General features: G+C 34.2%; 4 protein-coding genes across 6 annotated transcripts in view; all 4 read right to left on the reverse strand.

The window, feature by feature from the left end:
* Positions 1 to 4,790: 4,790 nt before the first annotated feature.
* Positions 4,791 to 32,173, reverse strand: RNL (RNAligase). Of its 2 annotated transcripts, XM_047317297.2 has the most exons (27): positions 31,814 to 32,173; positions 31,259 to 31,663; positions 30,447 to 30,497; positions 30,232 to 30,314; positions 29,721 to 29,820; positions 28,952 to 29,030; positions 27,810 to 27,933; positions 26,892 to 26,998; positions 26,283 to 26,411; positions 25,933 to 25,997; positions 25,588 to 25,752; positions 25,024 to 25,184; positions 24,861 to 24,892; positions 23,628 to 23,788; positions 20,472 to 20,551; positions 18,728 to 18,793; positions 18,313 to 18,602; positions 12,959 to 13,066; positions 12,524 to 12,621; positions 10,548 to 10,608; positions 9,855 to 9,931; positions 9,693 to 9,764; positions 9,536 to 9,612; positions 6,840 to 6,920; positions 6,081 to 6,183; positions 5,816 to 5,974; positions 4,791 to 5,441 (listed from the first exon to the last, which is right to left on the reverse strand). In XM_047317297.2, exons 1-27 carry the CDS (start codon positions 31,967 to 31,969, stop codon positions 5,052 to 5,054), a joined length of 3,480 nt encoding a protein of 1,159 aa, XP_047173253.2. In that variant the 5' UTR covers positions 31,970 to 32,173; the 3' UTR covers positions 4,791 to 5,051. The 2 variants fall into 2 exon arrangements, with proteins under 2 accessions (XP_047173253.2, XP_047173255.2); XM_047317299.2 differs by lacking the exon at positions 31,814 to 32,173 and having other exon boundaries at positions 31,363 to 31,463.
* A 371-nt stretch (positions 32,174 to 32,544) lies between these two features.
* LOC148201740 (uncharacterized) lies at positions 32,545 to 36,230 on the reverse strand. The gene is made up of 2 exons (XM_088108290.1): positions 35,092 to 36,230; positions 32,545 to 32,794 (listed from the first exon to the last, which is right to left on the reverse strand). The coding sequence occupies exon 1, from the start codon at positions 36,228 to 36,230 to the stop codon at positions 35,613 to 35,615; it is 618 nt and encodes a 205-aa protein (XP_087964416.1). The 3' UTR covers positions 32,545 to 32,794; positions 35,092 to 35,612.
* An 8,258-nt stretch (positions 36,231 to 44,488) lies between these two features.
* Positions 44,489 to 49,061, reverse strand: LOC124849107 (uncharacterized). Of its 2 annotated transcripts, none has more exons than XM_047326978.2 (6): positions 48,425 to 49,053; positions 48,092 to 48,283; positions 47,597 to 47,833; positions 47,022 to 47,239; positions 46,151 to 46,402; positions 44,489 to 44,978 (listed from the first exon to the last, which is right to left on the reverse strand). In XM_047326978.2, the coding sequence occupies exons 1-6, from the start codon at positions 48,714 to 48,716 to the stop codon at positions 44,715 to 44,717; spliced, it is 1,455 nt and encodes a 484-aa protein (XP_047182934.1). In that variant the 5' UTR covers positions 48,717 to 49,053; the 3' UTR covers positions 44,489 to 44,714. The 2 variants fall into 2 exon arrangements, with proteins under 2 accessions (XP_047182934.1, XP_047182935.1); XM_047326979.2 differs by having other exon boundaries at positions 44,811 to 44,978; positions 46,155 to 46,402; positions 48,425 to 49,061.
* A 12,433-nt stretch (positions 49,062 to 61,494) lies between these two features.
* LOC124849110 (zinc finger (C3HC4-type RING finger) family protein) overlaps positions 61,495 to 61,934 on the reverse strand; it is a 3,493-nt gene continuing 3,053 nt past the window's right edge. The window contains exon 3 of the mRNA XM_047326983.2: positions 61,495 to 61,790. Coding sequence (XP_047182939.1) covers positions 61,625 to 61,790 — 166 coding nt within the window. The 3' untranslated portion in view covers positions 61,495 to 61,624. The remainder of the gene's footprint in view (positions 61,791 to 61,934) is intronic.

Consider the following 61,934-nt stretch of genomic DNA (forward strand, 5'->3'; position numbering starts at 1 on the left):
ATATATATATATATATATATATATATATATATATATATATATGTGTGTGTGTGTGTGTGTGTGTGTGTAAAATATACATGTGATTCTCCAAATTCATCTCACAACCTCCTTCTTTCTTTCATAGTTAACCTCCTTCTTTTTTTAATAGCTATCCTCCTTCTTTCTTTCATAACGTACATAGCGTAAGAAACTCCTGTATAAGAACTTGTTTCTTTCATAGAGTACAAATGTCCTTTCCAAGTCATAGTCTCCCCCCCCCAAACACTAATCCATTGTGTGATTCTAAAAAACATATGCCTGTACTCTACTCTACCACTCTCCCTTTTCTATGACTTCTTCTCTCAAAACCCAAACATGCCCTTATCCATCCTCCATCATAGTTAGTTACTCACTTTCACTCTCTTCCATCTTCCTCTCTCTTTCTTCTTTGTCTCACTTCTTTTCCAATGAAAGGTGTCTTGTCTTTTCTTCCCGAGCTCAGAAACTACTTTCTGTTGCTTCTCCTGGCAATGGAGCTCCTGCTGCTTCTTCTCTCACCCTTTGCATCTCCTCTCAGTAGCGACGGTTTGTGTGCACTCTCACTCAAGACACCCCTTTTCGTTCATTTGTTTCCTTTGCATGGCCCAGAGAGAAAATAAGATTATATTTGTTTCCTTTTCATTAATTCGTATTTGGCTATTCCAATATATTAGTTAGGGAATAAATGAATCTCAATAACCAGTTATACGTTTTGCTTTATCATATCTACAATTCTAGCAGTGATCATTCCTTCCTGATAAGGATTCATGTGTGAATTAGATTGATGCTCGTGTATATATATATATATATATATATATATATATATATATATATATATTATTTTGTTATCTTTTCCAGTTTTAATTGTTAATTTATTTTTAGTCAAATTAGTTTTTAACTAATTTATATTTTTTATGATTCTTGAATATTTTTTTGTTGTTGTTTATTCTGTTTTCTTATTCTAAGGTTTGTTACTTTCTTTCATATATATATATATATATATAAAATTTCTGCATAGTTTTATGTGGGGATTGAATAAATAAGATTAATCTTTTATTCTTTCGAGTTTTAATTGTTAATTTGTTACTGTAAGAGAGTTCTGCTGCAAGCCCATACACAGTCTCCCAGCAAGTCGACATAGCCTTCCTCGACTTTTGTCAGTCAAAGATTTCAGGAACCGTAGTTTGAGATGTAAAATAGTAGATACATAAACGAATAAAATAAAATATGTTTGTATATTTTTTTTAATATTGGTTATTTATTTTAGTTTCTTAAAAAATAAATATTTTTATGTCTGTAAAACTAAAAGGTATTGTGACATTTAGTTTTGAGTGATGTGTGAGAAGTATAATGAAACATGTAAAATATGAATAATTCACTTTTCCATTACTAAAATCTGGAGTTTCTGATTGTTGAAGACACATACATATTTTCAAAATATTACTTTGTAAAGAAAAAATGTCAGAATATTAATGAAGATCGGAAGCAAAAATGAATTTTTGACCCATTATCAACAAACATATCCTTATACTTAGTAATATATATAAATTCTATCAAAATTAATTTATATATACTTAGTAATATATATAAATTCTATCAAAATTAATTTATATTTAAGAAGTTTATCAAGAACACTTTAATTAATATTTTAAATGACAATATTTTTTTATCTATTTTATATTTAAATTTTATAATTATTTTTTAAATTTAATTAACCACCTATAATAAAATTATAAAAAAAAACATATATGTGTAAACGAATGAGTTGACTAATATTAAATAAAAAGTAATTAGATTGTTATAGTAATATAGTTACTCCCTCTCACTAATAACACATTATTTATTATTGGACTCTACACACTCAATTTAATAATTTTACAGGATTAAATGTATTTTTGGTCCCTTAACTTTTAGTGAAAATTAGAATTAGTCTCTCTTCAAAAGTTTGGTCTAATTTAGTCCCCAAACTTTAGAAATGTGTGAATTTAGTCCTTATAACTAAATTTTGTTAGGTTTATTTGATATTTCAAGTGTGTTTCATCATAACATTTGAGTTATTTACACCTACACCGTTTGACACATTTTTGCTTCAATATTAACTAAAAAATGTGTTTAAAACATTAAATAAAGTTAACAAAATTTAGTTAAAAAGACTAAATTCACACATTTCTAAAGTTTGAAAACTAAATTAATCCAAAGTTTTTGAAAAAGAACTAATTTCAATTTTCGGTGAAAGTTAAGCAAAAACATATTTAATCCTTTTAAGATACCATGGTGCAGTTAATTTTTAAGTATGTTACGAGTGAGAGAACTAACAAAACGGGCCAATATAGCCCATAGATACACAATAGTCAGTAGTACTAATACATCCACTATTCCTATATTTATTTAAAATTGAGACTTAAAAGTTTAAATATTTTTTGGATACTTAAAAGTTTAAATATTTTTTGGATACTAATTGACTTTCTATATATACTAAGAGTCGCACTAAGAAACATAAAATCATTGAGTATTGTGTGTGATACATTATATGAAAAAGGTAATATTTGAGCCAAAGAGGGAAACCGCTGCTAAAAAAAGTAAGATTTGTCGATTAATATTTTTCTTTCTTCAATCTCATCTAATTCATTGATTAACTTAATTTTAGGTATGAAATAAATAAGTTGTTTAACGAATTAGAAGAGATAAAAAGAACAAATCTTGAGAAAATTGAAAAAGAAAATTAATTCGGAAATTCAAGTCGAAGGATAACTATTGCATAAAAATAACTATCACATACCACTTACAAAAAAAAAAAATCAAACAAAATTATAATCAAATAATTTTGAATAGTAAATAAACAAATTTCATAAGAACAAGTACTTCAATTTATGGTATATTTAAAACTTAATTAAATCATTTAAATATGTAATCAAAATTGAAGATAAAATTCAATATTTAAAATAAAAATATATTTAATCGCAATTGTGATTTTCATTTATATAAGAATTATCACGTCAAATGATAAAAAGGAATGATTTATAGACGAGTGTTTGAGTTTAATTTCTTAAAAATGTATATTTCATAAAATAATTGCATATCTATTTTTATCTATTTCCCTAATTTATTTATTATAATAATAATTTTTTTCTTATTTCAATAAAAAAATTATGTTTGCTTCTTAAATAGATAATTATTTCAAAAGTTTTTTATTCAAAAAAATTATTTTAAATTTAAATAAACTGATATTTATTCTAAACCAAACGAGTGACTAAACATACATAATCTCACTTGTTGAATAACGAAAATTAATATAAAGTTTAAGGAAGAAATCAGATATTAAATATAAGATGCAATTTTTTAAATTAATGTCAATCTTACTTAAAAACCATATTGATGTAACAACCCTAAATAACTAAAAAAATTTGGTTAATAATATATATGTAAAATGGGTATTGACAATTAATCTCACATGTATTATACATGTAGTTGATAATAAGGATATTATTTGCTTATTTGCTATTATGAAATTTTGACATTCATTTCATATTATATAAATCAAATTACAATTGGATATCAACTATTTAACTCTTTATTTAATATTAAATACAAATAAACCTATAACATTTTGATTACGGAGATATATACACATGGTATGATGTTTTTTTATAAAATCTTGCGCTTATCATAATTTTTTTTTCTCTAATAAATTCAACATTAACAATAACCTTTTTCTTATCCAAAACCCACAATTTTTATCCCAAAATTGCCATGACACATTTTTCTCGGTGATATTGACCCCGTAGACAACAAAATTTCATTCAACTCTCTCGTCACCTAAACCTCATTTTATACATAAATATAATAAAGTCAATATGACTTCAATCAGAATTCTTATACTTATATATATATATATATATATATATATATATATATATATATATATATATATATATATAAATTATAGACATTTTTTCTTAAAAATAATTATATTCATATAATTCATTCAATAATTTTAAGTATTTTTCAATCACACAATAAACTTCATTTTCAAATGAGATGGTTAAATACTTAGTCATCACAACCAATTAATTTTATTTACATAACAACTAAATCAACTTAACAATCACCAGTACATATATTAGAGTTTAGGTTTTAATATCACATATTCCAAAATTAAAATCGCCATTAATAAGTTTTAATATCACCATTGTTCCCAAAGATAATTCATAAATTTAGATAATTAAAATTTCTTACATCGTTATATTATACTTAGATGTCTCTTAAACCTTCAAAGTTAATAATAGGTTTCATTGACAGTTTTAGAACTAAAATACATTTACCATTTTTATTAAAATACTTAAATAAGATAAGCAAATAAAATCCAAATATATAACTAGAAGTAGTTTTACACGATAGTAATCCACACAATATTAATAAGAATAAAATTACAAACAATGAATAAAATAAATTTCAATAACAAAGATAAATAATAAAATGAGACGATTAAAATTCACTAATAAAATTGGAAAGTGAAGATAGGTTATGGAAATCTCACAAAAATAAAATAAACCTAAAAAATAAAAACAAATAAATATTAAAATAATTATAAATAGAAAATATATAAAATTTTAATATATATCTTTTTATTTCAAAAATAACTAGTCGAAGTAAAAATTTATTGTTCAATTGAACAATTCTAAAATTATTTTAAATCCACAAGCATAATGGATAAGAAAAGAGCGTAAAATTTAAGCAAGTAAACAAGGAAGAGAAAACTATCACACCCGATATGGTGAAAGTTCGGCCAGAAAACTCCAGAAACCATACTCGGCTTTCTAAACAGCCTATATATATACACGATTTCTCAGGAGAAAATGCTAACTCCTACAAAAATTTCTCCATCATCTTCACTGAACATTGGATCTAACTTGTATGCCTTGAGCAAAGTGTATGATATTGTTAAAGAAATAAATAAATAGGCAAACGAAAAAGCTCATGCAAGCTTCTTCATTTCAGTTGGTTTTATTTTAGAAAAGATGAGTAGTACGAACTCAATAAAAGTCAATTGTGCCAGATAAAATGATGGGAGGATTGAAGTCAATTCGGGATGCTTTCCCCGCGGCAAACAACTGCGGTAACATGTTGGCCTCCTTGGGTGCAACACCTTGAGCAGTCCATAAGGTTATATGAGGCCACGGATTTTTTGAGACTATCTTCTCACCTTCCACTGAGCCGGGACAAGCTTCCAACGCAGCCATTTTATCTGAGAAGAGTAGTGCTGCTAACTCCACCGGAACCTTTTTATTAAGATAGATACCATAATCAGCTACAGCTTTGATGCCGTGGCTTCTCTTGTGGGCAAGAGTCACATGAGCTCGATTAAGGTTCTCGAGATGTTTGTCTTTAAGGAATGCGTCAATCTTGGGATTACTCTCGGCCAACTACATTATACATATTAATGCATCAGATACTGTTTCTTAATGGAACTATACTACCAGTTAATTATACTCACACCTGTCAAGTCTCTTGACTGTTGGAATTAATAAGATAGATTCCAATAAAAACCAGTTAATTATACTGCCACTAAAAGAAAATATACAGTAATTTTCTGCTTGTTCAGAATCTCCAACCTCACCAAAAAAAAACAAAAAAACTTTACTCTCCTTATTTTTAAATATCTTTTACTTTCTTATTCAGGTTGTCTCTTCAATGCCCTTATAATTACAATTACAAATCAACAATTAAACTGAGCAGAAACAAGTTAGTTTGAGTATATATAACAAAATGCAACTAGAAGAGTAAAAATTTCCATTACTTTATTGAGGGCGCCTTTAATTTCAGTAACTGGCGTGGTGAGAGCAGCAAAAACAATGGTACCAAATTTCCTTATTTCAGTATCCGGTGGTGTGTAATCTCCCTTCGCAATGCTTCTCAACTGTTCCAACACTTGCTTGACAGTAAATTCAAATGGGACCTGCAGACGTTTTTAGGAAATTAGTAGCACCAAAATGTTATTAAAATGCTAAATATTGTTAGCTGTGGACAAAAAGAAGTGAGAAAAAAAGGCTAGATGTACAAACCTGAATAGAATTAAAATACTCGGCATTTCCACAAAGTATATCCCGTAACTGTTTCTCCCATTTTAACCATTCTTTTGCGTAGGATCCTTTGGTAGACTCTAATCTATCAGATTAATGATCATTAAGATTGTCAGCTTCTCGGTTTACACCAGAGAGACTAAATAGAGTAAACAGGAGCCATCGACATATTGTTGTCAATCATCAAGATAACATATATCACAAGTCATTCATACTTCATTGGCAGCTAAGTGAACATCAAGGGATAGAAAAATTCCAGTGCGTTGCAGCACATGATTGTTAGAGGGAGACATGGGTGAGGATATACTATATGCAGCCTACGGTAAAGACCTTCCCATAATCAATAGAGTAAATCTCAAAACTTGACAATTCAAAATGAAGTTTGACCAATAGTTGAATTAAAGATATGAGATTACAGTTTTATCTTAAGACACAAGCAAGAAAAAAACATTTTCTGCATCTTAAAACAAATTTCAGAACTTGAAAGCTTGAGGCACTGGAAATTTCTGAAGCTCTGGTGGTGGCTGATCATAGATAGGTGTTCTTTCACTTTTACTGCAGCTTTTATGCATTTTAATCATATTACATCCAAAAATACACATAATACAGATTAAAAAAGGTCATAAATCCTATTGACGGTTGTTGTAGCAGATAGTGCATCCACTACACACTTAAACATCCCAAATAAAAAAAATAGTGTTATAAATTTCAAGCATGCAAGTAAAATATCTTAAAATTGACCTTCCATGTCTCTTAGTGTGAAGTTTATATAAATCAATTCCTTCCTCCAAAATGGACTGCACTGGGTTAGGAAGGGGATCCCTGCACATTGGGAAAAATACAAATAAAATGTTATTAAGAGAATATATGAATTCAATCCGGCTTCAGAGTCCTAGTGAGCTTTCTATTCATAAATAATGATGGATACAGTTCAAGTTATCACATAACAACAGCAAGTCATCCGAAAAAGCAGGTAAAAGTTAGTTCGACACAGATGTTAAAAGAAAATGATCTGCATGTTAGAACATTTTTTCCTCCTCTTCTTTGATCTCGGTAATTTCTCTGCAAGTTCCGCTATTTCTATGTTTTTATTTTACATATGTCTAATAATGGTATCAAGAGCTTACTTCCTTGGATATAAGGCAAAGTCCTCATTGAGTGCAAATACAATATTGGGTGATTTATTTTTTGAGCAATTGTGGTGAAAATATGTCTTTGAAAATTCTCTATCCATCATTCTAATGTTTAATGAAGAGAACTATTATATTTGGACAGTCAAGATAAAGTTTGTTTTCAAGTCTCAACGTTTATGAAACATTGTAATATTTGACACTAATCCACAACCATTGAAAGAAATCCTTCTCTTCCTCAGCTTAAAGCTTTTGAGGAAGATATACTGAGGAAATATGAAACTCTTACTTGCTGTATTCAGGACTTGCATGCCAAATTGTACCAAAATCACGTACTTGGAAACACCTAAAAAGTGTTAGGTATGATCTAAGATGAAATAGAGGGCAGTAACAAAGCCAAATCTGTTAAGACTTCTCACATTGAAGAGAAAAATTTGAGTGATGAAAAAGGACAAGAAATTTGTCAAATCTGACAGGTTAACAAATTTTGTTAATCAAATGCAATTTTGGTGAGAGACATTTTACTTATCAAAAAGGCTGTTGAGAAAAATACATGGGTTTCAGTGCTAGAAAAGTTTGTAGTCTATATCTTTGCAATTGTGAAGTCTTTCAGATTTACAGAAAGCTCACAATAAGAAGTCAAACGAGCAAGCTTCATGTATGAGAGAGCAAACTGTCTCAGTAAATTGTGAAGTAATTGACGGTTCCTTTTGAGCAAAACATAATGGAGGATGTTGGAGATATGATTTAATTACATTAAAAAACGAGATATGATATGATTTTATAGTTAAATATTTTACCAAATATTTGTCTTTGTTAGATGTTGATATTTTACCAAATATATCTCTTCCTTATTACTGTTGGAAAGTCCACATCGACTAGAGATAAAATCAATTTACAATATATAAATGGGTGCAAATCTCATCTTACAAGTCGGTTTAATGGGGTTGAATTCGGTTTAAAGTCTATTTCTTAACATGATATCAGAGCCATAGTTTATGGCGCATCCTAGCGAGATTTGTGTTTGTTGGGCATATAATTCCACCCGCTATCAGACTATCCATTAATGTCTAATTCTAAGTTCGAGATGTATATACATCAACGTGAAGGGAGTGTGTAGACAATCTCACATCAACTAATGATAAGGTCAATTTACAATATATAAGTGGGAATAAACCTCACTTTACAAGCCAATTTTGTGGAGTTAACTTAGGTTTAAAGTCCATTTCTTAACAATTACAAATAAGAATACCCATGTGTGAACACACATGCAAAATTCATTACATTTCTTTTCTTCTCTCTCTTCTTAACACAGGACCATCCTTCCTATCACCAATCTTTTCAACAAAAGACATTTTTTACAATTTTCTAGTAATAAAGGGAAAGTTCAAGCTTCTTCCAGAAAAGGAAACTTTTTGCCTTGTTCTACTACTACCAACGAACCAACCATGTCAAAGAAGATTGTTGGTACAAAGATAAACTTCATTTTAACTGTAATTGTTTCTAGAAATAAACTTGGTCACAGTTAAAAAAATTATTGCAAAGTGAAAAAAAAAACAACTTGAGCAACATGAAAAGAGAACATGACATTGACTACTAGTATTTATTTATGACATCACAAAAACTTAATTCCAATGAATTGAATATTTGGCTTATTAAGAGAGGTTGCACCAGCCACGTGACTAAATGTTTTTCCATATTTTCCTCTATTGACATATCAATTGAACCCAAAGCCAAATTAGGAAATAGTGAAATTGTGCAAGCCAAAGGAACATGAATAATTTTTATATCAACAAAGAAATGAATGATAATTATAGATGTTTTCTACATTTCAAAACTGGATCAGAGTTTTCTTAGTGTTACACAACAGGTAAGAAGGGGATTTGCAGTCTCTGTCAAAGAAAACTATTGTTTTATCATTGATAAGCATGGGGTTGAGATTGCAAAGATTGGAAACAATATTTGAATTTGAATTTGTAGAAATAAGAGTGGTGCATTTGTTGATGGCAACTTCCTTCATTAATGAAGATGTTGTTTGAGTCAAAGCCCCTTTGATGATTGATGGATCGAGTGATGAAGATTTTGTTCCAAGAATGCTTCTATCTTGTTAATGTAATGGTTCTTTAGGTTTTCAAAATGTTGTAAGTTCTTTTATCTTAATTTCAACATTAAAACAAATTAGAAAACCTATAAATTTATTTTGCAGCCCTATGTTATTTTGAGTTACATTTTAATGGATTGAAATATGTTTCAATATGTTAAAATGTTATTGACACCTGTGAATGGATAATGATAAGATGATAGTACCTATCAGATTTCAGTAGTGGCATCTTGACAAGTGACCCGAAACGCTCAATTAATTCACCCTCAAACTCTTTACGGCTCTGCGAAATATTGGAAAGTTCAGTTTAGGAAATACAAAAATATAAAGAAATTGTAGTAACAATAAAAAGAAGCACTGTACCCTGCCCTCATAGAGATGATAAAACATTAGCAGCACATAGCCAGCATTTGGAGATGCTTTGTCAAGATTTCCCTTGAGAAATTTGAAATGATCAAATAAAGTCAGTGGTAGGCAATAAAACTTTACGTAAAATATATCCAGTAAAACAAAAGTAACAAATACCGGATGATTGACTCGTTGAAGCACGCGAAAAATGAAAATAGCTAATGCATCAAGAGAAAAAGGATTTGAATCGGTTCCTGCACATCAAAATAGAGAGATGGATATTACTAAAATGAAAATAAATGAAGTCCTTCTTTAGCGAGAAACATTGTATTGGTACCAAAATAAGTCAAGTTCTTCACTACCGGGAAACAGAATATGTGAATATGCAGCTAAAAATAAGTCAAGTTTTTACCATCAAGAAACATTACACAACTGTCCTTGTGCTCCCAAGCCAGATCACTATCATCTAATTTTTGTTTTTCCAAATTTTAACCAAAATAAATACTGAGCAAGTTATAAGGGACTAAAGCATATCAAGCAAAATCTTTCAAATTTATGATGTGAAAAAGGACATGTTCCTTACATTTGTTAGCACGCTGTAGTTGATAGTTGATATAGTTTTAAATCAGTTTATATTGTAGAGTAGTGATATAGTTTTCTTATGTACAGCTGAAAGTTTCTGTTAGTATTAATAGAAACAGGACTCCTATAAATATCTTGTACACACTTCAAACTGTTCAGAGTTTAATAAACAGTTTCTTTCATTGTTCTCATTCTCTCTTTTCTCTCAGCTGAAGTTATCTAAGAATATTTAACAAATATTAAAAAACTAGTCAATACAAAGAATTCAGAACTAACAACAAACATTACCTTCAGATTCAGCTACAACAGGTACAGCAGATGCCCTGGTTTTGTGACACATGTCTTCTATCTGCATTTTTAAAAGTGCGACTAGGTTAATTTATAGAAATTATAATAAGCAAATGATACAAATTTGATAGCAAGACAATAATACTTCCAGATGTAGACTAACAGATCAAAAGCAAAAAAAAAAAAACGTAGTTTCTCTCTAAACAAAGTAATACTATAATTCTAGAATAACACTTTATATCCCTTGCAGCAGCATACTTTAACCTTGGATGGAGGCAAATTTCATCCCCCTAAACTTTCTTTCCTTTCATAACACAAATTTCTAAAATGAAAACATTTTCATACAGGTACCTAGAAAGTGGGTTTAACAATGTCTAGTTCTTTTTGGCTGTAATGTTGATTGAAGAAGATATTTAAAAAAATTATGCATTTGTGCATTGTAGTCAATAAGGAATTGAGCTGTCATTGTGTCGTTATGCCCTGTGGCAATTTCAACCACGGCCTGTGCATCACATTGATTTGCTGCTGCAGTCAGTGCAGCCTACAAAAACATACTTTAACCATGTTTTCAGTGGTTTCCCACCCAATTTTGGGGTGACGAAGGAGAATCCCTTGATTCCTTCTCTATGGTAAATGAAGCCTCTTAGGGTTGAAGCCCATCTCACTTGATTAATTTCATTGAAAGCAGACTCTGTTTTGAGCTTTATGAAAATGATTTATTTTCAGGTACCTCAACATCTTTCTTAGACAGACCGAGCTATTTTCTGGTAACCCAAATCTTTTGGCCCTGCTGGTTCCCTCTTCACAGATGTCTAGCACTCTAACTTTCCCACAAGCACTTCATGCCTCTCTGCTCTGTTTTTTCCAAATTTGCATCCCTGTGTTCTCCCTCCTTGTGTTTAGACTATAACATTTCATTACTGATAATGAGTATGTCTTTAATTTTGAGTTTCTTTAGCATTTATATTTGGGCAGTTTTAATCATCTGCCTGACATACCATTTTCGTTATAGCAGCTATCTCATTGCAGGATCTATTTAAATAAATTTCTCCATGAGCACTTACAGGAGAAGAAAATAAGGAAAAATGAAATAAAAATCTGAATTAGCTTTTGGACAGGTTAAAATAAACTTTTAAGAAAACTACTGTAAGGATTTCTACAAATTAGTTAATGCATAAGCTGATTTTAACTTGTGGAGAAACTTCATTTTTTTTTTTGCTTTTCAAATAGGTTTATCTAAACAAGCTCATAAGACACATTTGTTTCAGTCATCTTCTATTCCTGAAAATATGAAGAAGAAATACATATTCCCATGTGTGTTAGACGGTTACCAGCAGTGACTCTCAGATAACTTTATTTCCAGGAAACTTGTATTCCCATTCTTCTAGATAGTTTTCATTCCAATGATGAAGGGGCAGGTAAATGAAATTCCCAAGGAAATATAGGAAGTTATTTAATTCTTACATTTATAAATTTTATTTTTATTTAAATTATTTTGAATTTTAGAAAATATAGCTGGAAATAATCATATATAACCAAACACCTTTTTAAATATACTCAAAGTAATAATATTCCTAGAAATATGATTTTCGGGAAGTAATATGATTCTAAAACAAACACACCTATTTACGCAAAACTTTATAATAACACTACAATATCCCAGCCATCTAAGATGAAAACAAAATACCACCCGCCATAAGATTTTAGTGAATAGAAAATTGAATTTCAAATAAGTGAAATACTTTTTAAGGATTTCATATCAAACATAATTCTTATTTTATTTTGTTTCATCATGTAAATTGAAAACACTCCAAGGAAGAGAAACTGATTAATTATTAAATGTGGCAATTTTACCATAGAAAAATACTAAACCAAATCCTATTTAGCAAAAGGGGACAGAAGTCAAAAGAGAAACAAATAGGGAGACCGAGGAAATATATTCAATAAGCCATAATGAAATTAGTTTGAACACTAACCAGTTTCCAGACTTCTTCATTTGGGGCATTCTTGTCAGCAAGCATTATCGAATTTGGTTTCTTTCTGCGCTCTTCAGCCACTTTCTGCCAATATTTTCCTGTTGAAACTCCACAATACTCCATATTAGTTCTAAGCAGAATTAACCTGATAAACATATGTTCATTCTAGAATAGCATGCTTTATGAAACCCAATTTAAGGTATCTATCACTGCTTAAGTAGTTAATTGTAAAATTTAACAGAGTAATTCTACAAATATTTATAGCTTCTGTACAATAGAGCACTGGAGCAATAGGATATATATATATATATATATATATACACACACACACACACACACATATATATATATATATATATATAATATAGATATGAATCATGCTAAGAACCTCCGCAATTTAAGCACAATTATAAAAAGATTTGAAAGAAAAACTACCTTTAATCAGGTCACCCATGAGACTATGAAGTGGTCGAGCATCTTCTAGCCCTCCTTCGGCATTTAGCAATTCTTTGCAAAGGGAGGACTTGGCACAACCAGGTATTCCTGGAAGAATGGTCAAATACCTTCAGGATGAGTCTTAAACATAAAAAATAAAACACTTGGCTATACAGCTATTAAATGAAACTGTGTTAATTAAGGAAAAACTATATCAACAGTGGAATCTATTGTGTAAAATACAGCTACAATATTCAGCAAAAAGAAAATTGCAAAACCTCCACAGTGAACCTGACTAAAACAAAGTATAACCAATAAGAAAAATTTGAAGTTTACTTGAAACTCATTCAATTCAAAGTATACAGCCATAGCTTACGGTCTCAGAGTATTCAAGTTTACTTTCTTTTATTTTGACTGAATTCTCAAAGTCTCAAACAAAAAACATAAAGCCTAAACGGCGTGGAAACTGTATGTTAACTCAAAATCCTAGTTCTTGAAGTGATACTGTGGCAGAAGGGATCATTAAATTCATGGACAACTCATTAGTTCTATCATATCCCATGGCCACATATTAATTTGTTTATAAACTAACTTCAGGTTGTTTCACATTAAACACCAACTAATTCACGGTGAGATCAGATCAAGGAGGATGACTTGTAAGGCATAACACCTAACAATCTTGTGACCTAGCTTGTGATAGGTTGACACTTGCGACACACTTTGTCCGACTTGTGAGGGCTCACCACTTTGAAATACCAAAGCAGAGGAATCATCAGCGAAAGCATGTATATCATCGATTAGTTTATTTGGGATACACAAAAGGGTGGAACAAGTAGAAGTTAAATTGGGGATAGCGGATCCCAAAATCCAATCACAAACATGGGAATAGTCATCAGAAATTCCATGTACTTGAAGAGTTGAGAGAAGATGAAAAGTCTTATATTTCACTTAGAAAACCTGATACAACTTACTACTGTATTTATAGGAAATAGTAGTTCTGAAAAGTAAAAGGGCTGGAAGCCCTAACACAACCCTAACATAAATATTAATAATAATAAAAACATTATACTTCAACACTCCCCCTCAAGCTGGAGCATATAGATCATATGCACCAAGCTTTGAACATATATATTGAATTCTAGGCCCCCTTAGAGATTTGGTCAGAATGTCTGCGAGTTGTTCATTAGACTTGACAAACTCAGTAACAAGATCCTATGACAATAACTTCTCTGTAATAAAATGACAATCAATCTCTATGTGTTTTGTTCTTTCATGAAACACTGGATTGGAGGCAATGTGAAGGGTGGCTTGATTGTCACAGTACAACTTCATCTGCTCATTTTCACAAAATTTCAACTCTTGAAGGAGTTGTCTAATCCACACAAGTTCACATGTAGTTAGAGCCATAGATCGATACTCAGCTTCAGCACTAGATCGAGCAACAACACTTTGTTTCTTACTTTTCCAAGATACAAGGTTCCCTCCAAGAAACACACAATATCCTGTGGTAGATCTTCTGTCAATTGGACAACCAGCTCAATCTACATCACAATATCCCTCAACTCGAGTGTTTCCCTTGTCCTCATACAACAATCCCTGTCCTGGGTTCCCTTTTACATATCTAAGAATGCGAATCACTGCATTCCAATGATCAACATGTGGATTTTGCATAAATTGACTCACAACTCCTACCGGATAAGAAAGATCAGGTCTTGTTATGGTAAGATAGATGAGTTTTCCAACAAGCCTTCTATATCTCTCTGGGTTTGAGAAAAGTTCACCTTGGTCTTTCATTAACTTTTGATTTGAGTCCATAGGACTATCAATGGGCTTGCAATTAGTCAGACCTGTTTCCTCCAAAATATCAAGAGCATATTTTCTTTGTGAAATGATGACACCTTCCTTTGATTGTGTCACTTCAATACCAAGGAAATATTTTAGCCGACCTAGATCTTTGGTCTGAAAGTGGTTGAACAAATGATTCTTTAATTGAGCAATTCTACTAACGTCATTTGCTGTAATAACAATATCATCAACATAGACCATAAGATAAACACATTTATTAGGAGAAGAGTGACTATAAAATACTGAATGATCCGCCTCACATCGTTTGAATCCAAAATTCTGCACAACCCGACTAAATTTACCAAACCAAGCGCGAGGTGATTGCTTCAAGCCATAGAGGGAACATGTAATATACAAACTAACCCAGACTCCCCTGAACAACAAACCCAGGAGGTTGCTCCATGTATATCTCTTCTTCTAGATCACCGTGAAGAAAGGCATTTTTAATGTCCAACTGGTAAAGGGGCCATTGATGAATGGCAGCCATAGCAAGGAAAATACGAACAATATTGGTTTTAGCCACAAGAGAAAAGGTATCACAATAGTCGAGGCCATAGATTTGAGTATATCCCTTAGCTACCAGACAAGCTTTGAGACGATCGATTGCACCACTAGGACCAACCTTAATAGCATAAACCCATCTACAACCAACAGGCGTCTTACCAGGAGGAAGAGGAACAAGGTCCCAAGTGCCATTGTGTTCAAGTGCCTGCATTTCATCATGGCTTGTCGCCATCCAGTATGACCAAGTGCCTCATGAACATTATTAGGAACCTTAATGGAAGATAAAGAAGAAACAAAAGAGAAATATGGAGGAGACAAACGATGATAACTCAAAATTATAAACAGGATAAGGATTACGAGTAGAGCGAATACCTTTCCAAAGGGCAATAGGCAAATTATTATCTGAGTCAAGAGAGGGTGAGGAGAATGAAGGATCCATGGTTTGTGTCCGATGCTGATATGTGAGAAGAGGTGGAGGAACAATGTCATTTGCATTTTGAGTTTAAGGTAAAGAAGCAAGAGTAACCAAATGATCACATGATGGTAGAGGAAACATTTGTTGAACAGACGATCCTCCATGGGGGACAAGAAAAAAGGTGTATCCTCAAAGAATGTGATATCAGCAGACATATAATATCTCTTGGTTGAGGGAGAATAACATTTATACCCTTTCTGAAGGCGAGAATATCCCACAAAGACACACTTAATAGCTTTTGCAGAGAGTTTATCAAGACCTGGAGATTATCAGATTTAGACACATGAGCAGCTTTGTCTGTAAAGTCATGGAAGGAATAACATTTATCTTGGGTATGACCCATTCTCTTACAATATGAGCATTGAGGACGTCCACTTCAACCACCACGTCCTCCTCGGTTGCTCCTACCTCCTCCTCTTCCTCGTGGTGTCACCATTGTTGATGTTTCAATAGCATCACTTAAATTCTCGTCTTTAACCAATGTAGGTACTCGAAGGAGTCGAGAAACTAAGCCATCCATCAACGGGATTTGATCACCAGCTAAAACTTGATCACGTACATGATCAAAATCAGAGTGTAAACTTCTCAAAATTAGGACCATGTAAAACTTTACAAGCTTTTTGTTGATATTTTCTAATGAATCAGCTACAAAGAAGTTCTTTAACTCTTCTACCGCAGCCCGAGCTTTTGCTATATGGGAAACCATATCATGGTTGACTTGTTTGAGAGAAGTTGCTCTTTGGGTTGCATCGAAAAGACGTTGTACATCATTAGCAAAAATTTCTTGGGCCCTTTTCGAAAAAGAGGAACATGTCTTATAGGGTCTCAAGATATCTAGAACCTCTTGCTCAATCGATTGCCACAAAACAGCACATAATTGAAAGTCTAATTTCTGCCACTTAGATTTTTCTTCATCTGGGACCATAGAAATATCTTGTTCAAGGTGATTATGGTGTCCTTCACCAAAAAACCACAATTCCACAGCAGAGGACCATGATAAATAATTTTTCCAATTCAGTTTTGCAGAGGTAATGATAAGGGTAGCAGATAAAGAGGAATTAATTCCAGTAGAAGAGCCCATTTTAAAATTGTGAGAAGAAGTGGGACTTAGGGTTTCAAAAAACGTGAGGGAGGAAACCCTAGGTATGAGCCCAAGCCAACTAAACGGAGAAACAAGAACCAAAACACACTCAAGAAGCCCCGACGAGACGATCTGCAGTGACGCGGTGTAACTCCGACACCGGGAAGAACACACGGCCGAGACTGGCCGGAAAGAAGCGACGCGTGGCGACTCGTGCGGAGGCTTCGAAGGACAGGACCACCAGGGTTGGGTTGCGCTTCTCAAGGAGCACCAAACCCTTGACTTCGTCGGAGAAAGCGACGTTTGGCGGCAGACAGCGGAGTGAACGGCGGAAATGACAGAGAGACGATGCCGCCGACGATAGACGAGGAAGACACAAAGGTCTGGCTCTTGATACCAACTTGAAGAGTTAAGAGAAGATGAAAAGTCTTATATTTCACTTAGAAAACCTGATACAACTTACTACTGTATTTATTGGAGACAGTAGTTCTGAAAAGTAAAAGGGCTGGAAGCCCCTAACACAACCCTAACATAAATATTAATAATAATAAAGACATTATACTTCAACACATGTAAATCCAATAACATGAAGAACTTTGATTGTTGCACAACATAATTAGTATAGGATGATGAACTAGACAAAGTGGTAGTAGCAAGGGTAACAACAGAGGTAGAAGACAAGGAATAGATGGAAAGGAGAGAAAAAAATATCTAAAAAACAAAGTTCTCCAATCAAGTCAACAAACACAAATCCAGAACAAGGAGACGACAATCCCAAAGCAGGTGGTCGCTACCAAAGACAATGCAAAACGCACCACCACGCTAGCATAAAGCAGTGACAGGTGTGTGATTACGAGCAGTGCATGAGGGCACGTGGGAGCTTCTGTTATAGACATTGTGGTCGCTTGGCCCAAATGATTTGATTGCTGAGGTCACCAATCTGAATGGTGGCTCCAATGACGGCAACAACAGTTGTGGCAACAATTAAAAAATATATATGGGGTTACCTAAAACCCCTAGCTCTAGATACCATGTGAAAATAGTGAAAAACTAGGTAGAAGACTAATTCCCCTTGTGTAGAAAATACATAGGGTAATGTATTTAGAAAAATATGAGCTAAGCTCAAATATATATAATATTGTAACTAACAATATCTAATGATATCTTAACAATATCTAACACTAACACCAACTGGAGATTGCTTCCCACAGTAAGAGTTCATGAAACAGAAAAGCAGCCAATCCTTGTACTTGCTGGCAATTTATATTGCCTCACCTATCTTATAGCATAAATGGCGAACTACTCTAAATGCTCACATTTAAAACCTTATTTATAGTTCTAAATACTCAATTTAAGATCTCCTGAACTTCAATGGCTTTTTGGATGTGATGAACATGCAAATATAAATCTAATTGTTGGGAATTACTACATTTACAGTAAAACAATTACCAGGAAAGAATACAATCAACCCTTCATATTTTGGAACTGTATCTTTGACTGAGATATTAGGCCCTGGAAGTGCTATCTCACGCTCTGCCAGAAGATCACCTTCTTCATCCAGGCCTCCCTCAACAATAGCCAAGAAATCTTCAGTTCTAACTAAATTACCCGCAGAACCTATCAGAACTTGGTTCTGTGGACTACGTTTTGCAAACTGTTCAAGAAATGGTTCCGCTTCACTCAGATATGTTGATGATGACAGTTGCTTATTTCCACACTTCCTTCGTATATATACAGCCCTGTAAGCAGAGAAAAGAAAAGATCCTAACCAAATGCACCACCAAAGTATGAAAAAGAAAAATAGACAGGCAGACAGAAGGCAAGTCCAAACTCAGGAAATCGAGAGGAATGATTCAGGAGCTACCATTCATCAAGCATCTTGCTAAGTTCTCTCTGCTTTGCTGGAGACGTTCCCCAAATTTTCATTTGTCTAGAAAGTAAAAAAGAAGTAATCAAACAAAATATTTAACTCAGATTACATAACGTTGGATGACGAGCATAAAGTTAGATAAATAGCAAGATAGTTTGTAAAATGGAGGAAGGGATAGATTTAAGATCAAGAAAGGCTTTGTTTCCATGATTTGTTAAAACTGCCCAGAAAAGGTACATGTTGGGGGTTAATTTGTCACACTATAAACTCAACTCATATTTACAAGTTTACCTAATATAAAAAATAATAAAATTCCTAGAATTAAAATATGTATGAAGCATAATACTTGTAACACAACAATAATCTAGTATTAGAACTCCGTAATAAAGAAAAATAGCTCTTATTTAGAATGAATAAATATAAAAATACATATTTTACTCACTCCAGTATAAACTATTTCAAATTGCTCTAATTAGCCTCAACATGGAATAAAAGATTAAATTTGTTAAATGTCATCGTTTGTATATATCGTAAAACTAGCACAGATAACTGAATCTGATCATAAAATTACAACCCCGAAGCAAGGTTAAAATTTGACAATTGCTTTGGAAATCCCTATTATAGATCACCATTCCTTAAAAAATTGCTCAAATTCTAACAATGCGTTATCAAACTACATTCTTAACCATCATTTTTCAATTGACTACACTAAAACCATTTTTAAACAAATCCAAAAATTCAAAAATAAAACAAATTGCCACAAAAAAGAAACACAATGAAACCAAATATCCAGAAATGGATTAACACGAATCAAGAGGAACCTCAACAGCCCCATTAGCAGAGGTGCAAGTTCTAATTATCTCTTTCACAGTGCTGCTGATACCATTGGTTATGGTTTGTTTATAACAAAGATGAAAAGAGAGAGGAAAAAAAACAAACATGGAAAGGTTCAATTGGTTCATCAGCAGCCATCAATGGAATCTTCAGCCTTCAATGGCTTTTAATTCAATTGGATTGTCTGTCTTCAGAAGAGAACACAGATGAAAAATGAAATGCTCTTAAATTTTGAGTTAAAAATGTGTCTTAAATAGGATAAAACAATCATTTTGGTAAAAGGATGGCTTTTCATCAAAATCATGAACATGACCTTGAAAATGTGATTCAGTTTGAGCCTGCTCAAGTTACCACTTGCCAGTGCTGGAATAATTCTGCAACCATTTTGGCTTGGCTGAAAGCATATAGGATCATAAATCAGGAAATTCTACTAAAAAAACTTGAATTTGATAACCTTGGAGGTACATCATGAGGTACTTATATTATGTAGCAGAAAGAAAAAAATAAAATTAAGAATTAGTTTACTAATAAATATCATTCAATCCCAATTTGGCAGTTGTGCAAAGTTCAAAAAATTTAAAAACCCTTTCTATTAAGTTGTTGTTTGCTTATGAAGCCCCTGTTCATGCTTACAAAACTAGCCTAGACCTAGTAGAACAGTCACATAGCAACACATCATTCATGCAGCAGAAAGAGTGATGCTGATGAACAAACTGCCCAAATGTCAACACAACACATACACATCAATCTAAAATCTTGACCATGAAATTTTTAACTGGAAACATATATAAAGTAGTATATGCAGTTAGCCAATTATCCAAATGTAAACTTGCGAAAATATGGCAAACCAAAGTCCGCTGAAAACTAGATTTCAGTTCTCTTGTGCAAGCAACACATAATTCACCTGAGGTAATAAGACTTGTAAGCAGCTGGACCTTCTTTGAACAGAATTGACAGGCCATTTCGAATAAGAAAAGTTCGCAGCTGGGGCAGAGATAAAAAATAAGAATAAGAATAAAGCATAGTTATTAGATTCTTAAAATACACAATTCAAATCCTACCACTGGGCATATATTTGGATACCTTCCTATTTATATTAGGTGAATCTCAAATGATTTTTAACTTCACAATGCATTAATAAATTCATACAATTTTTTTATCACTATAAAAATCACACAATTCAGTGATTCATTATTTTCTCTTTTTATACTTCTCTTCCACCAATTCTCACAAGAAATTGCAAAGTCGTTAAGCTTAAATTGTTAAACGAAAAGGAATTGGAGTGCCACTCTTAACCAATTTGATTATTCTACCACTTTATTTGTCACTCTATTTGATTATTCCATTGCTTCATTTTCATCCTTCTGAAATAATAGCTTCACAAACAAAAACATAACTAGTAACTTTGTTTTTTAAGGGCCTATGTCTTAAGTTGTTTTTTTCTATTTCTAGTGTAAAATTATAATGTTAACCACTATATATCATTTATATATGTTTGGAACTGTTTCTATCTTTGAATCTTACCATTTAGCACAAATTATGATTTATGATTCAAAAATCACCATTAGAATCTCGATTTGTTAGCCTAATTAAGGCCGTTAGTATCTAATAAGACATCATTCTTGACCAAAGAGGCGCGCCTAGTAATATCACAAAGAAATGAGAAGTATTTTATAACATGATTTCAAAGCAATTCCAAAAGGAGAAAAATGAAGGCTGGTGAGGATAGTTGTAAAGAGAAACTGAGATGCTTCATGGATTCAAAATATTAAAGCATTTAAGGGGGCCCTGTCCGAGAGACTTAGTTTAGGCTGGTGTTATGAGCAAAGTAAAGCATCGGTGTCACCAATAGTTCCAATCCAACATACAACAGATTATCATTGCTTTGCAGCTTCTCTCTCGTATACCACTCTCAAGGAGATATTTTTGTAAGACTACTGGATTACATAAAATATAAAACACATTAAGCCAAAAAAGACACAAACTACATTTTGTCACTTGATGACAATTTTAAAATTGAAGGGTAGAACAGATCCGTTATATTATAATCTCCATGAGTAGTTATACCATATAATTACATAACAATATTATTTAAGGTTAATCATTCCAGCAGTCCCTATTTTTGTTGAAAGTCCCGAATCAGTTCCTTGAATTGGATCCCTACTTTTGAAAACTGAAAGCAATGAGGTCCTTTTCATTAACGTAGTACTAAAGGGAGTGTCACTTTGAGTTTGTAAATATTTTTATTTTTATTTTGTATATACTTTTTTCATAAAATAAAAATTTGTCATGTGTCAAATTAATAGTGTGCCACGTGGTAATGTCACATGTCATTGCACAGTCTCAATTTGGTATTTCTATTTTCATTTTCTCTTAATTTAGTCCAATATTTTTTTTTTAAATTAAACAATTTTGTCTTTCTCCAAATTAAAACGAAATTTAATTTGTATATTGATATTACACAAATATTTTTATTAAAATTGATATTTTAAATACTTTTAACAAAATTAAGTTTATTTATAATTTCAATGGAGTTAATTATATTCTTTAAATATATCTATAAGAGTTAAACATTGTTTCTCTTACTCCTTCTTAAGCAAGAGAAATGACTTTTAATTCTTATATTTAAAGAACCTAATTAACATTTATATAATTAAATATAAATAAATTTAATCTTGTTAAAAATATTTAACAAAAATATCAATTTTAATAAAAATATTTCAATAACATACAAATTAAATTTCATGTTAATGTGAAGGTGGACAAAATTGTTTAACTTTAAAAAAAAATTAGGACCGAATTGAGACAAAATAAAAATACAGAGACTAAATTGATACTAATGCAATGACATGTAACATGACAGTGACACGAGGCACTGCCACATCATATTATCATTATTACATGACACAATGTCAGATTGACACAAAAAATTTATTTTTAATAAAAATATTAAAAAAATTAAAAAATAAAAACACAAACTAACATGTGACACCTCCTTTAACCGTGTTAGTATTTGATTGCATCAATTTTTCAAAAATGTATGCCCTCTCTATTATTGGTGAGCATTCTTTCGGCAAAGGGATTATTGCTCCTTTGGACTTTCAAAAGAAAGAAGGTAGCGAAGAGTCCTTTGAATAGAAGGAAAATCCCACTTAAAAGAAAAAATGTAATTATTGATGGAGCTAGGAAATAACCTATACAAAAATTTAGAATGATATAGATTACAAATGTCATGAGTAGTTCAGTTCAGTTGTAGCAAATGCGGACAAAAAGAGAAGAGACCCGGCCGGCTCCCCCAATGAAGGTTAAATGTATCATTATTTTATTTAGACCGTAGTCTAAAGAAATAAGATTCGAAAAAGCGATACCAAAAAAAGGTATCAAATAGAAGAATGGTTCTATTCTAGATCCTTCTTTTTTATATATAGATTCTTTTTTAATAAAAGAAAAAGATAAGAATATACCATATAGACTAAGAAAGAGCAACTCAGTCACCAGACCGAATCCCCAATCACCCATTTTCTGATGAAAGAAGATTAAAAAAGTAATGTATAGTAATAGTGTTGTGTACCGGTGTAGGGTATATTTTAGGTATATAGTAATAGTGTTGTGTTGGGTATATTTTAGGTATATAGTAATGGATTTGTGTAGGGTATATTTTAGGTACTTTTTTGTTTTTTAAGGGGATTTAATACAAATTATTTTAAACAAATTATCATAAAGAGACCTATTAAATCCTCTTAAAAAACAAAAAAGTACCTAAAATATACCCTACACAAATCCATTACTATATACCTAAAATATACCCAACACAACACTATTACTATATACCTAAAATATACCCTACACGGTACACAACACTATTACTATACATTACTTTTTGGGAAAGGACCACCACAAAAAAAATGAAATGGAAGAAAACATCAGAATCAAAGAATAAATAATTAAGACAAAAAATTGAGAGACCAATATGTGACTTTGACCTAAAAACAAAGGCCACTGGAATGACTAAACATATTATTTAATTATATAATTTCATATTTCAAAAATGAATGTATACCTTATATGTAAGAAATTTCAATTTGACCATTAAATTTGCATCTTCGTCCGCAAAGTCATCTTCCCCAGCATTGTTGCTACCAGTTTCCTTTACACTGTTACTAGAAATTTCAGCAGCTGTCTCCTTGTTTGCGTTAAATAAATTTACATCAACAAAAAAACCTGGGAAAATTAAGGAGTCAGAAACTTGTATGAATAAATAAGAATAACAATAATGACAGAAATTTGGTAATGCCATTGACCATCATGGTGTTCCCAACCATGAATCTGTTCCAGACTTTATTAAATTTAGATCTTGGAGTTGCATTTCCAATAAGAGAGAATTTTTCATTCTTCTCCTATGAGAATGTATCCATTGGAATAGTTAAAGGGGTTGTAAATATTTAGTTTTAGGATGTAGGCGAAGTAGAAGTAATGGACAAAATATTACAGCTGTACAGAAAGAAAAATCAGGTTCTGTTCTGTCCCTCTGTAGAAGGAAAATCAAGATCTGGTTCTGGTATGAAGTAGGCTGCTAGACAATCATTTATATTGTGTAAAGTTGGGGTGGCCCTTATTTTAATATGTTTTCTTTCCAAAGAAAAAGCACCAAACATTGAACAAAATAAAACTGTGAATAAATTGGTCATATATAAAATGTTATGCAGTGTTCTTTCACAAGCTTCAGCTCATCAGTAGAGTTGATATAATACAATACATGCTCTATATCCCCAAAATTTTCATAATTTAAGTTTACATCTAAAGTTGAATTTTTTTTTTCAAATCAAGCATTAAAAGGTATAATATATTTACGAAAATTATCCACAGGATTAATAATTTATTCCAACTTCTCTATTGCTGCTTGGGAGAGCATATTATCAATACGTGTCTTTGATTTGCATTTTTTGAATTTCATAGTAATTAAATAAATTTGGATGAATGAAACTTGTTTAGTGCTTTTGACATTTTTAACAGTAAAAAGTTAACTAAGCAACTTCAATTTCAAAACTCATGATCCATAATGCAAGAGATTAAATTGTCAAATATACATTTTCCATTCAATCATTTACATCTCTCAACAGCAGCTATCAAATACTAAAGGCCTAAACAAAATACCAAAGACCAGTACATACTTCTTATTGGCAACATGATTAACAATATTAGTTGCTCAAAGGGAGATGCAAACATTAGCTTAAAATTTTTACATAATGAATAATAGGATATTAGAAAATTGAATGGAAAATAAAGCATTTACCTCGATATAATGGCCATAATCCTGGCTTAAGCCTGAAAACAACAAACATTCAAAACTCAACAAATAGGTAAAACTTTTCACGTAAAATGTTGAAAAGGCTGAAATAGAAAGACTTTTAGAATATTAAATATCTGATTAATTAGGGAGAAATAAAAAGTTAGACCTCATATCTTTCTGGTATCGTCGAAAACCAGAATCACTGTGTACATGAATGACCATTTTATAGAAAACATTGTCACTTGACATGCCATCAACCTTGTGGAAGTTATGATAACATTTGAAGGCAGCAGGGTAGCGTTTCTCCCTCATTAACCGAACAACTTCCTGATTCCAAATCAAATCAAAGCTATGGTTGCAATGACAAAACGGAAGACCATAAAACATTGGATTTATAAAAGGCATAAGCATTGGAAAATTAAAATAAAATTTCAGCACAAAATAAGAATTGGGAGGCCCTCTCATCCACGCATTGAGAAAAATAATGATGATTGAAAACTATTAAAGTCTAGGAGGAAAATACTATTATTATACACTTGTTTCATTATACAAAAATAATTTATAGAAATGAAGATTTGTGAACTAAGTAATGAATTGAGGATATACTTGTTTAAAAATCAGGATATGCAAACTTTGAAACTTGTACAAGAACAAAATTGAATGCATGGAGTTTGTGGAAATTAGCATAACTCCAAGCGTAAGGTTAGGATGTAAGAAAGTCTAAACTGACCTGCAATTTTTTAGTTGAATAGTCTGCAGGATGGGCTTGTAAAAATTTTGAAAGAACAGATCTGTCCACGTTTCTTGAATGATGATCGGCACCATGAGTCCCAAACCAATCCAACTTGCTAGGACAAAAAGAACTACCAACACTCTCGAGAAGTGCTTTTATTTGCTGCAAACATTCCAAATCAGAATACCTGTAAGTCTATCAATGAACCCATATTTCCTGCTTGACAGCGTCCCACCGTTATCTTTGCTAGAATTGAAATGTGCTATAACTGGAAGAACCCAAGTCTACCCCATGAATTACAATTGACAACTTCTAATTAAGGTAAAGTAGTTTACTTTGTACCTGTTTTTCATTATCTCTATTTTCTGCACATATTTCCCTTAGACTTGGTCCAAAATCAAGGGCCACTGAAAGAGACAGGAAAAATCATATATTATTTTAAATTACAATGTATACTTTGACCAATACTATGATTTTCAATATCTGAAACTATGCCCTAGAAAAAAGATCTCACTTTGCTTTGATTAGGTACACTTGTACTTATTACTTGTTACGTGTACTAATATCTCAAGCTTTAGCATATCTAATCAACTCTCAACTATCAAGAATATATTACACGGCATAAAATAACAAGGCCATCAACTACGAAAATCAAAGTAAAGGGCACATGATATTTAGAGAAATAGGCGTACCTCCATCAGCAGGTGGAGGTGGAAATTCTTTCAAAGTTTTCTCTATCTGGTTTGAACTATCATGACTTACAAGACGAGCCACAAGACCTTCTAAAATTTCACCTTGGGCCTTAACATGGTCTTTTGAACCTGGAGTTATCAAAACAAATGTACATACATTTGTAGTGAATTTAACAAATAATTCATACATAAATTGATTTTCCACAAGAGACCAAAAACAAAATAAAGAAAATGAAATACTTAGATTAACAAAGCACATGGGATTGAAATTGAAACAATAATACATAAACTACAAACCTATGTGTTAAAGGTCTCATGTTTACTAGAGATATGACCAAATTATAATATATGAATGGATTTAAAACTCACCTTATAAACTAAATTTGTGATATTGAGTTAGGTTGAAAATACACTTTCAAAACATTTCAATAGATTCAAACTTCAGAAAGCAAATTTAAGTAGAATATTAGTTCATAAACGGAAGCAGCATTAAACACCCGAAATTGATTTCAGAAGGATATTGTTTGCCTATGATAAAAGTAAAAAAAAATGTGGGAGTGAGAAATGCTTAGTCTACCGAAAGAACCATGTGAAGCTCAAAATTTTTACCTGGTACTGAGATGTCAGCAATTTCGTCAAGAGCCTTGCAAACAGACGTTGCAGTACCCTCCTCACATAATGCATCATACGCAGCAAAGAAAGAAGTGGCTGATTTTCTACATTTACATAAAGCTATGATAGTGAAACCAAATTTTCCACATGTTTTTTAAGGCTCCAAGTTATATTAATGATAAAAATTCAAGATAAAACATAGGCCTCGAAATAGCAAAAGATAGAGAAGACGTCTTAATAAATTAGTTCATCAAACATATTATATAGTTATTCAAAATATACTAAGTTAAATGAATATAAAAAATTCTACAAAGAATACCAAAAATACATTATACTCCAATCTAAGATTTTGGTATCTACATAATTGAACCATATCAAAATTAGTACCCAAAAAAAATTCAGTATTTTTAATACCTAACATAATAAATATGCAAATATGGTCCTCAGAGTAACTTTACTACTTTTGGATTAATAATATTGACATGTAATCATCCTAGTCAGATACTGGGAAGTATGCTCATATGTAACACTATTATGATTAGCATGTCAATACCATTAACTGAAAAGTAGCAGCATAATTGTCAGGACCAAATTCACATATTTATTATATGTTGAGTATCAAAAACACTAGAAAAATATTGGAAGTACCATTTTTAATGGGACGATTTTGGAGCTTCCAAAAACTTATTTAACCCACCACAAATAATAAATTCACAAATAAAAGGTATTTATTTAGAAGACAGTTTGGTGCATCAATATAAGTACAAATGGTCCACTAGTTCTTATGCAACCCTAGTTATTTTAGTATATCACCATTTTAAAAAAGCAAATTTTAAACAAATACAAGTAAATCATGTGAGGTATGTCAAGTAAGAAAATCCTATACTTTTAATAAAAAAAATCATTTGTCTTCACCTTGTTGAAAACAGCCACACATGATTTGTTGGAAGGCGCCATTTTCGACAGAAAGCTATTATCTCAGGAGTTGAATAGAACTTTGGCTTTCCATTGCCCAATTCAGTAACTGCCGTAACTACCGCTGTCCAGATTAAAAAGAACACCATGAATGTTTCACATGAAAAACACCAAATGAAATAAATCTTTAAGCAGGAATAGTATAAATTGGAAGCATTATTTGCTTCCTAATGTGGTAGACCATTCCCATGGCAACAGTTAACTCAAGAGTTTCACTCCCTTCTAAACTCCTGGTCCAGGCGAAACTTTGAATTTCTAATAGTGTGAATCAGAAAGATACAGCAATAACTAAAAGATCTAAAAGACAGATCAGGTGTATGTAAAGTACAATTACTACACAGTACTACATATTTGAAAGGTTTAATTAAGTTTTAAGTCCTTAAATAACTTTGGATGTTTTCAATTGAGTCCATGTTAAATCTTTTCTGTCTTAATTTTACTATTTCTTAATTGAGTCCTTATGGTTTAATTTTTTTTGGTTATTGGGGGACGTGACTACTATCTTGCCACGTCTTGCTTTTTTTGTCTCCACATGTTAAGAAATATGAGATTTTTAATTAATATAAAACAATATTGTGTTTAATGTAAAAGAATGAGTGACTCATTATTTCAATATTGTTTCTTATATTAATCACAAACATCACCTTTCTTAACACATAGATACAAGCACGCAAGATGATAAGGCAAGATAATAGCCACATCGCCGAATTATTGATAAAAATTAAATGAAGGAGAATCAATTGAAAAATATAAAAATTGAGTACTTAGTAGACAGAAAAAATTTAATAGGGACTCATTTGAAAACACCCAAATTTATCGGGGACTTAAAACTTAATTAAGCCTACAATTGCAATTGAAGCTATAACTTATAACCGTACAGCTAGTCTACACATAGCTATAATATCCTTACAATTCAATATCTGAAATCTGACATAGCCATGAACAGAATAGTTGACCAAAATTTTATACATAGTATTTTGGCTGATCAGTAAAAATCAGTTTGTAGTAAGCAATAGTCTGAATTGTATTTTCAGATTTGTACCTAGTTTTTCAACTGAGCTCACAAAGTAAAAGAATTTTACCATAATCTTCTTGGGGACGCTGTCCATGGTCTCCAAGAACAGCGGTTACTAGTTCCATTGATATGCTCATGTGGTTTCTCTGAAAGAGAAGGTAACAACAACATTCATTTCATGATGTTGGGCATGAATTAAAACTAGAAGTTAAATAAATGCAGGAGCAAAATTCTGCGCACTAGTATCAACTTATAATTACAGAGTGAATACGATTCAACATCCACATGAACAGGAAGTGCATGTTTGAAGGGATGAAAAATATTAGTCAAAATTATACACAAATTGCAAATATGCCTAGTTCAAAAAGCGAGACAAACAGAAAACTAGACGATCATCAACTACATGTATAAGCTAATGTTTTATACAATTTTTAACTACAATCACGCAAACTATTAGAAAGTCCAACCCGAGAGAGAGAGAGAGCGGGGGGTTGGTAAATTCTCAGATAAAGATTGGAAAACAACAATAAATATTACAATTAATGTGGCTTTAAAAAACTCTCCTCAAGCCACAATATATTAAACAAAGACACCCTGAATTTTGAAGATAAATTAAAAGGTGCAAATTTGTATGAACTGAACAAATGTTTGGGATAAAATTATAGCAAACTTTAACTAAATTTATTAAAACATGCTAAAGCAAAATTTAAAAACTGAAAAAATTCAATCCTCTAAATTTGATCTAATCCTGGAGATGCTCTTGCTAAACACTACTACCATAGAATCCTATATATGCTATTAAATCCAATCCTCTTTGCTCTTTATTCTTGATTTACCTCAAGAAAATTATTAAATTCAGCCTGCTTTTTTGAAGCTTCAGTTCCCCATGCCTCACGAAACATCCGTCCAAGAACAAATACACCAACAGCAGTATATCTGCTCAAAGAAAAAATGGTACAACCAATAAATAACAAAATTAACTACATAAAACAAGACAATAAAGTAAAATGTATTCGTAAATATGGAAAACCACTGCAATTATACTCCTAGAAAATCATTTACGTACAAATGAAGAATTTTCCCATGCCACAACATTTCACCATTAGATGAATTACTGCATGACCATTGTTCAAAGTAAAGGAATAAAGAAAATATCAAGCATAAGCTATATGAAAAGGAAAACATAAAGGAGGCATGATCTGTCTTGACCATACATATTTCCCAATAAAGACAGGATCCAAATTACTGCATGACCATTATACACAATAAAAGGCAAAAAATAAAATATCAAGCATAAGCGAAATGAAAAGGGAAACATAAAGAAGACGATATCTGGCTTGATCATACATATTTCCAAAACTGTTTTTTGCATAAGCTCCACCCTCATGACCCGCATACATAAAAAGAGAGCCAGAATGTTTAAGTGAAACCTGCACAAGCAGTTGAATAGAATTAAATTCACCACTGTAAATCAATCAAATCAAAGTTCATCCAGCTAGAGTATTGATCAGAGCCCTAAAAGCTTAAATAAGTTTATGTAACATGAAGTATAATTGCCATACCTCTAAGGTAGCCAACCCTTTTGCTACCAACTCAATCATCCTGGTCCGGACCTACAGCGATACAGAAGACATACAAGTAAGAGTCTTTAATGTATACACACGTGGATAATTCCAGGAATGAAACAATACCTCTTTATCCAGAAAAACAATTTATTATCCCACTGGCATAAAATATTAAAACCTGAGTCGGATAGAGACAAGTAATTTACTCTAATACTTTTTCTTAGAAGTTAAAACTAATCGTAACAATTAAAAACACATCATGCAGCCTTTAGGAACTTGGGATCATGTCATGCCTGAGTCAAGATCTAAAAGCATTGCAAATTCCTTCATTTCAAAGAGAACTTCTGGTTCTAGGAAATGTGGAAGGATCGAGTGCCATATCAGCAAACATGGAGCTGAGTAATTTGCCACGAGACATAAATACATATTCCCACATCAAGAGAAACTCGAGGCTATAAAAGTTTCTGTTTGGAATTACGACTTATAACCTAACTCAATTGTACAAAATCAGCTTAGGTAAGGTGAATTTAGGTGAAGATTGTTTTCGCCTTATAGGAACTACATTGATCATATCTCTACCTGATCTGTTATATCAACAGTTATTTTCTGGAATTAATTCTTACTTTATTTCACTCTCCCTGTATCATAAACTCCTATCCCTCAAAACATCAATAAAATATGTGTTTACTTTGTCTGGAGGTATCCAAGGAGGCTAAGATTTAAACATACTTCAAACAAAAAGCGTAGATATCACATGACAGACACATTTCTGAACAGGAAGAAAAAAAAGCAATACAGAAAGAATATACCTCTTGATCCGACTTTTCATTTTCAAATTTGGGATAGAAAGTCGCTCTGATTTGTGCACGTGTGTACGTGGAGTTGTTCACAGTGAATTTCTCTAACAGATTACCTCGAAATATCTTACTCAAACTACTTCCACTATCCTTTTGCGTCGAAGCCACACTTGCCTCAACTCCAGCTCCATTTTCCACTTCAGTAACAGCGCCTCCACTCGCAGTTCCGTAAGATTTAGGTTTCCAAATCGAACCATGCGCACCGGTTTTCCCACCGTTATCACCAATACTCAATCCAGCAATCTTATTAGTAACAGTTTCCGCAGCAGTTACGGCAGCTACGTCTCCCGTAGCCGGCAACTTCGCCTCAGTTTTGGCTTTCTCTTTCCATCGCCGCTCCATGTACGCGGCACTTCGCTGCAGAACATTCAACCATTGGAAACTCAGCGCGTTCGATCGAGAAAGCATAAGATCACCAAATTTCAATTTGGAAGTAGGAATTTGACAATGAAAGCAAGGAGAGTCGAACGGAAACGATGAATTAAGAAATCAGAGGAGGAATAGTACCTGATTGCGAGGCATTGGAGAGAGCAAGGGAGTTAGGGTGAGGTAAGAGCGAATGAATGGAAGGAAAAGGAAGGTTCTAGATTTGAAGGTGCAGAGAGAAGAAGAGCGAGGAAAGGCGTGGGAGAGAGTGCAGAGAAATCTCTGCGGTGCCGACATCCAAGTGAAGACGGTTATATAAAAATATATACTGAGAGTGTGTGAGGTTTGCGATTCGGATTAACCAATGGGAAGAAATTGAGAATAGTTGGAAGACAAAGAGGCGCTTTCGGGAACAGAGACTGGGTAAAGGGGGAACTAACGTAACGTGGGTTACTGCGTCTGGCTGAAGTGCAGCGCCAGCGCCAAATGCTTCACGCCCTGCATGCCATGGGGTGGTTTAAGCGATTAAATGAGAAGAATTAAAAAAAAATCAGTTAAAAATAAAAACTTAGATCAAACTATATAAAAAAAATCTACAAGTTAATTTATGAAAAAATAATTTTATGTAGACACTAATACATAATAAATGTATTCGTTAATTTTATTTTATTTTTGTACAAATGATCACAATGATAGGTCATTGCATAATGTAAATGTCATATTGGTTTAAATTGTTCTGAATAATAATAAATACAAATAAAATTCGTAAAATATTAATGTTGAACCAAAAAAACACTTACAAAAAAATTTGCTGAGGTATGTTATGTGGTATGGAGACAGATGATGTAACGTCCCAAATATATACATGCATATATAATAAAGACGTCATCATGCATAATATAGGAAAGCAGTCAAGAGTATTTAAGGATTACAGTCATCCTCAGAATAGTGCGGAAATTGACAATACGATTATTGGAATCTCCCGTGGAAAACACGGAAAATTTAAAACTTAAAATACACACAAATGTAATTAAACGAGTTCACGAAATAAGAATTAGTGAAGCTAGGTTGCAGCACTGCCGTCTCCATCAAGAGCTGCTCCCAAGGTATCCTCCCCGCCATCTGCTCCCATCCAAGTGGATGATCATCGCCAAATAACATATCCAAATTGGCACACAACACAAACAATGCAAGGGTGAGCTAGATATAAAAGCATGTTATCTCCTAGCACAATTAATTCATGAAATCATTCATAGGTTCATATAAAATAACAATTTAAAGCATACTCATTGATCCATATTCACACACTCCCATGACATGTAAACATTCATCCAAACATGGTAAACTAACATCACAAGACTTGTTACTTTATACCCGACTCGTTCCTTTATAGACCGACTCGTCCGGACTAGAATGATTACCGAGCTATGGCGGGTCTTGCACCCGTGGTGGCTTTATGAAACTTGGGCACTACCGCCCTGGCACTACCGCCTGGTGAAACTTTGGGGCACTACCGCCCGACCACAGTCACGAGGTTAATCCGTTATCACTCACCTTGGGTCATATGGAAGCACCCAAGACTAGGACCTCCTGCTACTCCTCACCACATGGTTCAATCCTCTCTACATGAGAAGAAAGACCATTGGAGCTTCAGGATGACCCCCAAAACTGAGCTACCATGTAATCATTCTATACAACCCCCCAAAACACCACCATGTATCCTCTCCTTGAGGATCATGGAATTACGTCCATGAATCATATTGTTACTTTGAAACTTAACCACAATTATGAATATTCAGATACCACCATATTATCACAACAAATCCAACATATTTCATACATTCACATATTTTCAAATAAATCACGTCACAGCCAATATTCCAACCATTGGTACACATAATTCAACCCAAGAGCAAAGGAATTTGGAATCCAACTTATTTGTAAAATACTATTTGGACGAGCACTATTCACCACCCAGGACGAACGCTATTAAGTGAACACCACGGACGAACGCTAATTGCAAATGGACGAACGCTAATTGCCAAACATCGGACGAACGCTAATTACCAATCAATAGGCCGAACGCTATTTGGACGGACGTTATCAAATCCTATACTATCAGGCCGAACGCTATTTACTAACAGGCCGAACGCTATTTAACTGATCACACCATTAGGTCGAACGCTGAGATTGATACTTAGGACGAACGCTATTGCACCGAAAACACTTTAAGAACGACCGCTAAGATTGATACTTAGGCCGAACGCTGGGATCGAGTACTTAGGCCGAACGCTATTTTATCGAACACCATATTGTACGAACGCTAAATCCGAATCCTAAAAGAACGAACGCTACAATTTCTAGTACACTAAGACCGAACGTTCATGATCCAACCTTACGAATATCAATTTACAACCGAACGTTCCAGATCTAAATTAAGGATTCTGAATTTAAAACCGAACGCACACTAATACATCAAAACCGAACGTTCAAGATTAAATCCTAAGAATACTACTTAAGATCGAACATTGAAATAGAGAACTTAGACCGAACGCTGAGATCTAGTACTTGGGCCGAACGCTATGAGATTAAACGCTACAGGGTCGAACGCTAAACCATTGAATACCCTATTGAATTAAACACTATTTGACCTAGTGCTTAAATATCAAGGCCGAACACCATATGGACGAACGTTTAAGATTGGATATCGAATTAAGGCCGAACGCTCACAATCAGATTGAAACCAAGACCGAACGCTCAAAATCAGAATTTAAACTACAACCGAATGCTCAACAGAACAAGACCGAACGCTCCAGATTTAAACTTAAAACTATCGAATTATTACCGAACGCGCACATCACAATTTGACAAAAACCGTTCGCTCAATATCCAAACCTAAGAGTACCCACAAAAACGTACGCTCACAGTTTCAATTAAATAAGGCCGAACGTCTAATATCCACACCTTAGAACACCCAATAAAAACCGAACGCTCACTATTACTCTTACATCAAAACCGAGCATTTAAAATGTTTGGACGAACGCTAACACCCACAAAACCGAGCGTCTAATATAACTTTTTCAAAAAGACCGAACGCTATACAGGATTGAAGGACGAACGCTAACCCTGAACTAAAAACCGAACGCTCAACATAATCTGGCCGACCACTAATTGGTCGAGCCGTTTTGGACGAACGCGCCAATATCTCGGCCGACCACTAATTGGTCGAGCCATTTTGGACGAACGTCCAATTTTCATCAAATTGGACGAACGCGCGTTTCTGCAGAATTCTGCAGAATCGCAGGTTTTCCAGAAAACCCAGAAAACCCAGAAATCCCAATTTTTCATCCCTTCCTTCCCAGATTTGCATTAAACACAACATATATCATCAATCAAACAAAAGATCTAGCTCCCCTTACCTCTTGAAGACTTCCTTGAATCACTTCCAGAGAGTTTGATCTCCTTCCAACTTCAAAAGTTCTTCACTTCTCCTCTTTCCCAGAACTTCCAGCCACTCTTCAACTCTTCCAAATGCACCACCAAAGCCTCCTTGCAGCTTCAACAGCAGCTCCCACTTCTCCCCTCTCAAATTTGGCAGCAAGAATTTCCCCTCCCGGCAGAACCCCAAAACTTCCTTTTAACTTCCCAAACTCTTCCGTCTTCCCCTCTTCTTCTCTTTCCTTTTCTTGTTTTTCTTTTTGAATGGGGAAGCAACGTTGGCTGTCTCATTGTGGCCAACGTTCCTTCCTTCCCCCTTTCCCCCGTTTGTTGTTTTGTTTTCAAAGGGGGAAGCAACGTTCACTGTCCCTTTGTGGCAGCGCACGTTCCTTCCTCCCCGTTCTCTTTTTTTTTTTTTTTTTTTTTTTTTTTTTTTTTTTAAAAAAAATTTGATTCTTTACATTCTCCCCAACAACAAAATTTTCGTCCTCGAAAATTTGGCTTATTGAAACAAGTGGGGATAAGTTTCTCTCATCTCTTCCTCTAGCTCCCACGTAGAGTCGCCCATTTCACTGTTCCAGATAACTTTTACAAGTCTAACAGTTCTTCCTCTAAGTTGCTTGTTTTGACTCTCCTCAATTCTTATTGGTTGCGCCTCAATTGACAAATCTTCTCTGACTTGTACATCGTCAACTTCAAGCACATGAGAAGGATCAGACATGTATTTTCTCAGTTGAGATACATGGAATACTGGATGCAAGTTTGCTAACTGAGGTGGCATAGCCATCTCATATGCTACTGGTCCTATACGTCGTAGGATTTGGTAAGGACCAAGATATCTGGGAGACAGTTTCCTAGCACGAATAGCTCTTCCTACTCCGGTAGTAGGAGTCACTCGGAGGAATACATGATCCCCAACTGCAAATTCTAACGGCCGGCGCCTCCGATCAGCATAGGACTTCTGCCTATTCTGTGATGCTCGCATCCTTTCTTGTATAAGTTTTACCTTCTCTGTAGTCTGCTGAACTATTTCTGGTCCTATCAAAATTGCTTCTCCATCCTGAAACCAGCAGAGAGGTGTTCTGCAGCGTCTTCCATACAGGGCTTCAAACGGAGCCATACCAATACTGGCATGATAACTGTTATTATAAGTGAACTCAACCAGTGGTAATATCTCATCCCATACTCCTAGGTGATCCAAAATGCAAGTCCTCAACAAATCTTCAAGCGATTGGATCGTCCGCTCAGACTATCCATCCGTTTGGGGATGATAGGCCGAGCTCATCTGTAGTCTGCTTCCCATTTCACTCTGAAGGGTTTGCCAAAACCTGGATGTGAACCTCGGGTCTCTATCTGATACAATACTCGAAGGCACTCCATGCAACCTTACTATCTCCTTAACATATAGTTGCGCCAACTTTGCCATAGACATTCTTAAATCAATTGCCAAGAAGTGAGCACTCTTGGTCAATCGGTCCACTATTACCCATATTGCGTCATGTTTTCGAATAGTGCGTGGCAAATGGGTAACGAAGTCCATCGCGATGCTATCCCATTTCCACTCGGGAATCTCTAACGGTTGCAACAAACCTCCAGGTCTTTGATGTTCCACTTTTGCCTTTTGACAAGTCAAGCAAGAAGCCGAAAACTGTGCCACGTCCCTCTTCATACCCGACCACCAGAAGGACTTCTTGAGGTCTTGGTACATCTTTGTCATGCCTGGATGCATGCTAAAACGGCTTTTGTGACCCTCCTCAAGGATTAACCTTTTCATTTCTGAATTTCTAGGGACACAGACCCTACCTTTGAATCTCAAAATACCGTCGACTCCCAAGGCAAAATCTTTACCTTGATCAGTTCCAATCAAACTAGCTGACGTCTGAAGTTCAATATCCTTTGACTGCTCTTCTTTAACATGCTTCAACAAGTCATTAGATACCACCAAATTACTGCATCTGATGCTGTCATCTTCAAATTCTACTTGCAACCTCAAATCTCTGAAGCTTGTTACCAGTTCTAATTCTCTGATCATCAATGAGGAAATATGTACTGCCTTTCTGCTCAATGCATCCGCCACCACATTTGCCTTCCCAGGGTGATAAAGGAGATCAAAGTCATAATCTTTAAGAAACTCCATCCATCGTCTTTGCCTCATATTAAGCTCCTTCTGATCAAAGAGGTATTTCAGACTCTTATGATCACTAAACACCTGAAATTTCGCGCCATACAGGTAGTGTCTCCAAATCTTCAAAGCAAATACCACAGCTGCTAACTCCAAGTCATGAGTGGGGTAATTCTTCTCATGAACTTTGAGTTGTCTTGATGCATACGCCACTACCTTTTTCTCCTGCATCAGTACACATCCTAATCCCTGATGAGAGGCATCACAGAAAACCTCAAAAAGTTTACTCGTGTCAGGGATAACCAAAACTGGTGCACTAGTCAACCTTTTCTTTAGCTCTTGGAAGCTAGTCTCACAACGGTCTGTCCAAACAAAAGGTTGATCCTTCCTAGTCAGTTGTGTCAACGGCGCCCAAATCCGTGAAAAGCTTTCAATAAAACGACGATAGTAGCCCGCTAGACCCACAAAGCTCCTGACTTCTGTAACAGTCTTAGGTCTCTCCCACTGAAGTACTGCTTGTACCTTAGTGGGATCAACAGCAATTCCTCCAGCTGAAATCACATGCCCAAGAAAAGGAACTTCTTTCATCCAAAACTCACACTTGGACAGCTTGGCATACAATCTTCTTTCTCTCAGCACTTCAAGTACTGCCCTAAGGTGATCTTCATGTTCTTCCCGAGTTTTAGAATAGACAAGTATGTCATCTATAAACACTACCACAAACTTGTCCAAGAAGGGTCTAAAAATTCGATTCATATAGTCCATGAATATGGCTGGAGCATTAGTCACTCCAAAAGGCATAACCACATACTCATAGTGGCCATACCTGGACCTGAATGCCGTCTTCTGCACATCATCGGCCTTTACTAAAATTTGATGGTAACCCGACCTTAAATCAATCTTGGAGAATACTGTAGCTCCGTGTAATTGATCCATCAGATCATCGATCCTCGGCAATGGATACTTGTTCTTGATCGTCAACTTATTCAACTGTCGATAGTCAACGCACAACCTTGAGCTACCATCCTTCTTCTTTACTAGCAACACTGGCGCACCCCACGGCGAAGCACTTGGCCGGATAAATTGTTTCTCTAACAACTCTTCAATCTGCTTCTTCAACTCAGCCAACTCAGCTGGTGCCATCCGATAAGGGGCCATGGATACTGATCCTGCTCCTGCGACCAAATCAATAGAGAACTCTACTTCTCGCGGAGGAGGTAAACCAGGAACTTCTTCAGGGAAAACATCCATGAATTCATTCACAACCAGAAGGTCTACACTCTGGTTCCCAAGCGACAAAGAGTTTAAATTAGAAGTCCCGTCCATATGAAACATGATTAGGAAGCAGCTGGCACCCTCGAAGATATCCTGCCTCAACATACCGAGCGATAATGACAAGTCTTCATCTTCTTTGGGAAATATTAACTTCTTACCACCGCAATCTAAAAGAATACGATTGGCTGCTAACCAATCCATTCCCAGAATTACCTCTAACTCCTGCAGAGGTAAGCAAATAAGGTTCACTATGAACCTACGCCCCTCTACCTCAATAGGACATCTGGAGCACACATCAGATGTTCTAACTAACCCAGCTGCTGGTGTAGACACCACCAGATCACACGGAAGCTCTCTGACAACTAAACCAAGCCTCTCCACACAAGCCTTAGACACAAAAGAATGTGTCGCCCCCGAGTCAAACAACGTCACACACGAAGCTCCAAATAACAAACAACTGCTGACAATTAAATTACCTGCACTGGTTGCCTCAGCCCCAGTCAACGCATAAACTCTCCCGGTTGCCTGAGGTCTGTGTCCACCCCTCTGAATAGATGTGCCAGCTTGGCGTGGCTGTGGTCCTACCCTCCTAGTAGTAGGACAGTCTCTGGCATAGTGTCCCTCTTGCCTGCAGATATTACACCTCCTGTACCCTTCTAACTGAGGGCAAGAACTCCGGAGGTGTGGTCCACCACACTTGAAGCATCTAACGGAACTGGCAAAGCTGGATTGCCCCGATGACTGCGAGGATGAACTCCTGGACCTGAAGGAAGAAGGTCTAGAGAAAGGGGTCCTTCTAGAACTAGAGTCTCCCCGGGATATCACAGGTCCACCAACCCTAAGTGGTTGGCTTTGTTGTCTCTGAGGTCCCTCTGGTTCTCCCTTAGTCTTTTCCATATCACGGGCCATCTCTACCAAGGCGGAGAATTCTCTGATGCGCAATCCTTTCACTAGTAACTTTATATCCTTCCTCAAGCCATTCTCAAACTTGCGACACTGCCATTCTTCATCTATTGACATAGTGTTGAAGCGAAGCAAGTGTTTAAAACGATTTGCATACTCCGATACTAATCTGTTGCCCTGAGTCAACTCCAGAAACTCTACCTCTTTAGCAAACCTGACACTATCTGGGAAATATTCAGTGTAGAATTTAGTTCTGAACAATTCCCAAGTGATAGGGGTCCTGTTCCTCTCCAAGATAGCCTTCACACTGTTCCACCAATGTCCAGCTTCTCTTGTCAGCAAATACTGGGTGTAGGCCAGCTTTTTCTCATCCGGACACCCTTTGGCTTCGTAGATTCGTTCCATATCTTGGAACCAATGATCGGCTTCATCAGGACTGCACTTGCCACTAAACTTGGCGGGATGATGTTGGAGAAAACTCTCCAAACTCCACTCCTGAACTGGAACGGCAACAGAGGAAGAAGCACCAGGGGAAGGTCTTCCATTAACCATCATTTCCCTAAGGAACTTCTGAGTGTCTTCAGCTGACACTCTTGCAGCTTCAAGGTTTTGAAGAGCGATGGTGTTTTGTTCCACCAATGCAGTATTATGAAGTTGCATAGCCTCAAGTATAGCCTCAAGTCTTGTGGTGTTCTCATAGGACTCCGGTTGATAAGGAGGAGGAGAAGGTGATCTAGATGCCATTTTCTGCTCATACAGAGAAAACACCATTAGTCCAACCCAAGGAAACAAGGACAACCATCCCACAAGGCTAAGAGTACAAAGCACAAGCACGGCACACACATACCCTACAGGATCCTCTAAGGACAGAAACTGCTCTGATACCATAAATGTAAATCATGCATAATATAAGAAAGCAGTCAAGAGTATTTAAGGATTACAGTCATCCTCAGAATAGTGCGGAAATTGACAATACGATTATTGGAATCTCCCGTGGAAAACACGGAAAATTTAAAACTTAAAATACACACAAATGTAATTAAACGAGTTCACGAAATAAGAATTAGTGAAGCTAGGTTGCAGCACTGCCGTCTCCATCAAGAGCTGCTCCCAAGGTATCCTCCCCGCCATCTGCTCCCATCCAAGTGGATGATCATCGCCAAATAACATATCCAAATTGGCACACAACACAAACAATGCAAGGGTGAGCTAGATATAAAAACATGTTATCTCCTAGCACAATTAATTCATGAAATCATTCATAGGTTCATATAAAATAACAATTTAAAGCATACTCATTGATCCATATTCACACACTCCCATGACATGTAAACATTCATCCAAACATGGTAAACTAACATCACAAGACTTGTTACTTTATACCCGACTCGTTCCTTTATAGACCGACTCGTCCGGACTAGAATGATTACCGAGCTATGGCGGGTCTTGCACCCGTGGTGGCTTTATGAAACTTGGGCACTACCGCCCTGGCACTACCGCCTGGTGAAACTTTGGGGCACTACCGCCCGACCACAGTCACGAGGTTAATCCGTTATCACTCACCTTGGGTCATATGGAAGCACCCAAGACTAGGACCTCCTGCTACTCCTCACCACATGGTTCAATCCTCTCTACATGAGAAGAAAGACCATTGGAGCTTCAGGATGACCCCCAAAACTGAGCTACCATGTAATCATTCTATACAACCCCCCAAAACACCACCATGTATCCTCTCCTTGAGGATCATGGAATTACGTCCATGAATCATATTGTTACTTTGAAACTTAACCACAATTATGAATATTCAGATACCACCATATTATCACAACAAATCCAACATATTTCATACATTCACATATTTTCAAATAAATCACGTCACAGCCAATATTCCAACCATTGGTACACATAATTCAACCCAAGAGCAAAGGAATTTGGAATCCAACTTATTTGTAAAATACTATTTGGACGAGCACTATTCACCACCCAGGACGAACGCTATTAAGTGAACACCACGGACGAACGCTAATTGCAAATGGACGAACGCTAATTGCCAAACATCGGACGAACGCTAATTACCAATCAATAGGCCGAACGCTATTTGGACGGACGTTATCAAATCCTATACTATCAGGCCGAACGCTATTTACTAACAGGCCGAACGCTATTTAACTGATCACACCATTAGGTCGAACGCTGAGATTGATACTTAGGACGAACGCTATTGCACCGAAAACACTTTAAGAACGACCGCTAAGATTGATACTTAGGCCGAACGCTGGGATCGAGTACTTAGGCCGAACGCTATTTTATCGAACACCATATTGTACGAACGCTAAATCCGAATCCTAAAAGAACGAATGCTACAATTTCTAGTACACTAAGACCGAACGTTCATGATCCAACCTTACGAATATCAATTTACAACCGAACGTTCCAGATCTAAATTAAGGATTCTGAATTTAAAACCGAACGCACACTAATACATCAAAACCGAACGTTCAAGATTAAATCCTAAGAATACTACTTAAGATCGAACATTGAAATAGAGAACTTAGACCGAACGCTGAGATCTAGTACTTGGGCCGAACGCTATGAGATTAAACGCTACAGGGTCGAACGCTAAACCATTGAATACCCTATTGAATTAAACACTATTTGACCTAGTGCTTAAATATCAAGGCCGAACACCATATGGACGAACGTTTAAGATTGGATATCGAATTAAGGCCGAACGCTCACAATCAGATTGAAACCAAGACCGAACGCTCAAAATCAGAATTTAAACTACAACCGAATGCTCAACAGAACAAGACCGAACGCTCCAGATTTAAACTTAAAACTATCGAATTATTACCGAACGCGCACATCACAATTTGACAAAAACCGTTCGCTCAATATCCAAACCTAAGAGTACCCACAAAAACGTACGCTCACAGTTTCAATTAAATAAGGCCGAACGTCTAATATCCACACCTTAGAACACCCAATAAAAACCGAACGCTCACTATTACTCTTACATCAAAACCGAGCATTTAAAATGTTTGGACGAACGCTAACACCCACAAAACCGAGCGTCTAATATAACTTTTTCAAAAAGACCGAACGCTATACAGGATTGAAGGACGAACGCTAACCCTGAACTAAAAACCGAACGCTCAACATAATCTGGCCGACCACTAATTGGTCGAGCCGTTTTGGACGAACGCGCCAATATCTCGGCCGACCACTAATTGGTCGAGCCATTTTGGACGAACGTCCAATTTTCATCAAATTGGACGAACGCGCGTTTCTGCAGAATTCTGCAGAATCGCAGGTTTTCCAGAAAACCCAGAAAACCCAGAAATCCCAATTTTTCATCCCTTCCTTCCCAGATTTGCATTAAACACAACATATATCATCAATCAAACAAAAGATCTAGCTCCCCTTACCTCTTGAAGACTTCCTTGAATCACTTCCAGAGAGTTTGATCTCCTTCCAACTTCAAAAGTTCTTCACTTCTCCTCTTTCCCAGAACTTCCAGCCACTCTTCAACTCTTCCAAATGCACCACCAAAGCCTCCTTGCAGCTTCAACAGCAGCTCCCACTTCTCCCCTCTCAAATTTGGCAGCAAGAATTTCCCCTCCCGGCAGAACCCCAAAACTTCCTTTTAACTTCCCAAACTCTTCCGTCTTCCCCTCTTCTTCTCTTTCCTTTTCTTGTTTTTCTTTTTGAATGGGGAAGCAACGTTGGCTGTCTCATTGTGGCCAACGTTCCTTCCTTCCCCCTTTCCCCCGTTTGTTGTTTTGTTTTCAAAGGGGGAAGCAACGTTCACTGTCCCTTTGTGGCAGCGCACGTTCCTTCCTCCCCGTTCTCTCTTTTTTTTTTTTTTTTTTTTTTTTTTTTTTTTTAAATTTGATTCTTTACAGATGACTAATTAGTAAACTAATGATTTTCTATTAAAAGGTAAAGAATACTGAGTTAATAAAAAAAATATAATTACATTAAACCACACCGTTGCATGGATGTGATGGTAGTTGTTTTTTATGATAAAAAAACGGTTTTTATTTCTTAACGATACTTGCTAACATTTTTATGTAAGAATATATTAATGAAAATACATATATGATAATAATTTAATCTTTCTCGATATGTAATTCTTTAAAATGCTTATTCCCATAATTAATAAAATAATATATAAAACATGAATATTAAGATATTAGTCAACACTAGTATTAATATAGTTGATAGATAGTTAAAATTCTCTCGATTATGTTTTTAAATATTTAGAATAAATTGATAAATATACTTCACACTTCATTAATCTTTATGCTTAAAAGAAGTTAGTATTTATTATATATGAAAACATTAGTACTTGCCTATTGACTAAGGAATATTTTTAGTGTAAGAAAAGGTATAACAATGTAAATCAAATTATATGTATTTCCCTTAATGTTGTTGTGATAAGTACACCTTCCTTTATATAAAAAATGTCGATTTTCTTAATGTGTATGCATAGCATTACTCTCATTGTATGTTTTTAAAAGGTGATCAATGAAGTGCTACTTGTATTTTAGATAATTTTGAAAAAGAAAAACATGCAGTCATGAATATTGTGTTCCAGGAAATTGCAATGAATACAATAATATCATGTAGAATATACTATTATATGATACAACCATAGACATCACATTTATTATTGCTCTTAGCAGGTAAAAAAAGCATAGTTGCTGGCCTAATCCTTGAATAAATATAAAATGGGTCAAGTCTTCATTTAACAGAAAGGTCCTCAGGTTCGAGGCTAGATAGAAATGAAATTAAGTAGTGAAAAAACCTTGCTGGTGTAAACGACAAAGATTGCAGTGTTCTACTTTGAGTAGTTTGACTATTTTCATCGTCAACAGTTATGTCATTCTCAACCGAATTTTTTAGTTCAGGATGTAGAGGGTGCAATTCCATCATTTGGTGTCCACTAACAGAAGGATGGGAAGAGACGAGTTATAATACACACTTTCTGATTCCCTATTTCGTCAGGTGAACTCGAATTGTAGTATCGTACGTCATTGTTACCAAAAGCAAGTTATGTTTAAGTTATGACTAAGTGGAAGGAAATGGGGCATGGGAGTTGTTGAATTAAAGGAGTTCAAACACAATTTTTGTTGGACATTTCAACAGCCACTAGACCAGAAACACGAATTTTTATTTTCTTTCCTATACTGCTCCATTGGAGATGAGGCAAAACTATAAGGTATTTACATCATAAAATTGTGATGTTTGACCAGAAAAATGGAAGAAGAAAAGAACATTTTTATCCTGTTATGTGTACGTCTAGTTTGTAGCATAATCATCATCGTTTACTCCTTCCTGCTGTTCAATATTGGCTTCTAGGGTGGCTTGATTTACATTTACAGGAATGCTGAGTGGACCTTGTGGGGTTCCGAAGAGTGTAGTAAATATCTGCCGGTGGCATTCATGACAAAAGTATATATAAGTGAAATGGCCTTCATATGGGAGTTTATGTACTGCGGCTCCGGGTAGCACGCGGTGCACAAAATCAGTCATTGATGGGGGAACCACTTTATCATCCATTCCCTGTTAACATTGCACTACAAGAAGTCATACTTCATTTAACAAAAGTCAACTGCTGGTTAACAAAGAATTAGAGCAATCAGGTAAAAATAAGCTTCTTGATGAATATACACATAAACGAGTAAAGACTTCTTAATACTAGTATAAACTACGCCAAGGAAACATCTACAGTAAGGAACCATGTCATACATTCACAATTTCCTAAATTCTGTTTAGTACAAGGTAAGGTACAGCTATACAACAGCAGAATTGAAAGAAACCAAGAAAACTTGTTACTTGGTTATGCAACAGTTCGATGTTTTCCTTCATACACTCAATAGACGAGTAAGCTAGACTACTAGGAACTTAAAACAGCTAAGGTTCCTTCCTAGAATGCAGTCATAATAATGATAACTGAAAGGTGGGCTTACTGACAGGTAATGGGAGATAAGAAAAAGAAAAAAGTCAAAGCAAGTTGCTTTAATGTAATATAAAAGGGAATAAGATGTTATAGGGCTTTAACATTTGGGACCAACTGGTCAAAATGGACAAATTAGCTTCTAGAACTTCTGAAATGAATGCAAAAGGAAAAAAAGTAATTGAAAATGCAGAAAATCAGCTTGATAATGTATAGTAGTTTAAATTTAATACATTTAGTGTTTTAGAACATTTGTATATACAAATACATTTTTAATATTAATATTTGACATACTCAAGTGTACCAACATTCTAATCCAATATTATATCAAATATATTCCAAATACGCATATTGCATCATTGCCTTTAAGTGATTTGGTTTTATAAGAAACTGGAATTAACCTTACAAAACTGGCTTTAGGGTTTGGCTATATCTATGGTTGATATAAGATCTCTAACACACCTCCTCACACAAAAGATTGAACATCTCAAGTTTGGGATTAGATGTTTGAAAGTGGTCCGATACCAACCTAATAACAAGTGACACTATAGATCAAACAAACTTCATTAGGATAAGATTTGATACCACCTTAGAAAGAGAACCTTAAGCCTAATTCAATTCTATAAAGCCGATTTGATAAGATAATTTTACACCCACTATATAATTGATGTGTGATCTCCAATAGATTTAAATTAAATTGTTTCGATAGAAGAACACGAGCAAGAAATTTTGATAACATGACTGTGGATTTATGTGAATGAAACATAGATGCACTCACTTGCCATATATGTATAGGGCCAAGAAATCCTGTATATTCCTCAGTTTCAGTGAACATTGATTTCAGCCAACTGAGTAACTCACTAGTCGGTTTCCTCTTCTGCAACTTGAGGTCTGAAAGGCTGAAACCCCAATTTGTAACCTGCAAAGCAGCTTCCTCCACAAAAGGTTTCACATCTCTTTGTCTGGTTGATTCCTCCACATCCCTTTGCCAGAATTCCTCATAAATTGGATCTTCCATCAGTGCTTTATCCTGAAAGGGACATTGCAATCTTGCGTGAGTCAATGCACATGTTTAAAAAAAAAAAAAAACTAATGGTAAAGCATGGGCCATTAGAACCTGCTTTTGGTGACACAAATTTACGTTGCTATCAATTTCAACCAAAGTTCAGTAATAATTTTTGCTTTAAATCACAGAACAGAGCTAAATGATATTTGAAAATGTCAAGAATTTCTTTAGCAATTGTGCAAAGCCGTCTCATCCATATGCTGATCAGTTAATTGGCACAACTCTAATGTTTAGTCCATCTAACTGAATACAGGTGGGTGACAGTCAAAAAGTGGACCATCAACAAAAATGTTAAACGTTTGAAGTCATATATGAATGTCACATATCAGTATTTGCCTCCTCTAAAGTGATAGGTACAGTTTAAAGGATACAGTTATAACCATTGATTTGAAAAATCAACAGTTGAATGCCGTAAAATACATGCAACAGTATTTCAAACTATGAAGTTAAAACTATTCCCTCGATTTTCTTACCAAGAGTTCTAACTCTACATTAAGTATGCATCTCACTTTAAAGGAACCAAATTGTAAATATTGGATTTGTTGATTAAAAGATATAAAGGGATAGGCAAAGTTTCCCTTACCCTACTTCCCAGAGACAATGACAGCCACTTATCAATCTGTCCATGCTTTCCAGACAAGAAGCTTCGCTGATAGAAGAAGGCTAGAAATCTAGGAAACCTCCGGGCTAAGAAGTACAAGAATTTTCTTCTCCGTGTCCATTTGTTCCAAGTTCTTCGTCTCTCTTCCTTCGTCATCGTAGGATCATATGGGTTCACCATGGGAGCAAACATGGCCGCACCTGATAATGAACATAAGACAGATTAATTTCATAATGCACGGCATGGTGCTTATTCCCTCTGAAAAACTTGATTATATTATTGCGGCACATTACACACATATATTACCTGATATATTTTAAAAAAAAACAGTACTTTCAAAAGGATGCAAAATGTTATAACAATCCACTTTAAATAATTTGTTCAATTGTTTTAAATGAGGGAAAAGAACAAAAGGCCTAAATGAAATGAAAAATAGAGCAATAAAACATAAAGTAAATGGCTAAAAAGCTACAAAATTTATGACATGAACTGTATCAAAAGTTGCATGACAAAAAAAGAAAAAAGCACACGACAAAAAAAAAAAGAGCAACTAATACCAGCAAGCCTATCAGGAATGTATCTAAGTGCAGCCCAAGCATGCATACTGCCGCTTGAATAACCAACAACCCAAAACTTGTTCACACCGAGAGCATCCGCTAAAAATGCCATATCTGTTGCCGAGGATTCCAGGTTCCGCTTGGGGTGAGGATCACTCTCACCAAAACCAGGAATATCATACGTCAACAAACGAATACCAAACTCTTCCAGCAGAGAATCTTTAACTCCAGGAATCCCTAATTCCAAAGAAGAAGCCAAAAAACTATTAACAGAATAAAAAAAACTATACCTCAAGCAGGTCTCTATAGTCTGACCCAATCTCTGCATAATAATACTCTTTATGACAACTAATTAGCAAAGTTCAATTACTGGTCATGTAAAGACTAGTTGTGACCATTGATCACAGTAGGGTTGGACCATGAAACAACTTCTCCTCACACGAGATCACAAAAAATTAACAGCAACTAAAGCTAACAATTAAAAAGAAAATCAACCTGCAAGCCGGGAGGAAAGAAAACTATGAGGAGCAATGATGGAAAACCTAGCTCTGTGACACGAAACACCTTGCTCCTTATACGCCATGTACCGTCCGTCAGGAAGCACAACGCGAGAAGCACTAGGAGGATGCAGAAACACCTGCTTCACCGGCGGCGCGTCCGGATCACGCTCAAAATTCACATACAAAGCTAGAAATAAAAACAAATCAATCATACTCAAACACCTAAGACAGCATTAATAACTTCCAGGAAGCTAATCCCAACCTGATCCAAAAGTGAACTTCAAAAGTATTAAATTGATTTGGTTACATTGAAATTGAAGTCGATTACCTAAGAAGGCGAGAAGGAAAACGAAGAAAATGACGGACCAAGCGTGAAGAGGATCCTTATCCTCGGGCAAATACTCGTTGAAGAAGCTCAATTTGGCAAAAAGCTTGGCACAGGGTCCTCTGAGTCTTTTTCCAATGTAGGAATCTCTCCCTAAGTTTTTGACAATAAATGAATCTTCATTGACCAAACTCTGCTTGACTATGTCTCTGCAACCTTTTCCGAACTCCACCGTCATCTCCGCCACCCCAACCATGAACTCCCTAGCGCACTCCTTCATCTTCACCCACTCCATCACGCTTCTCTCGCTCTCTTGTTTTGCCCCAAACAATCACATTCTGGAAGAAAAGGGGGGGAAAGTAGACATGATTGGAACAGAGAAGTGAAGATTTGAGTTTGATTTGCTTTGGATTGGAGAAAGGGAAAAGGAAAAAGTCGCAAATCAGGTATTTATTACTAATATTTATTTTGCAGTTGTTTATATAGAGTGGAGTTGGAATTCTGAGGGGTTAATGCTGACAAAGAAATGGACCCAAGGAGAAGCAGAAGAAGAAGAAAAACAGTGGTGAGTGAGAAAAATGGGAGTGGCTTTTGGTGGTTTGGAATTTGGATCCTGCGCCACCAAAGCACCTTTATTTAACAGTTACTGCTCACGCTATTACCCTTCCATGTCTCTGTTATTACTTCTAAAACATGTTTCTAAGTAATTATTTACTCTAATCTATATTCTATATCACATATTCAAAGATAATTAATGATGTTAAACCCTTCATAATCTTTCTTTCTATTGTCTGAAAAACTGAAAATTTTTCATTTTGGTGAGGCGTCTTTGCGGTGGAATGACGCTCAGTGAACGCTGCACCGATCGTCGCCACGTGTACACCGTTTTCTTAGTTTGTTTTATAAAATTCACATCTCAGGACAAATTTCTGTCCCACTACTCTCATAAAAGAATAAATAAATAATTTGTCACAGTTTATTAAAACTATTATATGTTTTTTAAAATTTTAAATATTTTTCTCGGAAAATGTTCACATAGATGTTTGTCCAATCACTTCTTTTCTTATAAGAAGAAAATCCATGCAATATTTTTTTTGGATATTCGTTATTATTTTTGCAAATATTTAATATAATGAGATAATATTTCCTTATATCAAATATTATTCATATTTCTTTTGTCAGTTTTGATAAATAAATAAGTCTTCGAATATATTTTGTCTATACTTTTTAATTATTGAAAGATCCGTTTATCATTTTTCATCTTCCAATAAAGAGTAGTTGCCGCTCGATGTAGGTATAGGAATTGAAAAGTCAAATAATTATTCTAACTAGTACTTAGTGTTGATGTATAACATTTTTTTTTAACTAGATTTAAATTATGTATTATTTATCTATTCAAATATAACTTTTGTATTTCTTTTAAATACCCTTATTTTTTTAAATAAAAAGAAATAAATGGCATTTTAATATTTGGTTCTGCTGCAAATGCAATGCCTTTAGACCAAGCCACCTTAAGAATTGAGAACCAATTTTTATGGTCTTAAAAAGGAAAACGACGTAACGAATTGTATACGAATAAGAAAGAAGAAAAATTATTGAAACAAATATTTATGCGGATAAAATAATTTTTAAAAAATAGCTAAAGTTTTCTATGAAAATGACTATTTTAACACCATTTGGTTGCAATCTTAATGTCGTTCTCATCTCATGGACCATTTGACTTAAAAGTTCACCAAATGGAAATAAAAAATGAGCAACTCAAAATTAATTGATAACAGATAAAGAGAAATACAAAAACTGCAAAAATATAACTATGTTATGAAAAAGAAAGAGATTAATTAAAACTTCTAAATGAGTATTCTTTGTAGTGGATGGAATTTGTAGATAATTTCACGTAAATCATGAGACTAATTTTTCAAAGAAATGAGATACTAGTAAGAAAAATTAATTTATCTATTTATTTTTATTTAATGTCTTTTAAAGAGTGTTAATAAAAATGTTAGTATATGTGTCAATAAATTTGTACCAAAAAACAAACAAAATTGATAAATTAAAATTACTAACAACAACATACTCGGCAATAAATTATGTTTAAAAAAAGGAAAAATTATTCCATACTTACCGAAAATCAAAATTCATGGATAATCATATTTTGGAAAATATTTTGATTTGATTTTTCTTCTTTCTACTAATTTCTTATTCTTTTTTCCTTCTCTTTTCCTCATGTTCCTCTTTCTTTCTTTCTTTTTCTCTTATTCTTATCTTTTTTTTTATTCATCTCAAATTAATTTATAATAAATATTTCATTAAATTTACCAAAATAATTGACACCATTAACAAAATCAATTATCATTAAATTTTAAAAAATGTAATTATCAACGAATCTTAAAAAAATTAATTACCAACAAATTAAAAAAATCAATTAATCATACCGAAGGATTACCTTTTGTAATTGTGTGTATTAATTAAGTTCTTTTAAATATGTAAAATAAGAATGGGTTTAATATCATATAGGTCAACCATAATCAAAACATAAATATATAACTATATTACTTTCAACTCGACGAACGATATTACAAAGTAAAATATTCAACCAAACAATATTATAAATAAATTTACCCATAGTATATTGTAAATAAGAGTTAGGATAAAAAGATTACAAAGAAACCATTATTATTAATGAACTGTTATAAAAATAAAAACTTTACATTTTCATGTATTATTCCGTATAATCTTATTTGTTTTCACTGATGTACCGATCAGAATGATGTGAAAAAGAGTGAGTTCTATGCTCATATAAAAAGATTACAAACTTTTTCTTTATTTTTTTTTCCATTTTTTTTCTTAATTGAAACAAAATCATTTTTCACTATATTTTTTCCTTATTTTTCATCATTTTCTACTCTGAAATCCACCCTTAAATCCAATCATATAATAATGAAACCATGATTACTTATAATTTGTCTTAACATTTATCGATAAATACATAATTTTTTTATTTTCTTTACAGTTTAATATTTGCATAATTAGTATTAAAAAATTACACAACCCACTAATTTAACTGATATTAAATGTATGTTTCAAAAAAATATCATAAAACTATTTTTTAATTAAATGATAATATAATTCAGTAATTATTACATAAAATATCTATTATCTTTTTCATTATTTCAAAGCATCATAATGCTATCATTCATATCAGTGGTCTTCCATTGTGGTTGGAAGTTGGTGTGAGGGTCCATATGTTAATCCAAAACAAAGGGTAATTAGTCAACGAGCTTAGCCAACATAATTAATTTTTCAGAAAAAAAAAGGAAGAAGATAGAATGTGAGGTTGAATCACATGTTTAACTTTTCTTTGCATTTCAAAAGGTTTATGATAACTGTGTCGGTGTTATCTTTTTGTTTGTTGCATGGGATCAGATTCTTGTGCCCACCAACGCCTGTTTTAAGAAAAAAAATTAAAAGCTTGATCTATCAAATCAGAGCAAAGCTCTACATATTCACTTTGATTTAATCTTGATAAATTAATAATTTAAAGTTTTTACAAAACTTTACACGAAATATGTTTTGTATATATTTTTTAAAAAATTTAAAATTTCATTTTATATAATATTTGCTTATGGACTTAGTAATTTACTGGCCAGAAAAAACAATGATATTCAATAGTATTTTTCTCGTAAGGGAAGAATTACCAAAGTGTAACATCCCCAGATTTCTATATGTCATAGTATATAAAACTGGTAGTGTCATTTAGTATTAGAGCATAAAGTATTTATTAAAGTCACAAATATACAACAGCTAATACAAATATATATTTAGTACAGTTTTCAAAATTATAAATATTTTTTTAAAATATTACATGCAAGGTAAACTAAATAAATTTTAGCACATATAAGTACACATGCATAGAACTCAAATTAAAAAAAATTAAGCCACACAAACACAAAACGAAACAACTTGTGCTCTAGATAAAAAGGTAGATGATGAACTTCCTGTGATGTGGATTCTAATACGATGAATTTATAGGATTATATGCCATAAGCTCATAGGTAGTCTTTCATCGAAAAATAGTTGAAGAAAGAATGAATACTAAGAGAGAATTTTTAGAGAGGAGATATAACAATCTATTATGTGTCACGGGTAATTGCGCACAATTTTTTTTTATCAAAAATCTTAATTTTTATGAAGATATTAATATTAATCTATAATTATAATTAAGGTCTTAAAAAACAAAAACTGATAAAAGCTAAAAAAAATCATTAAAATTCATTTTTCTTTATATTTTTTTCATTATTTTTTCTAAATTGTTAAAGTTTCATATTAAAATAAAATATAGTTAGTTCCATTGAGTTGTTTCTAACAAAAAAATAAATAAATGACATTTATTAATATTTCACTGAAAAATATTAAACTGTTTAGAAAAAATATTTTTCCATTTAATTGGATAAGATATTGTTGATTCCAAATGTTTTCTGTGACTCAATTAACTTTTCCTATAATTTTGGGTTTGTGAAGATTTGAGAGAGTGAATTTTAAGTAGATTTGAAGAAAAAAATGATGAGAAATGAAAGAAAATGTGATGAAAGTTTATGAAAGTTATTCAATGATGTAATAATTTTTATAGATTAAAAAGATGTTTTAATTGATAGAGTTATATGATTATCATTTTATCCTTAATTGTAAAAATAATTTTAAATAAAATATAGTTAGTGTAAATTATGTTAAAATAAGATGTGAGTTATTATTTAAAATAAAAATTGGATGACTAATAATAAAACTCGTAAAAATTAAGTTAAAATAAATTATGAGTGATTGATTTAAATAAAATTGGATTGAAAAAAAAAGTTGAAACAAATTTTAGATGATTAGTTTTAAAATATTATTATTATTATCTTAATTATTATTATTATTTACGTTATTACATTGTTATTATTTATTTTATCATTATTTTATTTATATTATTATTTATTTTATTATTATTAGTGAAAACATGTGTGTTATTGTGACATCCCATAATTATAACGCAAAACTATATACAGGTATCATCATTTAATAATATGATAGGACATTTACTGCATTAATAAAGTTAAACTTTCAGTTATTACAAAATAACCATAAAATTCAAACTTTACAAACACTTCCTATACTACTGTAAAACCATATACATAACCGAACGGTTATATACAGAATTAAAGTGGTGACCGAACGGTTCACCCAAAACTAAGACTATACACATGACCGATTGGTCATAAATCTACTCTGCAGGATTTTCAACTTCCAGCTCTGCTCCAACGTACACTCCTCTCCTTCTGCTCACATCCAAGAAGGATGATCATCGCAAGACAAAACCGAATAGAAACATGGACAAAACAGGAAATAAGTGTAAGCTACTACAATTTAATTGGGCATTCATACATACAATTCATACAAATACAGTACCGAGCACTACAATAGTTAAAACCAACACCTGACTTGACCATCCGGATTGTATGAATATGTAGCTTGAGGCCGTTCATGCACTCAGGTGGTGTAGTAACTGGAAAACCATCAACTGCCACCCGAGGTTAGTCCGTTATAACTCACCCAAGAACTTATGGGCTAGGACCTCCTGCCATTCTCACACAATGCACTACCCATCTCTACTTGAGAATTGGTAATCATTAGAATATCAGGATGAACTCCGTGGATTTCACTATCCATATTCATACTTTACCACTTCAATACACCTTTCACTGAGACATTCCTCTAGGGAATTCTCTTCCACATTACTTGAAACACATACCTTATTTGAATATCAACATAATTTTCATACTCAATTGATCAATACAACCATTTAAATAAATCAGAATCAACTAGTGAAACTAACATTTGAAGACCAAATAATCATTCATAAAGTAAGACCGAACGATAACAACCAACCCCTGAATACGACCGAACGAAAACTCACTAACTATGACAAAACCGAACACCTAGAGCTTATACCGAACACTTATAATTACTGAACCCTTGGTGTAAGACCGAATGGTATTTAGCTATTCTCAACACGAGACCGAACGGTATTTCATACTAAGCGAGGATGAGAATTAGTTGATTACTAGAACTTGTTACCAATGAGGAGCATTGGTATCTTGAAAGCTACTGTAAAGTTTTGATGATGATAAAAGCTGAAGAATTGAAGAATCTAAATGCATCTTTGTTAAACGCATTTTGTAGAAACAAATGTATAGGATAAAATGTAATGATGTAAAAACTCTTAGAAGTTTTCGTATGTAGTGAGTCATTGCACAAATAATCGATTATCAAGAGGAATAATCGATTATCACGAGCCAGTTTAGAAGAGAGTTGCTTGCGCAAATAATCGATTATTACATAGAATAATCGATTATCACTGTTTCATTTAATTCTGTCCAAGTCTCTGGAATAATCGATTATTGCTCAGGATAATCGATTATCACCATTTTGAAAACCCCATAACGGACACAAATAATCGATTATCACTTATGATAATCGATTATCAGTGGCAGTTGGGATATGTCTTTTCAGTTTTTGACCCTGCACGAAACTAGGCTTATAAATAAAGGTCTTCACAACTCTTAGTAGGAACTTTTCAATTGAGAGTATTAGAGCTTTGTGCTTAAGGGAAGCTCTCTGTGAGTGAAAAGGATCTATGTCATTTTGAGAATACAGTTTGTCTGAGGAAGTTCTCAAAGTGATAGAGTGCTCTTGCCTGGTCTTGTGAATAGGAGAAGCTCGTGTTTTGTGTGTCAAAGGTCGGAGCGGTTCTCTTCAAGTTGGTTGAGCAGGTTCTTCCGTTCGTTTGTCGAAGGAAGGTGTTTTCTATTCTTTGCTTATTTTGATTATCTGATTGTAATCTTCAAACCATATTTTAGTGAAAAAGGTTAATCATTATTTATAGTGATTAACGACTGGACGTAGAATCTTTTGTTTCGAACCAGGATAAAAATTTTGTGTTGATTTTCTTGATCCCTAAACTCTTAGCACATCAACTGTTCGATAAAAGTTCGCTAAGAAAATCAATTTTTGAAACCAACTATTTTAACTTGTGTTGTGACCGTTACACGCTTTCCATTATCTATATTTTATTCCGCTGCGCGACTCTATAACTGTACCGATTGTTCCTACAATTGGTATCAGAGCAGTTATAATACTACTAAGAAACCGAACGGTATAACCTAAGATGAACAATTATAATTCAATCAGAACACTTAGGATTAATCTTACAAACTATTCGTCAAACCTAACACTTTTTAATGAAACCGAATGTTACGACAATATGATCAGACTATGCACAGGAACAACTATCTCAGTATAATCAATGTAATTAAGCCTAGTATAAGGAGGAGATTTAATACTAATATAAGAACTATTGCTAACCAGAATACCCAATCCGATACAACTGATCATTAATACTTAATCATAAATACTTAGAATACCAGTCACTCCCTAAAACTCGAGCGGTCATGCGCTGGTAAGACTAAAATGCTAACTCTATTGATAAATCATTAACTGACCATGACCGAACAGTCGAGACTGAACACAGCTTTTCTGCATAATTCTGTAGAACTCTTATAGACTCATACAGAACCACCAAAACCCAAAAACATACATTTCATACCATCATAAATCATCAAATCAATTCATTCCATACATACACAGAATCATCCCACACACAATTAAATTAAATAGCTCCCCTTATCTCGTAACAGAAAGAAACACTCTTAAAGAAGATCTTGCTCACCACCAAAAATCTCAGAACCTAAGATTCACTGATTTGGGAAAAATAGACCAACCACAAACCAAAAATGTGATTAGAACCTTAGAAGAAGAAGAAGATAAACACATGCAAACAGAACTTGGTTTGCATGTGCCCGAAACTTAGATTTTCTTAAAAGTAGAAAGACCTACCAGCTCAAACCACTACTTAATCGTTTGAAAAGAGAACCCTTACCACCTGCAAACCTCAAACACCCTCTGATGAATGATCAGATGAAGGAAAACGTGAAATCAGTGGAGGAAAATATGATATTTTAGAGATAAGTTAGAGAAGAAAATGAGTTTTCAGAAAGTTAGGGAAGAGATTGCATGCAGAAAGTGACACCTGATTTGAAATTTTCCCTTAAATACTACCGTCAAAAACCGATCGGTCCACTTCGCTGCTCACACCTGTCTTCCACTTTCTGAATTTCTAAATTCTCACCCCTCCACCTGGCTTCCACTACTCTACATAATTTAAGGTTCTGACAATTTTTTTTTATGATAATAAAAATAATAAAACTATTATTATTGTTACTATTATAATTATAAAATTAAATATAAATAATTTTTATATTTTTATTGTAAGTACTTTTTATTTATTTTATAGGTAATTTTTAATTAAAAAATAGTTAAATTTAAAAATAAAACATCAAATAGAAAAGAAATTAAATATAAACCATAGTCAAGGTAATATTGATAAAATAATTATTTTAATTAAAAAAATTATTTAAAAGGTAAAATTGAAATAGATAATTGTATTATAGGTAATTTTATTATTATTATTAGGTTTAATACCCAATTTTGTCTCCAGTTTGGTTCGAAAATCTCAATTTAGTCCCTCGTTAGAAAAGTAATTGTAATGGATCCTTACTTGTACATTTGTGAGTCAAGTTAGTCCCTTTCGTTAAATATAAGCAAACGGTGTTAATGGATGATGATGTGGCAGCAGTTAGTGGTTAGGTATCAAAACGCAATAGTGTACGTGCTTACGTGGTGTTGAATTAGAGAAGTTTGGGTTTTATTAGAAATTGGGTTTATTTTAATTGGGAATAAATTCGCAGTTGAACTCATGTGGGAACGATGGGGTTACCTTGCACCTGAACTCACACGAACGGGGAAACCCACCACCAGTTCTGATGTTTACGCTTTCGGAGTGTTGTTGGAGGTGGTGTGCGGGAGGAGGCCCATTGAGGTGAAGGCATTGTCGGAGGAGCTGGTGCTGGTGGACTGGGTCTGGGAGCGGTGGCGCATGGGGGCGCCGCTGGCCGTGGTGGACCCTAGGTTGGGTGGGGCATTTGATGAGGTGGAAGTTTTGGTAGCTATTAAAGTGTGGTTGTACTGTTACGCGGAGGCACCAGAGAAGAGGCCCAGCATGAGACAGGTGGTGAGGTATTTGGAGAGGGAGGTGGCGCGACCTAGTAAGGTTTCATGTACTCCTTTTTATTATTCATATATGTGCCACTGTTACCAATACAATACCACCATACAGTTTAATTTCTTATTTTTTAAAATGAAAAGTAGAAGGAAATTGAAAAACTGAAAACTCGTAAAATGAATATAAATATATTTTACAAGAAAGAAAAATTTAAATACACGAAAATGAAAGAAAAATAATTCAAAACTTCTTAACTGTGAATTAAGAAGATGCAGGAATAATATTTTTATACAATATATTTCCATTTGATTTCAAACAATTTTATAATATTTCTAGCAATATATTTTTTTTCATATATAATTTCTATGATTTTTTATTATGAACAATTTTCTCCTACATATAGTATTATTTTTTATTTAATTAAAGCTTAGTGGTGAAACAGAGAAATGGACATTGTCATTTTACCTCTGCGTCGGTGCTTTGCTTCAGTTCCTCCGAGAGAGGTGGCATGCAGACAATTGCATTTTGACACCTAACCACTAACTACTGCCACATCATCATCCATTAACTCCGTTTGCTTATATTTAACGGAAGGGACTAACTTGACTCACAAATGTACAAGTAAGGATCCATTACAATTACTTTTCTAACGAGAGACTAAATTGAGATTTCCGAACCAAAATGGGGACAAAATTGGGTATTAAACCTTATTATTATATGTATAGATAATTATTTATTTTATTATTATTCTTTATATTATTATAATTTTATTATAGTATATTATTTACATTATACATATATTATTTGATACTTATTTTATACTTTCCTTCAAAATTTATATAATTATCATTTATTTATAAATATTTGACATTCAATATGATTTTTAATATATTAAATTTTGATAATATCATTTTTTGTGATTTTTTAATATAAGTTAATTAATTAAGACAGATAAAAAAATTATAATCGTTAAATATATAGATAAGTACAAATTTTTACAGAGATACAATAATGAAACTTGTACCGAAACCATTGTCATAGTAAAAAATTTGTTTTCTAACGCGCTATATAGATTTCAGTTTTATCAAAACCGAAGCATATAAAAACACAGTGGCTCGTTTGTAATAATAGCGAATGTTTATGCTTCGGTTTCAGGACACCCAAAGCAGAAAGGGTCTTTTACCTCGGTTATAAAAGAAACCGAAGCATAAAAGTCTACCATTTCCACCTACTTTCTGCAAGTCAGACCTTTTGTCTGACACACCTTTTCTGGAAACGCCTATTGCCTCGGTTGAGAAGAAACCGAGACATAAAAACTTGTCAAATCTACTTTTCTGAACAGTTTAAAGAACCACTATTGCCTCGGGTCCTTGGAAGCTGGTGTCAAAAGGTTCATAGGCATCGAGTGGGCTTATAATCGAGGTATTATCACTTGGTTAACTTAAGAAATTTTAACCATTCTCTTCTTCGCAGCCTCGCGTTGCTTCCTCTGCCATTCTTCTTCTTCTTCTTTCTTGTGTTCTCCTTCTTCTTCCTTGTGCAAGAGCCATTCTTCATCTTCCTTGAGGCCATTGTTGCTTCGTCTTCCTTGCGGGCCATTGCCATTGTCGCGCGGGCCATTGTTGTCGTCTCTCGCCTCTGCCTCATCACGGCTGCCAACAACTTTGTCGTCGTGCAATCGCCTCCGCCTCCGCCTCACTCGTAGCACCTCTGCCTCTGTCGTCACGCCTCTGTTGTCGCATCTTTGTCGTCGCGCCTCTGTCGACGCGCCTCTGTTGTCATGCCTCTGCCTAGGGTTATAATCCAGATCCCCTTCCCCAATTTTAGTGTTTTTATCCCCTTTCTCAGATCTACATTGCTTCAGCTGTTATCCCCTTTCTCTCCCTTTTTTTTTGGGTTTCTCAGATCATATGGTGTTGTTCGTTGACAGCCTGGTGCGGCCCGTGCCGCTGGCCTAGCACCCGGTCCAGCCTGTTCCCCTCAACCCCCGTGAATGAAGCTGCGGCGGGACCGTCCGGCGCGCTGTTGTTTCCCTTGGGCGACGAGTTTCCTACTACAGCAACACCATCTCTGAGGTCGCCACAAGGGACTCCGGCGTTATCAATGCCCGTACCAATTTGAGGGTTTTTTGGATTTCTCTTCTACAGGTTTCGATCACCAGTTGTTTGCTTAAAGGGCTCAAAGAACCGGATCTCGACTCAAAGATTTCTCTGTTCTCTGTTTTACACCTATGACCTCAAGTTGTTAATGGTTATTGTTGTACTTTTTTGTTGCTCAAAGATTTCTCTGTTGCTCAAAAATTTTGCTAGTTATGAACTCGATCTGCATTTTTCTTGAATTTTATCTTGTTTGTTTCTTGAGGAGAGAGTGGAAGGCAAGGGGCTGATTGTAAGGGATTGGACACCCCAATTGGAAATTCTGAGCAACCCTTCAACAGGAGGGTTTATGAGTTATTGTGGATGGAACTCGTGCTTAGAGAGCATATCCCTGGGGTGCCAATGTCAACATGGCCAATGCACTCGGACCAGCTAAGAAACGCAATTTTGGTGACAAGGTTTTGAAGGTTGGATTGGTTGTGAAGGATTGGTCGCAGAGGAAGTCGTTGGTGAGTGCTTCAATTGTGGAGAATGGTGTGAGAAGGTTGATGCAAAGAAGGGAAGGTGATGAGATGAGAGAGAGCAGTGAATATGAGAAAGGCCTTCTTGAGTAAAATTAAAAAAATGCCTCGATTCAACTTTAAACTAGGGCATAAGACCCCGCTGCCTGGTAAAGAACTCAGTTGCATTTGAAACGAGGCAAAAGCATACACTTTTTTGCCTCGGTTCAAACCCGAGGCAAAAGGTGATAGACTTTTTACCTCGTCCGTATATGTCTCGGTTGTAGAACCGATACAGATGAGTAAAAATAACCATTGTCGTTTCCCTTTACTGCACTAGTGGATCCCTCTTTTCACTTCACCACTTTCGTTGGCAAAAGTTATAGCAAAAGTTGAATAAAGGTAACATTAATGTGTTTCCTATAGTGATAATGTAAAAGTATATTTATAGACTTAAAAACAACTATTATCCATCCTATTATCTAAAGGTAATGGAATAATAGGTCTTGTAAATTAGGATTTTTTATCTTGGGCTTCAAATTCAATTTTGAAACTGAAATATATCAAACTTATTGTATTTATCCTAAGATTAACATTTTTATTTTGAACACAAAAGGTTAAATATATTTAGATCTCGAAATTAGACTTTGAGGGCTACTTAAAATAAATGACCCTAATTTTGATTTCATCTTCTTCCACAACACCCATTACCCCTAAATAATAAGGCAGATAATAACTATTTCTAAATATATAAATATACCTCTACACCATCACTACAATAGATGCATATTGAAAATTTCAAACCGAAAACTGTATTCAGCTTTTGCAGGAACACCAACCATCAGACACTTAATCCCCAACCCATGCCCAGATAATTGTAATTCTAAATTTCTGAATAAAAATGACGATTTTTCAATGAGAAGGCAGGCATCTAACTTTATCTAAAACCGTCAAATAAAGTCACATCAATCGTGTGTGGCCATTTCCCCTATCAGTAACTTCATCGCAATTTCGTTGAAATATGATGCTAGGTGTGAAAATAATTGTTTTTCAACGTATTGTGCATCACTTAAGCGACGAAGTTAACATTAAAATAACATCATCATACATCGTTGTCCTTTTTGTTGATTTGTCTGCAGACATTGTACTCGTTCAAAAAGTGTTTTTTTTATGCGAAGCCAAAGGAAAATGAAGAGTAAAGTGGGGCAACTAAAAGATTTTGTTTTGTTTTTTTATATGCATTGAGGGAAGGACGCACTGGGCTACAGTGTATTGGGAAAAAAATTGGAGCTTGGTTGAGTGTAAAATTAAATGGAGGTAAAATAAGGAGAGAGAAAATAAGAAGTCAATATTTTGCTAAGTAATATATTTAAAATATACGAATATTTACTAGATGTAGAAGGAGACAGTCAACCTGGTCAATCGGCCAGCTGCTTAATAAGCATCACAATAATCAAAGCCATCCTCCAAAGACGTCATCATCATCGTCGGTCTCGTCAGTCTCGTCCAAGTCTCTCTCCTCCATCCAAATATTGTCTTCTGCCCAGAGTGGGCAAGAACACGTTGCTTTTTTGTCCTTCCACTCAGCACCACAGTTATAGCAAAATTCGGAACCACATCTGCAATCACAAGAAATACCGGAGAATTATATAAAATGGAAACATGCATTAGAAGTGAAAGTAGCAATGGGCCAACATACCGTTGATGATGTTGCGATTCAACACTAATGACTTCTTCATTCATCCCAATAAGAAAACTACTTA

The sequence above is a fragment of the Vigna umbellata genome, chromosome 3, assembly GCF_029865625.1.
Source record: "Vigna umbellata cultivar VRB3 chromosome 3, Vumbellata_1.0, whole genome shotgun sequence".
Taxonomy (NCBI): domain Eukaryota; kingdom Viridiplantae; phylum Streptophyta; class Magnoliopsida; order Fabales; family Fabaceae; genus Vigna; species Vigna umbellata.

Bases quoted from the DNA above. Each gene is read 5' to 3' on its own strand.
- RNL (XM_047317297.2), bottom strand. From the start codon at position 31,969: ATGTCGGCACCGCAGAGATTTCTCTGCACTCTCTCCCACGCCTTTCCT. The intron at 30,315-30,446 runs GTATGGCAATTA...CTGCTTGTGCAG, and splicing joins AAGGGTTGGCTACCTTAGAG to GTTTCACTTAAACATTCTGG. The intron at 27,934-28,951 runs GTAAAATTCTTT...TAATCTGGACAG, and splicing joins GCGTCCCCAAGAAGATTATG to CGGTAGTTACGGCAGTTACT.
- LOC148201740 (XM_088108290.1), bottom strand. From the start codon at position 36,230: ATGGCTCCGTTTGAAGCCCTGTATGGAAGACGCTGCAGAACACCTCTC.
- LOC124849107 (XM_047326978.2), bottom strand. From the start codon at position 48,716: ATGGAGTGGGTGAAGATGAAGGAGTGCGCTAGGGAGTTCATGGTTGGG. The intron at 47,834-48,091 runs GTTGATTTTCTT...CTTTGGAATTAG, and splicing joins TCTTTCCTCCCGGCTTGCAG to GGATTCCTGGAGTTAAAGAT. The intron at 46,403-47,021 runs GTAAGGGAAACT...TGTCCCTTTCAG, and splicing joins CATTGTCTCTGGGAAGTAGG to GATAAAGCACTGATGGAAGA.